The sequence below is a fragment of the Loxodonta africana genome, chromosome 21, assembly GCF_030014295.1.
Source record: "Loxodonta africana isolate mLoxAfr1 chromosome 21, mLoxAfr1.hap2, whole genome shotgun sequence".
Classification (NCBI taxonomy): Eukaryota; Metazoa; Chordata; class Mammalia; order Proboscidea; family Elephantidae; genus Loxodonta; species Loxodonta africana.
The window spans coordinates 69,625,575-69,697,663 of record NC_087362.1 but is presented as its reverse complement, the minus strand read 5'-3'; the positions used below and the strand labels follow the sequence as shown (position 1 = coordinate 69,697,663).

The following is a 72,089-nucleotide window of genomic DNA, read 5'->3' as shown; positions in this document are numbered from 1 at the left end:
CCTTAACCAAACAAGCGAGCATGGTAGCTCCTTGGGAGGCTGGCTGCAGAGTAATGGCCCATGGGAAAGCAGAAAGGAAGGATTAAGAGACGGGCTCCTGAGGAGAGAACTTGGGGTCGAGGGAAGGGATTCTTTCCAAGGGAGGAACTGAAGAACGTGACACCAAGGTAAGGCACTAATGGGGGAAACCTGAGGTGAGGCCTGCGTGAGGAGCACTGATGATCTCTGATCTGATGTGGTGTCTCCCTGTCGACTACACCCCCATGTCACACAGAAGTAGATTGGACAGGGTTAATTACTACAACCGTTGATGTTATGTGGTTGTGTTATTCAGCATTTCGGAGATTTACAGGAAATCTCCAGGCAGTTAAGCTGAGGGGCTGAGCTTGTCTTTCAGCTGGCTCAAAGCCAACCACTGGGAGGGCAACTGTAATTCCTGGGACATGGAGTCATACAGTCAGGAAGCAGGCCTGACCTCAATAAGGTCAGTGTCATGGACAACTACCCTGGGCTCAATTTAGAGACATAACTATGGCAACTACTGTGCCCAATCGGTTATTAGAGGAGATTTATTGACGGATATGCTTGAATAGCAGAGCCATTAATTGCAATTACCAGACAAGACACTTTGTTCATCTCGGGGAACTGAATGCCAAAATGCCCTAACAACTTTAAAATCCCATTTGCTCTTAGGCTGTCTGCTGGCGTCACTGCACCTACTTCAGCTTCCCAATGTGGAGAGGGAGCAGAGAAGGGGCTTAGCCACACACGGCACCAGCTGGAGAAAACGGCCCTGTCGGGCACTGGGGCGTGAGCTGCAGGAACCTCGTGCAGCCCCCAGAGTGCCCTTCACAAGTATGAGGGGGCACAAGGGTCCTGCTCCTCCTGGTGCCCCTTTCCTGAGTGGCGAAACGCTCCACCTTCCCTCTGCCTGTCCACACCGGTCCTTTTCCTCAAGGCCTCCTGACTCTTGGGCCAGCCTGTCTTGCTCTGCTGTGTATGCTGCTCCATCCAAGCTCCATTGGCTTTGTGGTCCCCCAGCCTGGAACGATCCATCTCTGGACTCCCTCCTTCTGGTCTTCTCCAGCAGAGCCTACCCTGCTCACCTCATTTCTCTACAACAGGGCCTCCCTCGCCACCCCACCCCACCCCATACTTGCTATCCCCCTTTATGCTATGAAATTAGGCTGAGCATAGGTTTGCCTGTTTACCTATTTGTCTCTAGCACCCTCACTAGATTCTAAGGTCCATGAGGGCAGAGATCTTGTCCATCTTTTCCACCACTATATTCCCAGTGCCCAGCACAGCACCTGGCACACAGTAGGTACTCAAGAAATGTTTGTTAAATGAATGAATGGACTCAGTACGCCCTGCAGTTGTGCTTAGAGGACTGACCTTCTCTTTCAAACCAGATCACAATTTTCTGGAAAGCAGGGATTCCCCCCGCTGCCATCAGTCAGGATTCTCCAGAGAAATGGAACCAACAAGAGTAATGACCCATGGGAGAGTGAAGAACCCATTGCCACCGAGTTGATTCCAATTGATAGCCACCCATAGGACAGAGTAGAACCACCCCATAAGTTTTCCAAGGAGTGGCTGGTGGATTCAAACTGCTGACCTTTTGGCTAGCAGCCATAACTCTTAACCACTGTCCCACCAGGGCTCCTGAGAGAGTGAAAGAGAAAATGAAAAGATGGACTCCTGAGGACAGAATGTGGGAGTGGGGGAAGGAATGTGTGTAGAGACAGAGAGATTGACAGAGAGAGGACAGAGAAAGATACTTATGTTAAGGAATTGGCTTGCACAGTTGTGGGGGCTGGCAAGTTTGAAATCCATAGGCCAAGCCAGCAGGCTGGAAACTCAGGCAAGGTGTCTATTCAGACAGTCAGAATTCCTTCTCTGGGTAACCTCCACTTTTGTTCCTAGAGCCTTCAGCTCATTGGATGAGGCCCACTGACATTATGGAAGGTGATCTTCACTCAGTGCCAACTGATTGCAAATGTTAGTTTCAGCTACAAAATGCCTGCACAGCAGCATCTAGACGAGTGTTTGACCAAACAACTGGGCACGGTAGCCTGGCCCTATTGACATATAAAAGTGACCATCACATCCCCATAACACCTTATTCAGCACTGTGCACTCCTCAGGTGCTTCAAAAGTAATACATAGCGAATGAGAGGGGTGCTAAGCCAGAACCCCTGTCCCTGCATCAGAACAGGGAAACACACATATACCATCACTTTTGAAGGAATAATAATAGTAACAGCTAACACCTAAATAGTGCTTTCTACGGGAGCATCCTTCTAAGCACTCTCCAGGATGTTCATCCATGATATCCACACGATGACATAGTGATCGTTAATGTTATTCTCTGCATGTTCAAGATGAGGAACCAGCACACAGAGAGGTAAAGTGATATGCCTAAGGTAACATAGTCAGGAAGTGACAGAGCCAGGAAATAGACTGGGGTAGTGCAGTCCCAGACTCTGTGCCCTTAAGCTGTGTGCTATGCTATTTCCCTTGACTTGGAAGACTAAGATAAATACAAAAGCAACTAGAAAAATACTCCAAAAGAGAGATCTTTGGGCACTAACACTATGTTCCCTTGAGTTTACGTCTTATTTTTCTTTCAAAGTAGATTACAAACTACAACTCTCTACTCCAGATTAAGAGGTCACTTGTTAGTCTCTCCCTTGTAGGTAAAATGTCAAGACTATACTTAAGGTTAGCGAGGCAAATCATTTTTTAGAAAATTCTTTCCATGAGGGCGAACAAAACCCTCTCTTCTTAGACACTCTGTTGAGGGTCTGGGTTAAAGGAATTCTCAGCTAAAAAAGATGAACTTCTCCAAAGATGCAATATGGGTCAGACCAGGTACCCCTTTACATCATTTCAATGTTAACAAGCAGGAGGACCTTCAATTAATGAGACTATTCAAGTAATGGGGACGTTTTTATACTCAACACTGAGCCCCACCAATGTGAAGAATTCATTTAAGTCAAAATTTCTTCAGTGTGTCCTAGAACCCACACAAGTTTAACCCCATGCTCTCTATCATCCAGTTCTCTGTTTTATAAGGTCACAGTGACTTGATATCAGAATGACAGCTCTGAGGCACTACGCCCGTCGCAATCACCAAGACAAACTCTATTATGAAACCAGAACACCAAACCCGTTGCTACAGAGTTGATTCTGACTCATAGGATTTCCAAGGAGCGGCTGGTAGATTCAAACTGCTGACCATTTGGTTGCACAAAAAAACTCTATGATATTCCTCATTTATTCTTCATCCACTCATTCATTTTTGCTTATTTGTTTATTGAGCATCTACTAGTGTCAGGCACTATACTGAGCGCTGGGAACACTACATGGTGTCTGACCTCACAAAACTCACAAATGCTGGAGGAGAAAATCGGCATTGATTCAACATCCCCACAGATAAATGGCAGCTATGGTAAAAGCTCTTTTTTTTACGGTAAAAGCTCGGCACAAGATACTAAGAGAGGGTAAAAGGAGTTAATCTGGTCACGGAGGTCAGGGAAGGCTTCCCTGAGAAAGCCACTCTTTTGCTGAGAACTGAAGGAAGAGTGAGAGATAACCATGTGAAAGGAAGTGGGGAGGGGAGGGAGCACCTGCAGCGTGTTGCACTTAGAACCCAAAAAGCAGGCCCATGACGAAGGGCGGGTGTGATGGGGCTGAGGCAGGAACAATGGCTGGGGACATCAGGCTAAGCCTCAGAATTGGAATAAAGGTCTGGGTCTTTATTCAGTAAGAAGCCATTGGAAACTTTTAGGCATGAGCAGGAAATAGATTCAAGGACTATATAGAAGGTGAAATTGACAGATCATGGTGATGCATCCATTCTGTGCACTGTACTTACTAACCCAGGGAACTGGACAAACATGCTAAAAAAGAAAAAGAAAGGTCAGCAACAAGGGTTAAAAAAAAAAAAAAAGATTTTCTGGTCCATCTTAAGATAATCAGAAAATAAAATGACCAGGACGCTCCTCCAGAGAGTGGTTCAGTCAGGTGGGGTATCACTGCCCTCAGCTAACCCTGCACAGTTTTACAAACTGCCCAGAAACCACTTTCACAGCTTGATAACCCTGAGAGTCAACTCATATGCACCCATGGAGACATTCTCTTTTGCACCGCTCTCACTAGAACATAAAAAAATCTATAATGCAGCTATTATTCTTGTGCTGACACCAACATTATTATGCATCAGTGTAGCAGGGTACCAACTTTAATCTGCACGAAAATCACAGAATTTTTGTGTTGAAACAAACCTTAAATATCGTGTGAACATGTGTGAATTTTCCCAGCATGTTCATAGATGTTTTCATGTATCATTTCTTTTCTGTTTACATGTATGTTTGGTGTCCTCTAAGTAATTGTATGTTTCTCATGGGCCAAGCCCATGTGTTTGCGTTTGGGTCCTCCTCATTCCCACCTGAACCTCTGTGGAACGTGGACACTCACACACACACACACAGACACACACACACACGCCACACCTGGTACAAGACTGCACTCAGAAGGTACTCAATCAACACCTAGCAGGTATGTAATCAACTATTAGTTGACTGACTGACTAACCAAAGGCTGAGTGTGAGGGTAACAATGTCATAAAGTCAAGAGACTGATCCAGCCTCCATTTATAGGAATTTGGTAAAAACATAGGGCAGAGATGAGGTAAACTGTGAAAGACACTCTCCACCAGCTCATTAAACAATTGAAAAAAACAGAAGGATCTAGAACCTGAGGCTCCGGCACCTCTTCATGCAAGGAAGGTAGTTCTGTCACCCACAAGAAAAGTGGACAAGGATCAAACAGGAGAGCTGAGAATGCCATATCAGGGGTTGTCTGGGTCACTAGTGTTGCTACAACAGAAATACCACAAGTGGATGGCTTTAACAAAGAGAAATTGATTTTCTCACAGTCTGATAGGCTAGAAGTCCAAACGCAGGGCTCTGGGGGAAGGCTTTCTCTCTCTGTCGGCTGTAGAGGAAGGTCCTCGTCATCAATCTTCCCTTGATCTAGGAGCTCCTCTGCGCAGGAACCCCAGGTCCAAAGGATGCACTCTGCTCCCGGCACTGCTTTCTAGGTGGTATGAGGTCCCCCTGTCTCTCTGCTTACTTCTCTCTTTTATATTTCAAAAGAGATTGGCTTAACACACTATCTAATCTTGTAGATCTCATCAATATAACCGCCACTAATCCATCTCATTACATCACAGTGATAGGATTTACAACACATCAGATGACAAAATGGTGGACAATCATACAGTACTGGGAATCATGACCTAGCCAAGTTGACAGATATTTGGCGGGGGACACAATTCAATCCATGACATGGGGTAGTAGGTCAGAGGGAAATTGAGTATATTCAGCAAGCTGAGAAGTTTTGCAGTTTCAGAAGGAAAGTAGCTTCCTTGGATGACTGCAGAAGCCACTTGCAGCTTTTTCCTTTCTTTGATCCACCATTGGTGCCTGGCCACCAACCAAGTTCACACAGTCCAAGCAGTCATTTTGGATTGAAGCAACATGTTAGCACACTTGTTTTCCAAATGTAGAGGGTTTAAATATATATAGGATTAAACCTGTAGAAACCAACCCCTAGATGTCATTGTTGCTGCTGAAATATCAAATCTTGAGTCTTTGAAATTTTAAATCCAAGGAAATAGCAGCGTTCATCTGAATAAGCCATTTAAATAATGCAAATTCAATTCACTTTCTATTTTTCAAAGCCAAGTCCAAAGTCTCCTGGACTTCTTAACCAAAATGTAACTACATCTCAGGGTGTTAGCATGCATTCAGTTGCCAACAAAATCTGCATTTAGGAAAAATAGGCTGAAACCCACATAGTCATATGTGACATGACTAACATGCTCACATCAGATTCCATAATCCATAAGCTGATTATAGAGTAGTTGGATGCTGCTGCCCCTCTTCTCATTTTCCGTGTATCCTCTTGCCTTTGACATTAGGGTCTGGAGCCCAGAGCTGTCTGTGCATAGCGAGCAGCAGCTTCCAATGGAGGACATGCTGAACAAACAGGGATGGTCACTAGCCCTCAACTTCACACCCTACTGCCAACTAGCTGTCAAATGCTACATGTTCTTTGTTCACAGAGTCTCTCATCTCCATCTTTTCTTGCCATTTCCTATCATACCAGTCTGAATCTTGCAATAATACTTAATGTTTATCAATCATTTACTATGAGTCAGGCACATGAGTGCTTTATATACATTATGTCTTTTAAACCTGGCAACAACCCTATGAGAAAGGCAGCACTATCCCCATTTTACAAATGAAGTAACTGAGGCACAGAAAGGTTAAGTAACTTGCCCAGGATCACACAGCCAGTGAGTGGTAATCAGTTTTGCAACCTAGGGTGTCTGAATCCACATCCTGTGCCAACTCCCAGGCTGCTAACAACACACCATCTTTGTTCTCTGTCCCAAGCCCCCAGCCTTCAATCCGATGCCCGATCCTCCCAAAAGACTGCTTTCAAATAGCTCCTCAAATAAAACCCATGCCCGGAAGCATACCTGTTAAATGAAATCATGTTTTCATTCAATCAACGAGTATTTACTGAGTGTAGCTACATCCCAGGCCCTGCTCTAGGCCAGGGGGGAATAACAATGAACTAGACTAACAAGCTCCTTGGATTCTTGGAGCTCCTTCCCCACCAGGGTACACAGATGTTGAGACAGTGATTACACATGTAATTAATGATAATAGAGCTAAGTCCACAAAGATGTGTAAAATAACACAAGCAGAGTCCCTAACACACAGCTCCACACCAGAAAGGCCCCCAACAGATGCTGCCTGTCTCTGCCTGGTCCAGCTCCAGCCCAAACCTACCTTTCTGGCCATTGCTCTCCTTGGACCCTACTCCAAGCCCTCCATACCAGGCAGAGGGGTCTCCACCACCCAGACAGGCGTCCTGTGGTCACTCTCACCTCACGCCGCCATTCACATTGATCCATTGAATTCCACTTACCAAGCTGACCCATTCATGACCTTGTGGTTAGTTGCCGTCAAGTCAGCTCTGACTCATGGCAACCCCATGTATAACAAAACAAACCATGCCCAGTCCTGCACCATCTTCATGATAGTTAGTATGTCTGAGTCCATTTTTGCAGCCATTGTGCCAAACCACCTCATTGAGGGTTTTTCTCTCACTTCCTTTCGCTTTCAACTTTATCAAACGTGGTATCTTTCTCCAGCGATTGGTTCTTCATGATGACATGCCCAAAGTAAGCTAGTCGAAGTCTCAGGCAATAGTCTGTGATCCATACAGTTCTCATTGGCTAATTTTCAGAAATAGGTCACCACGCCTTTCTTTCTAGTCTGTCTTAGTCTGGAAACAGTGCTGAAAACCTTCCATCATGGGTGACCCTGCTGGTATTTAAAATACCCAGTGAATAGCTTCCAGCATCCACAGCAACACACAACCACAGTATGGCAAACTGACGGATGGGTGGCAGCTCGTAAACCAAGCTCAGGCTGTTTCTTCCCCAGCAGTCAACAGGGGTCTCTCCCCACGTGGGCCATAGGTGTGAGCTGAGGTAGAGGTGCTAGTGCGAGGGGGTAGAATTCATGGGAGCCTGGGCTGCTGCTGGGGAAGCTTACTTGTGCCCTGCAGCCCTAAAAAAAAAAACCAAACCCACTCCCATTGAGTCCTACTCCTGCCTAATTCTGGATGTGCCACTTCCATCTCACAACAGATTTCTGCTGGACCCTTCCAACCTTATGACTCAGTGGAGCTGACAGAGCCCAGCTTATGATGAGCAGTTCTGGCCTCGTGGTCAGAGCGTGAAATTTGCAGTGTGAACTTTTTCTGAGCGCCATATGCATTTCCCCTTCCCTTTCTCACTTGTGTCTCTTTTGCAATGAAAAAAACAAATTTTTTTTCCTTAGGCTCAGTTTTCCAGATGAGGAGTTCAGAGCTGGAGGATTTCAGAAGGCAGATCACTCGCTATCCGTGGTTTCCATTTATTGATGTCTCAAAGAAGCAAGAAGTGGAATTCCCACCAGCTGATGCTGATGCTAGTGGTTCCTCCAAGTCCATCACCTCTAGAGGAGCTGACAAAATAACAAACGACTTATTCTTAGGCCACAGGATTACCCTGTAGCAGACTCTCTTGGTTTGATTAGCAGTTACTTTCCCTCTTAGTGTCTTGCTTCATCTTCTTTTCATTTTCTTCCTCTGACCCGCTCATCAGTAAAGATCACTGCTTTAAGGAAACGGCTTCTCTGAGAAGAATTTAACAGTAGCCTATTATGATCACATTGTCTTGTTCAGAAACAGGTGCTATTACCTAGCAACAGGGTTTGGGGCATGGTAAACAGCTGCCACCCAACTCAGCTGAGCTACTCCCTGGCTCCTGGGCAGATAAAGTGGTAAAAGGAGAGAGACCTTTGGGGGCCTCAAAATCTCATTTTCATTGCCCTTGTGGAGAAGAGACTGACTTTATTGACAAAAAAAAAAAGACGACTGAAAATTGCATGCGCGTTCCAATAACCAGTTTGCGCTGAAGCAAAGAGACAGTCTGGCGAAGGCAAGCACCCTGCTCCACTACATAGCTCCACCGAGCCTCGCTTGCCACGGCACGAGTCTGGGGCATGTGCAGCCCAGACGGAAAGGAGCCTCCTGTCACCCTCAAAAGCAGCCCCGCTCCGCCCCTACTCCTAGCCTGCTGGTGTGTTGTTGCCTGGATCCCAACCGTAATTCAGCTTGAATCCAGGGAATCTCTGCCAGAAACCAAAGTTTGACAGATTCAGGGGCTCAGGGTCAGGCCTGAGTTAGCTAGACAAGGCAAACGCCCACTTCCCACTGGACTGCTCTGTGGCTTGACTGCACATTCCAGGCGGGCCACTAGATGTCACCATCACTGATTCCTGTCCCTAAGCCCAGGTCCTGGGCGTAGCACCGAGCCCCAGAGGCCAGGCTCAGACAGAATTCCATCACCGCCTTGCTTGCAGGTCGGCCTAACTGGCTAGGGCAGTCTGAGCTCTTCAGTGTGCCTCTTCTAAACCAGTTAGCACCACAGACCTAAAACAGCTGAGCTGGAAGCTGAGCAAGGCCAGTGTTAGCCAGACCAAATGCCCGTTCTCACAAGCAGGCACGCCTGCTCTTTCTCCTCTTCTTCCTGGTCACAGTCGGTTGTGTATCCTTCTGGTCAAGGTGGGCCCTCACTAAGAAATAAATTAATATTGTGTGCCTCATAGCATCAGGGATTTTAGATGTCAATGTGCTGTTGAAATAACATAGGTCCGTGGCTTTTAGCATACAGTGAATGGCAGGCAGATAATTTATGATGATGCTTGAGCCCTGAACTATAATTATGAAGTATTTCTAAGTGTATATTCAGGATGCAAAGTGTAAGGAACTCAGGGGTAATGTTAACTTATTACTGACAGCTGTATATATAGTAATATATCGTGTCTTTTAATCTGGCATTCCTTCTTTACTTACATCAAGAAATCTTTTGTTCATTAATAAAATTAAGCCTTGCCATTATTCTTAATGACCAAATCCCATTTTAAACCTGGAGGACACCTATAATTAAACTCCATACATCCATATACCAGACATTTGAAGCTCAAAAAAGGATAAATTGAACTTCCTGTTTTACAAGCCAGGTGAAAACATCAGAAAGATGGGGTCCACCTGCCACAGCTCCTTGGAAGCTAAACAGCAAAGTCAGGTAAATTTTCGAGTTTATTATCTCATTGTACATCACCACACCCTTTTCCCTTGGTGTTCTCTTTTCTGCTCTTGCTGTTTCATGATCTTTCCTTTTTTTGAGAGGGTATATTCAAAATATATTTTTTAAAGGTCATGATAAAAATTAGAACTAAAAGAAATACTGGTTAATGTGTCACCTCTAGCTCTCTGTGCTTGCCAAAGACTTACATGGTTAATCCCTCCAAAAGAATTCTAATCTAATCTTATTACCCTAAAGACAAGATGTCCTTCATATGTATCATGGCTGGAAACAAGTTGGTCTTCTCCAATTCCAACTGGTTCTGTGTCTCATTCAGATTGCAAACAATCATCACCATTGCAGTTTACTAACTGTTCTTCTTGTTGTTAGGTACCATTGAGTGGGTTCCAACTCACAGTGACTATTACAACAGAAGCAAACACTGCCCAGTCCTGTGCCATCCTCACAATCGTTACGATGTCTGAGCCCATTGTTGCAGCCACTGTCAGTCCATCTCATTGAGGGTCTTCCTCTTTTATACTGGCCTTCTACTTTACCAAGCATGATGTCCTTCTCCAGGGACTGGTCCTTCCTGATAACATGTCCAAAGTATGTGAGATGAAGTCTCACCATCCTTGCTTCTGAGGAGCATTCTGGCTGTACTTCTTCCGAGACAGATTTGTCCGTTCTTCTGGCAGTCCATGGTATATTCAATAGTCTTCACCAACACCACAATTCAAATGCGTCAATTCTTCTGTCTTCCATATTCATTGTCCAGCTTTCACGTGCATATGAGGCAGATGAAAATACTATGGCTTGGGTCCAATGCACCTTAGTCCTGAAAGTGACACCCTTGCTTTTTAACATTCTAAAGAGGTATTTTGCAGCACTGCCCTAGTGTTCCCAAAATTTAAACAGTACTTTGGTTTAAGTTGTAAAGCACAATGTATTATCAGATCCCCTAGTCACTTTAGAAGATCCAAATCCATGATACTCATAGAAGAAGTGAAACCTCTAACCTCATCAACTAATGAATTATCCCAAAGTAGAATAATGGGGTGTGTAGAGATAGGGATTCAGTTGTCTGGGTTCTCTCTCATCTGGAGACAAGAATCAGATTCCACTGAGTAGATGCTAGATAACTGAGTTAGCAAGTTTCCTATCTATAACTCGAAATCTTACTATGATTAGTTAATTAAATCATGATAAATAACGTTCTAAGGCAAGTGGAAGGTGCTTACAAGAGTTTAGGTGAGATGTCCACAAGTTCGGTAGAACTGTATTTCTGAATATCTTTGCGTTCCTCTGACTTAAACATGTTTGCTGTAATTTTCTGGAGAGCTCTTTTATAGGAAAGAGAAATATAAGGTTTTGCTCCACTAGCTTGTCAAAACTGCCGATGTTGTTCTGTTGGATTCCTACATCTTATACCTCCTCTGTCTTCAGAAATGAAGATCTTAATTCTTTAATTAAGGAGCCTTGGTGGTGCAGTGGCTAAGAGCTCAGCTGCTCACCAAAAGATCATCAGTTTGAATCCACCAGCCACTCCTTGGAAACCCCACAGGGCAGTTCTACTCTATCCTATATGTTTACTATGAGTTGGAATCGACTCTACAGTTAACAGGTTTGGTTTTTTGTTTTTTGTTTTTGGTGAGGTGGTAGTTAAGCACTTGGCTGCTAACCAAAAGTTTGGTGATTCAGATTCACCCAGCCACTCCTTGAGAGACCTGACAGTTGCTCCAGTAAAGATTACAGCTTAGAAAACCCTATGGGACAGTTTTACTCTATGACACATGGGGTCACCATGAGTCAAAATCAACTGGACTACACCTAATAACAATTCTTTAATTAACATTCCTTTTTGTCTGCAATGGTTTATTCCTACCGGCTCTGCCTCTTCCAGTTATTCAATGTAGGGGGGAGTTTCAGTCAACAGTGGCTGTGTCGAAGCTGCAGTCAAAAAGAGGTCCAAAATCTCAATGACTCACTTACCCTATATGCCCATTGTGGGTCAGGTGAGAGACCAGTTCATCATCGTCACTACAATGGGAAAAAGAATACTGTGGTAACTAAAAGCTACAGTATGGAAATGACACCCCTCATTTCCACACACCGTTCATTGGCCAGCATTAGTCTGTCACAGGCCCTGCCCTCCAGCCACAAGGAGGCCAGGAAAAGCAAATAACCATGGGCTTTTAGAAGAAGGAGAACCACAAATAGTTGGTGAATACCACTAATGATTAATGCAGGAGATACATACAAAGGTAGGCGTGCCTTCCTTCACTTGTTTTAGAGTTCCCTTATTTTCCCTAGATTGTATTTTATCCACTTTGCTTTTGCATTCTGCCCTGATCAAATAATTCTCTGATTTCTTTTCTGTCCACTTGCAGATTCACGGACATTAAAATTAAGACATTACTAAAGAAAAGCCTCTCTTCAGATAGTCATGAACTAGGATTGTTTGTGTCAGTATTTCAAGTAAAAGAGATTTGCAGTTTCTTCTTTTCGTGCATTTCTGGTTTTTATGATTTTTACATCTACCCTTCCATGATAGATCCCTGCTCTATCTCTTACCTTATGCTGAAAAGAATTACTCAACCCTTTATTTTTTACTTCTTTTTAGCTATCTGGTCCCATTGACAAAGGATTTTGTAAAATAGCAGAAATCTAACTTTGCTGGTCTCCTAACCCTATGTTCAAGTGCCACCACTCATCTGTCAGTTTGTTGTACTGTGGTGGCTTGTGTGTTGCTGTGATGCTGGAAGCTATGCCACCAGTATTTCAAACATCATCAGGGTCACCCATGGTGGACAGGTTTCAGCAGAGCTTCCAGGCTAAGACAGACTAGGAAGAAGGACCTGGAGGTCTACTTCTGAAAAAGATTGGCTAGCAAAAACATTATGAAAAGCAGTAGAACACTGTCTGATATAGTGCCAAAAGATAAGCCCCTCAGGTTAGAAGGCACTCAAAATACAACTGGGGAAGAGCTGCCTCCTCAAAGTAGAGCCAACCTTAATGACGTAGATGGAGCAGAGCTTTCAAGACCTTCATTTGCTGATGTGGCATGACTCAGTATGAGAATAAACAGCTGCAAACATCCGTTAATAATTGGAAGGTGGAATGTATGAAGTATGAATCCAGGAAAATTGGAAGTCGTCAAAAATGAGATGGAATACATAAAGATCGATACCCTAGGCATTAGTGAGCTGAAATGGCCTGGTACTGGCCATTTTGAATTGGACAATCATAATGGTCCATTTTGCTGAGAATGAAAAAGACTGAAGAGGAATGGTGTCACCTTTATCATCCAAGAGAACACTTCAAGATCTATCCTGAAATACTGTCAGTGATAGGATAATATCTGTATGCCTACCAGGAAGACCACTTAATACTAGTATTCAAATTTGCACACCAACCACTAATGCCATAGATAAAGAAACAGAAGATGTTTGTCAACTTCTGCAGTCCGAGTTTAATCAAACATGCAATGAAGATGCACTGATAATTACTGGTCATTGGAACATGAAAGTTGGAAACAAAGAAGCAGCATCGGTAGTTTGAAAATATGGCCTTGGTGATAGAAATGATGCCAGAGATTGCATGACAGAATTTTTCAAGAATGATAACTTATTCCTTGCAAATACCTTTGTCCAAAAACATAAATGGGGACTAAACATGTGGACATCACTGGCTGGAATACACAGGAATCACATCAACTACATCTGTGGAAAGAGATGATGGAAAAGCTCAATATCATCAGTCAGAACAAGGCCAGGGGCTGACTGCAGAACAGACCATCAATTGCTCCTTGCAAGTTCAAGCTGAAGCTGAAGAAAATTAAAACAAGTTCATGAGAGCCAAAGTATCATCTTGAGTATAACCCACCTGAATTTAGAGAACATCTCGGGAATATATTTGACGCGCTGAACACTAATAACCAACTACCAGACAAGTTGTGGGACAACAACAAGGACAGCATAAATGAAGAAAGCAAGAGGTCATTAAAAAGATTAAAAAAAAAAAAAAAAACCAAACCCGGTGCCGTTGAGTCGATTCGTCAACTCATAGTGACCCTATAGGGCAGAGTAGAGTTGCCCCATAGAGCTTCCGAGTAGCGCCTGGTGGATTCGAACTGTCGACCCTTTGGTTAGCAGCCGTAGCACTTAACCACCACACCACCAGGGTTTCCCATTAAACTAGGAAAGAAAAAAAAAAAAGACCAAAACGGATGTCAGAAGAAACTTGCTCTCGAACATCGGGTAGCTAAAGTGAATGGAGAAATGAGGAAGTAAAAGAGCTTAACAGAAGATGTCAAACGGTGGCTTGAGAAGACAGAAAAGTACTATAATGAAATGTGCAAAGACCTGGAGTTAGAAAACCAAAAGGGAAGAACACACTCAGCATTTCTCAACCCGAAAGAACTGAAGAAAAAATTCAAGCCTCAAATTGCAATATTGAAGGATTCTATTGGCAAAATATTGAAAGACGCAGGAAGCATCGAAGGAAGATAGATGGAATACATAGAATCGCTGTACCAAAAAGAGTTGGTCAACACTTAACCATTTCAAGAGGTAGCATATAATCAAGAACCGGTAATACTGAAGGAAGATGTCCAAGCTGCATTGAAGGCACTGCAGAAAAACAAGGCTTCAGGAATTGACAGGATACCAACTGAGATGTTTCAACAAACAGAGCAGCACTGGAGGCACTTTCTCATCTATGCCAAGAAACTTGGAAGACAGCTACCTGGTCAAGCTACTGGAAGAGATCCACATTTGTGCCCATTCCAAAGACAGGTGATCTGAGAGGTGGAGCCAACATGGCACTATAGACAGAAGCACCACACCATCCCTCCACACTAAAGACTTGAAAAACTAAGTAAAACAAAGACAAATGTCAATCCTGGAGCCCTAAGCATCAAATGAAGAGATAAAGAAATCAACCAAGCACCGAATGAAATAAGAAACTGACAGAGAACAAAGAGCAAGGAGAGATATGGAGCGGAGGTCCCTTATCAGCTAACACAGCACAGATTGACCATCTTGGACTCCTGTCGGAGATCAGCAGAACGGGAGAAAGGGAAAGCAGCTTCATGGAGCTCCCAGCAAGAGACAGAGAACCTGGTAACCATGCTTTAACACCCCCACCCTTCTTCCCCCTGATTGGCCTCTGCCACTTCCCAGTGGGCTGCAGTCACTCAGCCAGGAGGCAATGGCTCTGTGCCAGTTCAATTCACCCCACCTACACTGGATGGATGTTTCAGTGCCATTTCTTTGTTGCTGGTGTTGATTTTTTTGGCTTCTTTTGGTTTCTTTCCTGTGCCTCACTTCCTCCCCCTCCTTTCTCTTGAACACCTGGCTCCATGTGCCATCTTTGCTTCTTGATAGGCTGTGAAGTGCCGCTCAGTTAGAGAACTGCTTCCCCAGTCCACGCCACCATGCTGATGGGATCTCTGAGGCTTTTTTTTTTTTTTCTACTTTTTCTTCATTTCCCAGTTTCTCTCTTTACTTACCCTCTTTTCCTGTCTCCTGAATATCTGGCGCTGTATACCATCTCCACCCCTTCTAGCCAGGCTGTGCAGCACAGCTTGGGAGACACTTCCCCGGTCTGTGCAGCCACACTGGTAGGATCCCTGTGGGCATTTCTTCTTCTTTTTTTAATTTTTTTTTTCTTTTTGTTTTTTTCTTTCTTTATTTCTCAGTTTCTCATCTCTCTCTACTTTCTTTTTTTTCCTGGCTCCTAAATACCTGGCACTGTGTGCCATCTTCATCCCTTTGAGACTGGCTGTGTCCCAAGGTCTGAGAGCCACTTCCGCATTAACTGGTGGGATCCCTGGGGGCATTTCTTTCTTTTTTTTAGTATTTTTTTTTTTTCTCTTTTTCTTTCTCTTCATTTCACAGTTTCTCATATCTCCACTCCAACACAGGCTCCCTCAGCATTTTTTTCCTTTGGTTCCTTTTTCTTGCTCCTCTCTCTCTTCTTTTCCATACCAAACTTAGCTCCACACATCACAACCTCCCCTCTTCCTCCTGCCTATCTGCACCTTGGACTGAACATCACACCCCCATGCAGCACAAGCATGGCATACAAGCACCTGCCCTGCATCGACCTGCCCCATCGGCCCCCAAAACGTGTCACAAACAACCCAACCCAGCCCCTCCCCTTCAGTTGGACCTGCCCTGCTGCACTATAGCTGAGTGACTGGCTCTGCCCATCAGCCAAGGAGGTGAAAAGTATCATGCCCACAGATGGGCAAACAACAAAGAACACACAGCCTGCCTGCTCAGACATTTCCAAATGAAACAAAAAAGCAGAACAAAACAAACTAATCTACAATCAACAAACAAAGAAAATAACTACTGAATGTCCCAAAGACAGCAGACAATATCAAAACATATATTTTTTAAAAGGACAGGATGGTTTCAGTAGGCATCCAATATAAAACACCAGATGACTTTCCAGTAGAAAAAAAGACACTGAAACTACCTGATAGGGAATTCGAATCTCTAATCTTCAGAGCTGTTCAAAAGTTTAAGCAAAAAGCAGACAAAAATGAGGAAAAAATAGACAAATTTATCGAAAACGCGGACAAATTCATGGAAAATACAGACAAAAAATGGAACAATTCAGGAAAATAATACAGTAACAAAATGCCAAAATAAATTCACAATTAGAAATCATTCAAAAACAACAATTAGAAATCCAAAGGATAAACAACAAGATTTCAGAAAAGGACAGTGTCACAAAAGGGCTGAGGAGCAGGTTTGAAACGATGGAAGACAGAATCAGCAAAATTGAAGACAAACGTGGATACAACTCTGAGGAAAAATCAGAAAAAGAATGAAAAAAATGAAGAAACCCTGAGAATTATGTGAGATACAATCAAAAGCAAAAATTTACAAGTGATTGGAGTTCCAGAACAGGGAGAGAAAATGGAAAACACAGAGAGGATCATTGAAGAATTGCTGACAGAAAACTTCCCTAATATCATGAATGATGAAAAGCTGACCATCCAAGAAGCTCAACAAACTCCATATCGGATAGGCTGCAAAAGAAAAACACCAAGGCATATTATAATCACACTCATTAAAACCAAAGACAAAGTCCTGCTAGCAGCTCGAGAAAAACAAAAAGTTGCACACAGAGGAGAAACGATAAGACTAAGCTTTGATTATTCAGCAGAAACCATGCAGGCAAGAAGGCAATGGGATGACATATATAAAACCTTGAAAGAAAAAATTGTTGACCAAGAATCATATATCCTGCAGAACTTTTTTTCAAATATGATGGTGAAATTAGGACATTTCCAGATAAACAGAAATTAAGGGAGTATGTACAAACCAAACCAAATGTACAAGAATTATTAAAGGGAGCCCTTCAGCCTGAGAACAAACTACATCAGACCACAGCCTGAATCTAGGATGCAAGATTGTACCAGCCAGATGCCAACCTAGGAAATGAACTGTCAAGGACTATCCAAAACCAAAACAATTGCAAAGGGAAGCAGAGAAGTTAATCTGTAAATGATAACAATGTCAGAACAATAAAAGAGGGAATAAACAGTATGGGTATAGAACTTTCTAATGGAGAGGAAGGCAAGGTGATAAAAAAAAAAAAATACCAAGTAATAATAGACTAGTTCAAACCTACGAAGATAAGGGTAAATTTCAAGGTAACCACAAAGAAAGTTAACAAACCTACTCATCAAAATAAAGAAGAAAACCATAAAGTCTCAATAAAAACAAAATCTAGAAAAACAAAAGAAGTGAAAAAGAAATCCACAAACAAAAGGAACTCAGCACAGGAGAGTAAGAGGAACAAACAAAATGTTAGCACCACAAAAAAAAAAGCACTACAAAATGACGGCAATAAACTCAGACTTATCAGTAATTACACTGAATGTAAATGGCCTAAATATACCTATAAAGAGACTCAGAGTGACAGAATGGTTAAAAAACAGGACCCATCAATATGCTGTTTACAAGAGACACACCTTGGAAACAAAGGCATAAATTTATTAAAAGTCAAAGGATGGGAAAAAATATATCAAGCAAAGAACTACCAAAAAAGAGCAGGCGTGGCAATACTAATCTCAGATAAGATACACTTTAAAACAAAATCCAGCATAAAAGACAAAGAAGGGCACTATATAATGATTAAAGGGATGATTCACCATGAAGACTTAACCATAATAAACATCTATGCACCAAATGACAGGGCTCCAAAATACATAAAACAAAGTCTAACAGCACTGAAAAGAGAAACTGACGGTTCCACAATAACAGTAGCAGACCTCAACATAACACTCTCGGTAAACAACAGGACATCTAGAAAGAAACTCAATAAAGATACAGAAGAGCTAAAGGGCACAATCAGCCAACTTGACCCTTTAGACATACAGAACACTCCACCCAACAGTGGCAAAGTACACATTCTTTTCCAATGCACATGGAACATTCTCCAGAATAGACCACATCTTAGGCCATAGAGCAACCCTCTACAAAATCCTAAGCATTGAGATAATACAAAGTATCTTCTCTGACCACAGTACCATCAAAGTAGAAACTAACAACAGGAAGGGCAAGGAAAAAAAATCAATTACATGGAAACTGAATAACACCTTGCTTAAAAACCACTGGGTAATACAAGAAATCAGGCATGGAAACAAAAAATCCCTAGAATCAAATGAGAATGAACATACATCATACCAAAACCTTTGGAACACAGCAAAAGCAGTCCTCAAAGGTCAATTTATAGCAATAGATGCACCCATCAAAAAAGAAGGAACAAAATCAAAACATTCACTATACAACTCAAACAAATAGAGAACAGCAAAAGAAGTCCACAGCCACCAGAAGAAAGGAAATAATAAAGATCAGGGCAGAAACAAATGAAATAGAGAATAGGAAAACAATAGAAAGAGTCAACAAAACCAAAAGTTGCTTCTTTGAAAGTATCAACAAAAATAAGCAAACCACCGGCCAAATCAACAAAAGAAAAATAGGACAGGATAACAATATTCCAGATAAGAAATTAAATGGGAGACATTAGAACATACCCAACTGAAATAAAAAGGATCATAACAGAGTACTATGAAAAGCCGTGCTCCAACAAATTTGAAAACCTAGAGGAAATGGACAAGTTTCTAGAAACACACTACCTACCCAAACTAACACAAAACGGTGCTGAAAATCTGAACAGATCCTTAACAAGAGAAGAGATTGAAAAGGTAATTTAAAAAAAAAGAAAAACCTCCCAACAAAAAAAGCCCTGGCCCAGATGGCTTCACTGGAGAATTCTACCAAACGTTCAAAGAAGAGTTTGCTACTCAAACGATTTCAGAACATAGAAAAGGAAGGGATACTTCCGAGTTCATTCTATTAAACCTGCATAACCCTGATATCAAAACCAAGCAAAGACACCAAAAAAAAAAAAGAAAATTACAGACCAATATCTCTCATGAGTATAGATGCTAAAATTCTCAACAAAATTCTAGCCAATAGAATTCAGCATCATATCAAAAAATAATACACCACAACCAAGTAGGATTCATACCAGGTATACAAGGACGGTTCAACATTAGAAAATCAACCAAAGTAATCAACCACATAAATAAAATAAAAGAATCACATGATCATCTCAATCGACACAGAAAAGGCATTCAACAAAGTCCAACACCAATTCATGATAAAAACTCTCAATAAAATAGGTACAGAAGAGAAATTCCTCAACATAATAAAGGGCATCTATACAAAACCAACAGCCAACATCATTCTTAATGGAGAGAGGCTGAAAACATTCCCCTTGAGAACAGGAAAAAGACAAGGATGCCCTTTATCATCACTACTATTTAACATTGTGCTGGAAGTCCTAGTTAGAGCAATAAGGCAAGAAAAAGAAATAAAGGCCATCCAAATGGGTAATGAAGAAGTAAAACTGTCCCTAGTTGCAGATGATATGATACTATACATACAAAGCCCAAAAGACTCCACGAGAAAACTACTAGAGCTAATAGAAAGGTTCAGCAGAGTAGCAAGATACAAGATAAACATGCAAAAATCAGTTGGATTCCTCTACACCAACAAAGGGAATGATGAAAAGGAAATCAGGAAAACAATACCATTTATAATAGCTCCTAAAAAAAATAATAAAATACTTAGGAACAAATCTAACCAGGGATGTAAAAGACCTACACACACAAAAAAATTACAAAACACTACTGCAAAAAACCAAAAGAGATCTACATAAATGGAAAAACATACCATGCTCATGGATAGGTAGACTCAAAATTGTGAAATGACAATTCTGCCCAAAGTAATCTACAAATAGAATGCAATCCCAATTTAAATACCAACAACATTATTTAAAGAGATGGAAAAACTAATCATTAACTTTATATGGAAAGGGAAGAGGCCCAGGTAAGTAAAGCACTATTGAAGAAGAAGAATAAAGTAGGAGCACTCCCACTATCTGACCTCAGAACCTACTATACAGTTATGATAGTCAAAACAGCCTGGTACTAGTACAATGACAGATACATTGACCAATGGAACAGAATTGAGAACCCAAATATAAACTCGTCCACCTACAGTCACCTGATCTTTGACAAGGGCCCAAAGGCCAACAAATGGGGAAAAGAGTCTTTTTAACAAATGATGCTGGCAAAACTGGATGTCCATCTGTAAAACAATGAAACACAACCCATACCTCACATCATATACAAAAACTGATTCAAAATGGATCAAAGACCTAAATATAAAACAAAAACTATAAAGATCATAGAAGAAAAAATAGGCTCAACACCAGAGGCTCTAATACACGGCATTAACAGGATACAAACCATAAGTAACAATACACAAATTCCAGAAGATATGCTAGATAAATGGCATCTTCTAAAAATTAAACCCTTATGCTCATCAAAAGACTTTACCAAAAGAGTAAAAGAGAACCTAGGGACCAGGAAAAATATTTTGGCTATTACAAATTCAACGAAGGCCTAATCTCGAAAATCTACAGGAAAATCCAACACCTCTACAACAAAAAGACAAATAATCCAATTAAAAAATGGACAAAGGAAATGAACAGACACTTCACCAAAGAAGACATCCAAGCAGCTAACAGACATTTGAGGCTTGTGATCACACGATCACTAGCCATTAGAGAAACGCAAATCAAAACCACAATGTGATACCATCTCAACCTGGCATTACTGGCATGTATCAAAAAAACAGAAAATGACAAATGTTTGCGAGGCCGTGGGGAGACTGAAAAACTTATACACTGCCAGCGGGAATGCAAAATGGTACAACCATTTTGGAAAACAATATGGTGCTTCCTTAGAAAACTAGAAATAGAAATACCATATGATTCAGCAATCCCACTCCTAAGCATGTATCCTAGAAATATAAGAGCTGTCACATGAATAGACATATACACTCACATTCATTGCAGCATTTTTCACAATAGCAAAAAGTCAGAAAAAACTTGAATGCCTATCAACAGACAAGTGGATAAACAAACTATGGTACATACACACAATGGAGTACTATGCAACGATAAACAATAATGTTGAATCTGCAAAGTATCTCACAACATGGATGAATCTGGAGGGCATTATGCTGAGTGAAATAAGTCAATCACAAAAGGGCAAATATTGCATGAGGCCACTACCATAAAAACTCATGAAAATGTTTACACACAAAAAGAAACAATCTTTGATGGTTACAAGGGAGGGGAGGGGTGGGGACAGAAAAACACTAAATAGACAGTAAATAAGTGGTAGCTTTGGTGAAAGGTAAGACAGTACACAACACTGGGGAATCCAGCACAACTTGTACAAGGTAAGGTAATGGAAGGTCCATAGACACACCCAAACTCCCTGAGGGACCAAATTATTCTTCTGAGGGCTGTGGGGACCATGGTCTCAGGGAACATCTAAGTCAATTGGCATAACATAGTCTATAGAGAAAAATGTTCTACATTCTACTTGGGAAATAGTGTCTGGGATCTTAAAAGCCTATGAGCAGCCATCTATGATACTTCACTGTTCTCACCCCTTCAGGAGCAAAAGAGAATGAAGAAAACTAAAGACACAAGGGAAAAATTAGTCCAAAGGACTGATTGACCACAATTACCACAGCCTCCACCAGACTGAGTCCAGTACAGGGACAGGGATCGCAATAGAGGGTCCTGGACAGAGCTGGAGAAAAATGTAGAACAAAATTCTAACTTACCAAAAAAAGACCAGAATTACTGGTCTGACAGAGACTGGAGAAATCCCAAGAGTATGGCCCCAGGACACTCTTTTAGCTCAGTAACGAAGTCACTCCTGAGGTTCACACGTTAGCCAAAGATTAGACAGGCCCATAAAACAAAATGAGACTAAAGGGGCACACCAGCCCAGGGGCAAGGACTAGAAGGCAGAAGGGGTCAGGAAAGCTGGTAATAGAGAACCTAAGGTCGAGAAGAGAGAGTGCTAATATGTCATGGGGTTGTTAATCAATGTCATAAAACAATTTGTGCTAACTGTTTAATAAGAAGCTAGTTCTGAAACCTTCACCTGAAGTACAATTTAAAAAAAACAAAAACGAAGGTAATACAACAGAATGTGAAAATTATCAAACAATACCCTTAACGTGATATGCAAGTAAAATTTTGTTGGAGATAATTCAAGAAGCCTTGCAGCAGTATGTCGTTGTTAGGTGCCATCGAGTCGATTCCGACTCATAGCGACCCTATGTACAACAGAATGAAACACTGCCCGGTCCTGGGCCATGCCCACAATCATTCTTACGCTTGAGCTCATTGTTGCAGCCATTGCGTCAATCCATCTTGTTGAGGGTCTTCCTCTTTTTCACCGACCCTGTACTCTACCAAGCATAATGTCCTTCTCCAGGGACTGATTTCCCCTGGCAACATGTCCAAAGTATGTAAGAGGCAGTCTTGCCATCCTTGCTTCTAAGGAGCATTCTGGTTGTACCTCTTCCAACACAAATTTGTTTGTTCTTTTGGCAGTCCATGGTATATTCAACACTCTTCGCCAACACCACAATTCAAAGGTATCAATTCCTCTGTTTTCCTTATTCATTGTCCAGCTTTCACATACATATGATGCAATTGAAAATACCATGGCTTGGGTCAGGTGCACCTTAGTCTTCAAGGTGACATCTTAAGAGGTCTTTTGTAGTAGGTTTGTCCAATGCAACGTGTCTTTTGATTTCTTGACTGCTGCTTCCATGGCTGTTGATTGTGGGTCCAAGTAAAATGAAATCCTTGACAACTTCAATCTTTTCCCCATTTGTCATGATGTTGCTTATTGGTCCATTTGTGAGGATTTTTGTTTTCTTTATATCCAGGTGCAATCCACACTGAAGGATTCGGTCTTTGATCTATATCAGCAGGTGCTTCAAGTCCTCTTCACTTTCAGAAGCAAGGTTGTGTCATCTGCATATGAAGGTTGTTAATGAGTCTTCCACCAATCCTGATGCCCCGTTCTTCTTCATATAGTCCAGCTTCTCGGTTTATTTGGTTAGCATACAGATTGAGTAGGTATGGTGAAAGGATACAGCCCTGATGCACACCTTTCCTGACTTTAACCCATGTAGTATCCCCTTGTTATGTCTGAACACCTGCCTCTTGATCTATGTACAGGCTCCTCATGAGGACAATTAAGTGTTCTGGAATACCCATTCATCACAATGTTATCCATAATTTGTTATGGTTCACACAGTCGAATGCCTTTGCATAGTCAATAAAACACAGGTAAACATCTTTCTGGTATTCTCTGCATTCAGCCAAGATCCATCTGGCATCAGCAATAATATCTCTGGTACCACATCCTCTTCTGAATCCGGCCTGAATTCCTGGCAATTCCCTCTCAATATATTGCTGCAGCCACTTTTGAATGATCTTCAGCAAAATTTTACTTGTGTGTGATATTCATGATATTGTTTGCTAATTTTCACATTCAGTTGCATACATACATACATATATATATATATATATATATCTACACGGAACTGCCAGAAATTCAAGCCAGATTCAGAAGAGGACATGGAACGGGAGATATCACTGCTGATGTCAGATGGGTCCTGGGTGAAAGCAGAGGATACCAGAAAGATGTTTACCTGTGCTTTATTGACTATGCAAAGGCATTAGACTGTTTGGATCATAAAAAGTTATGGCTAAGATTTCAAAGAATGGGAATTTAAGAACACTTAATTGCACAATTAAAAAAAATTTTTTAATTGTGCTCATGAGGAGCCTGTATATAGACCAAGAGGCAGTTGTTTGAAGAAAACAGGGGGGTACTGTGTGATTTAAATTTAGGAAAGGTGTGTGTCAGGGTTGTATCCTTTCACCATACTTATTCAATCTGTATGCTGAGCAAATAATCCAAGAAGCTGGACTATATGGAGAAGAACAGAGCATCAGAATTGGAGGAAGGCATAGTAACAACCTGCAATATGGAGATGATACAACCTTGCTTGCTGAAAGTGAAGAGGTCTTGAAGCGCTTACTGATGAAGATCAAAGACTACAACATTTAGTATGAATTATACCTCAACATAAACAAACAAAAAAAATCCTCACAACCAGACCAATAAGTGACATCGTAATAAATGGAGAAAGGATTGAAGTTGTCAAAGATTTCATTATAAATGGATCCACAATCAACACCCATGAAAGCAACAGTCAAGAAATCAAATGATGCATTGCATTGGGAAAATCTGTTGCAAAAGATGTCTTTAAGGTGTTTAAAAGCAAAGATACCACTGTGAGGACTAAGGTGCACCTGACCCAAACCATGATATTTTCAATCTCCTCATATGCATGTGAAAGCTGGACAATGAATAAGGAAGACTGAAGAAGAACTGATCCCCTTGAATTATTGTGTTTGCGACGAATATTGGGTATACCATGGACTGCCAGAAGAATGAACAAATTGGTTTTGGAAGGAGCACAACCAGAACGTTCATTAGAAGGGAAGACAGCAATACTTCATCTCACATACTTTGCACATGTTACCGCGATGGACCAGTCCCTGGAGAAGGACATTATGCTTGGTAGAGAGTCGGCAAAAAAGAGGAAGACCCTCAATGAGGTGGACTGACACAGTGGCTGTAACAATGGGCTCAAACATATTGAAGATCGAGGATGGTGCAAGGCTGGGCAGTGTTTCATTTCATTGTGCATGGGGTTGCTATGAGCTGGAAGTGATTGGATGGCACTTAACAGCAACAATAATAACACATTCAGGTGAATTTGTATCCTGAGATACAGTAAGGGGAGTAAAAGATGTGTCCAAACAATGACTCTTAATTTTGCTGGATCTTCCTCTCACTTCATAAGCGACAGCCCAGGCTCTAAATATATCTGGAAGTCTTCATGACATATGTCACAAGTCCAGTCCATTCTGTGAGTAGAATCTTCACTTTTATTCCCTTTCTCCTGTTCCTGGCCCACTTGCTGAGTCCAGATTCAAGCACGCTGCTTATAGTTCCTAATATGACAACACTGTCCTGCATTCTTGGTGAAGTTGGGTGCAGTGCCTCCCTCACTTTGTATTTCGTTGTTAGCAGGAAATCCAAACACGGCTGCTCATACCCTGGTGTGTATTTCATCAGACAGATGCAAACAACAAACACGATGTTGCCCTCAGAGAACTGAGGTTGTATTACTGGTTCAGGCTACTAACTCTGACCCTACAACCCTTAGAATCAGGGGTGGATTACCCAGTAAGACAGGTAAGCACGGGCTTACTTGCGTTTACTAAACTGTAGTCATTACAAATCAGTAAGCACCAGTAAACCCGTGCTTACCTTACTGGGTAATTCGTCCCTATTAGGGACAGCAAATTTGAAAATAGGCTTTGATTCTGTAAGAGGGTGCAGTGGGGCTGGGAGAAGCAGAATCTTTAATGTGGTGAAAAAATGCGAAATTGTTCACTACAAATCACGTGATAATCAAGGGAAGCACCGTGCTTACCTTGCGTATTCGATAATCCTCCCCTGCCTAGAATAATAGTTTTCCTGAAAATCCTGAGTCTCTCAAGCAAATAGATATTCCTGGGCCAGCTCCATACCTCATCAGGCATAACTGCAAAGTCATCCATAGCTAGCTGCTCTGCATTTTAGCCAATAACCACAAAGGGTACAGCCCAACTAAAAGAGGTAGCCTCCTGTGGTAACAAATTCAGAAGCTGGAAAGGATGTCAGTGCCGGTAACCGAAAGCCACTGGGGGTGTGCGGGTATGAAATGTAGCCCGCATAGATGTGGGCGATGTGGGTGCACACTGACTTCGAGACCTAGCTCACCACTGAGAGGACGACGCAAGGGTCCTCGGCGCCCGCCCGGAGGCTGGGAATCAAAGCGAGGGCCGGGGTCCCGCGTGCCGACCGCCCTACCCCAGCGGCCCGGGACACCACTGGGCGGGGCCTGGGATGGCCCCGCCCCGCCGCCCGCCACTGGGGCCACCTGACCTGCCCGCGGCTCACGTGATCCGTCCCCACCGCCGCCATTTTGGAGCTCCGGATGAGGAGGGGGAAAGCGGGGGAAACGAGGGAAAAGAGCCGGGAGAGAGGTGGGCTGGGACGAGGGCAGGGGCACGGCCGGGCTCCTGGCCGGCCAAAGGAGGCTCGCGGAAGCACCAGCCGCCGCCCGACCGCAGGTACCACGCCCCGGGGCCGCCCCTCCGCCCGCTGATAACGGCGCCGCGGGCCATGTGCGTTCTCCCCTCAGGCCTCTACCGCCGCCAGCTTCCTCCTCCGCCGGCCGACAGCGGCCGGTGCTCGGCACCGGCCCCGAGTTCCGCGCTCCTGTTCAGTGCTCTGTGCCGACCACAGCGAGGCCTCTGGAGCCCCTCGCCGAGACCCCGGGTCCGCCCTGCCGCTGGGGGTGGGGGGAACCTGGCGCTCCCGCGAACTGTCATCAGCCTGGTCCGTCGGCAGGCAGGCCGGCGGAGGTGGAGTTACCACAGTGTACTTGCAGCGTTTCGCGATGACTTTTCTCAGCCCCCATCGCCCCAGGCTTTTAGCCACTGCTCAGTGTAGAAGCAGCTAGTAGAGAAAAGTAGTCCTGGAGTTCTGCATCTCCTCCATCCTCTTCTGAGATCGTTGGGAAAAGCTCCCACCTTCTAAGACCTGGGGGTATCGGGAGTGAACGGTTGGTGTGGAAGGCCTGGGTGGTTAATTAGGTGGAGGCCACAATCCCAGCCTGTAGGCGATCTTTTCTCTTCCTGCAGTGGGCTGTAGTTGGCTGTCAGTCTGCATCGCTTGTTTTCAGCCATTGATTGGATTTATCACCTCCTTGAGTTTGTACTTTCTTCACTTCTATGCTCTGACTCAGTGTATGGGTTGCATTATTGATTGAAAGAGAAAGTCAGAGCCCACCATTCTTTTACCTCAACTCTGTTAAAGACGCGGTTTTCTGCCCTGGCAGTGAACTATTTATGCTTACTTAACCGTAATCAGTGAGAAGTTGCATCCCAGGTGAGACAAGTAAGCATTCTTTGATCTTTTAGATTCGTTCTAACTAGTGTAAGAAATAGTAGCAACGAAATGTAGGACCAGGGCCGGAAACTGCATTGCAAAGTATATAGGTCAAACCACCCTGTCATATCTTTTCATACTGCCATTCTCCCCACTGTGTTAGTAAAATTATTTTAAGTTTGCGGAAAGATTAAAATAGCAATATGCAGTTTATTGTTTCTTATTTGTTAGAAAGGGATGTCAATAAAACTAGTAAGTAGTATTTTGAGTCAGATAAATTCAGAGCTAAAACATAAGATATACAGTTATTGGGGAAAGTTTCCAGAGCAGTTTTTTCTCATTTCTGCAAAATCTTCAGGTCTGCTTGTTAGATAAATTATGTGAATTTGTATACGTAATTGGGTTGCATGAACGTTCCTCTGAATTTCCTTTTGACATGGAATATTGGAGAAATGTTCATTACCCAAAAAACCATTACTTTGTTTCACCAAGAAAGAAGTGTTTGATACTGTATACTTTTATTCTTGGCCACAGCTGGATTTTGAAGATTGATCCAAGGGACTGTATTAATTGCAGGAATTGATTTGAAAGACACTGGCTCTGCCACTTAACAGCCATGTAAACTTGGGTAAGTCACTTCACTGCACTGAGTATTTCCTTATTTGTAAAACTGTGTGACACACCCTGTCCCAAAGAGTTGTGAGACCCAAACACATTAACATTTTTGACACATCCTAGCTGCAAGGGGCTTTTTTCAATATCGAGACTTCAAACATTTTGCTCTCACTGAGAAAAAAGAGGAAATCTGATATATTGTAGGAAGCATGGATTTAAAACCACATAGGCTGATTATACTTGCACCAACTACTACTTTACATCTCTGAGCCTCAGGTTCCCAATCTGCAAAAAGAAGTTAATGTTACCCAGAATTACATGAGTATCACACAAAATCTACACAAGCACTACTCCCTGGACCGTGAGCCCCTCGAGGGCGTGGACTCCTCTTACTCTTTTCATAGACTCCAACACTGTGCTTGGCACATTATAGGTGCTTAATAAATGTAATAAATGTTAGTTAAATCTGAATATTGGTTAACTTTAGTTAGACCTTATGTCTTAATCACAGCTGCCAAATTAGAATACTCTCTCAGGCTAGGTGCCAGCTAAGACATTTTTGACTATGAAATTCATGTACTTATGATATTTTTACTGAATTCTTTGTGGCAACTAATAATTCCGTTGAGCTAGGAGGACTTTAATTACAATAAATTATAGCTGATGTTAAAAAGGTAAATCTATAAATAAGGTATAAGCAGTAATAGAATTTGTTTCTGAGTAATTTTTTGTGGACAGGATGTGGAAGTTCATGCAGTTCACCCCTCTCATTTTATATCCAGGAACCTAAAACCCAAAGATAGTGACTTCCCTAAGGTCGCACAGCTGAGGGCACTCAAAGGGAGGAACTCATGATTTTTTATCTCCTGCCCGTCTTTTGGCTGGGGAAACAACAAATATTTTTTATTTTAAAATTAGGATAATCTGGGAGGGTGGGGAATTGGTCAGACTTCTATAGCACAATTTTTTTCTAGTTGGAAGAGAACAAATTCTTAGTATGAAAGAGACAGTTCTTTATATCATATTGAATTTTCTTCCGTATATATACACAGAAAATTACAGGCTTTTCTCCAGTCCCACCCCAGCCCACATGAATTGTTCAGCTTGGTTTTACTGATGGTAACCACACTGCTATAACTGAAAGGAACTAATTATACCTGAAAGGAACTAATTAGATACACAGATAAACCAAAAGAACAAATTATAAGGAAGTAAAGGCAACTGAAATGATTTGGCTCTTAACTTTTCTTGGAAGAGGCGTTAATTATAGGCTTTTGCCTGTGGAATACTGTTGTTGAGGAAAGATTTGAGAGACCCAGTGGAAAAGGTTGTTGGACTCTTCTGGGTTGGGATACAACTTTTATTTGTTTTCTTGTTTACTTATTTGCTTTGAACAATTTGATTTGTTTGGGCTAAACATTGGTTTATGTCTTAAGAATTCCAAACAAAAAATTCCCAGTATTGCTGATTCTTTTCTAGTCTTCTCTCTGCCTAATGAACCTTCGTATTCAGCCATATCGATATTTTCACTAACCCCGAGACAGCGTATTTATTCCCTTTTCTAAAAATCTAGTTCTGTTACGGCTGCCCTCTTTGTCCATCTTAACCCACTGTATCAACAGTATTCCAAGGAAGCAAATGGAGCACTCAAAGTAGGACTATTCGAGGAGGGTATATTTACAAAGATACTAATAACGAAGGTGCAAAAGTTGTGTAAGGGAACCACAGGGACTAATGCAGTTGTCCAGAGCTAGCAATATCAGAAGAATGGAGAGGTACCAGAACAAAAACAACAAAAAAAAAAAACCAACCCCCTGCTGTCGAGTTGATTCCATCTCATAGTGACAAACCAAAAAGAGAGTCTTCTAAAGCAGCCTGCCTAGAGAAAAGTGGCCTCTGTCAAGAGACTCAGCCAGGCCAGGGTGACCCAGAGGGAAAGAACCAGGAGAATGAATATCATGATCTCACTCTGCTGCCTCTCTCCCATCTCCTGCCTTGGCTCCCCATTGGCAGACCTCAGCCAGAAACCAGAGGCCATGGAGCCTGGTGATGTAATCCCTCCTGGGACAGAGAGCCGAGTGGAGGAGAGGACACAGTGAGCCTAGAGGAGCATGCCCATCCTCTGGAATCCAGCGCCCATCTTAACCCTTCAGGAAGTCAACTTACCTCCTAGCCCAAAAGGAGCTCTTCGTTCTGTATTAGGATTTGGCAATTGACCCTTGTCTTGTGACTATTTTACCTTGTGACCGATGGCATTGCTTAAAAGCTGTTATTTCATTCTTTTTAACTTCTAAATATGTTTGTCTTATCCACCCAACTTAGTTTTAAGCTTGGTACCCTGAATGTTATATTTTTTTCATTTTTTCTGGGACTTATCATGGTGCCTTGCATGTAACAGTTTTCTTGGTGACTTTTTATTATGAAACCTTGTAAACATTTACACAGGTAGAAAGAACAGTGCAGTGAACTCCTAGGTACTGGTTGCTCAACTTCAGTTAGGAAACTTGCCATTCTTATTTTATCTCCATGTCCTCTACCTCCCACGTGGTAACTTTTTTTAAGTTGTGTTTACATTCAACTTAAAGGCTCAGGATGGTAGAAGGACTATAATCCATGTTGTAGTCGTTATTGAGCCGCTGAGATCGTATTTTTACCCCTTTTATCTCTGTTATTATTCAAATAAATTTTACTTCACTTGACGTGCAGTCCCTTATTATATATTTGCATCGGTGGCCTAAGTGAGATTTTGAGGAAAATTTGAAGAATCCGCCTTATACCTTATTACGAGCTGGTTATCTAACCTTTTTTTTTTAAAGAGACCTTTTTTATAAGATTTAACTTGTGCATTCATTTTGCACATGGTCCCAAACTGGTTTTTCAGGTGTCTCTTGATGTATTTTATACTGTCTTATCTGTTTTATAGCTGCCATTTCTGTACTTATCCCCAAATGTATGCATCCTCTAAAACGAGATCCTTACACAAAAGCTGGGGGAAAATTGGAGCATCTGCTGTGGGTTTCCATTAGCTGTTAATGCCTGAGCAGGCGCGGCTTTAACAATCTGAAGGTTGTGTCACAGTCTTTTGTATGAGGCATCTTCTTGCGATAAGATGAACCCCTCCTCCTCTGCATTTCACTTTCTTTTTAAGGTTTCTGCTGGAATATCCACAGGGAGCAATTTCCATTGTTCCGTCACCCTCCTGTTATATTATTAATTAAGTAGAAGAGGGGTAACATGAGTCACCTCTACCCTGTGGGTGTGCAGTGTGTGTTGAGCAGACATTCCCCCGTCAGCCTCCAGATTGTCAGTCAGTCTATGTGGACATCACACTTCACGGGGAAAGAGACTTTAGGTCTACGGTAGAGGGTCATGTCACGTAAAGAAGTTAAATGTTCATGGATCTTTTTTCGTAAAATTATTTTTTAAACTAATTTGCATTTAACAGTTGAACTGGAAAAAAATGTGTATATATATAAGCCTTACATGAATGACCCCAAAGGGAAGAAATCAGTAGTCACTTGAAAGATGAAAAGTCACAGCCGCCCTTGCCCTAAAAATGTGGGCTTATGAAGTTACAAAAGGGCTTTTCTGAAGAAAACAGTTGTTCCCCCACTGCTCTTGTCTTTAGTGAGGTAAGACTGAGTGTAAAGATCCCAGACGACTTTTGTTCTTTCTTCTTGAGAAAGGTGTAAAGGAATGAGGCTTTTGAGAGGTAGCGCCTTCAGGTTATTTAGGGGAGAACTTGGCTGAAGGTCAGTGTGGCGGGAGGATCCTTTGGGAGCTAGGATAGCTGTCGTTGTAACAGTTGTGAGGCATATCCTAGAAAGAGGCGGTTAGAGGGAAAAAATTGATCCCTCTAATCCATAGGGCAAAGTTAGGAAGGAAGGGGGAAAAAAAACCCAGCTGCTTACCAATTGATTCTGACTCATGGCGACGTCGTGCTGCAGAGTAGAACTGAGCTCCATAGGGTTTTCTTGGCTGTAATCTACAGAAAGGAGCCCTGCTGGCACAACAGTTAAGTGCTTGGCTGCTAACCGAAAGGCTGGTAGTTCGAACCCACCCAGTGGCTCTGTGGGAGGAAGACCTGGCAGTCTGTTCCTGTAAAGAGTACAACCTAGAAAACCCCAAGGGGCAATTCTTCCCTGTCAGATGGGGTTGCTATGAGTAGAAATCGACTGGACAGCACCTAACAACAATCTTTACAGAAGCAGATTGCCAGGCCTTTCTTCCGTGGCACTGCTGGGTAGGTTCAAACCACCAACCTTTTGGTTAGTAGCTGACAGCAAACCATTTGTGCCAACCAGAGACCCAGGAAGGAGGGAAGAAGTAGTACTAAAGAAGCAGAAAGTAAAGTGTGTGCATTTTTGCCTGATAAGGACCTAGATACAGAAAGCTGGTATGTGAGAGGGAGTAGAAAATAAGAGGGGAAAGGCCAGAATTACTGCCAAGACTCGATATGGGCGAACAGGCACTGAAGCTGGTTAGAGCACCGGCAGGGTTTGGCAGGCCAGTGGAGACCTTGGCAGAGTCCAAAGGGCCCTTAGATGTTGGTTCAGCAGTCTGGGGAAGAGGAGCTGTGGTTCACTACCTAAACTAAGAATTTAGAGCCTGTGACTAAAGTTTAAGAAGAGAGTGGGTCTTTGGTCTACAGCTAGTGCCATTAAAATTTTGCTGGCATTTATTGAATGTTGTGGATATGATTCCAGAATGCACCTAAAATGTGGAAAAACAAAACTTGTTGCTGGAAAAAAGCCTGAACTTAAAAATGTCATCCAAGTCAACAAATTAATCTCACTTACGCCCAAGGAAATGTTTGAAGGGGAAGTGCTGCCAGGAAGTAAGAGAGTATTTGAGACTTCGGCTGCAAGATTTATGAGTATTTTATGTTTAGTGACTTCCTTGGCCATAGTGCATGATTAGAACCTACAGATAACCCCTTCTAAGGACTCTGCTCATATCCAGACCAGAAACACGGCTGGGATGTCATTTTTCCCTTCTCTGATCCCCTTTCCCTTTCAGAAAAAGTGAAGTACGGATATATGAATAGGAGTAATAGCTGGCCACTAATATGATCTCTAGAAAAAAACCACAGCATAGTTTGTGGTTTATCTTTGGGAAGATAAATCAAAGGAAGTCAAAGAAGGAACTAGATCATTGCCTTTATTGAGTTTCATTTGCATTGTACTTCTCAAAATTCACTGTGCTTTTTATAGTACATTCCAAAAAACAAAACCGTTACTCTCGTCAGTTCTAACTCACAGCAACCCCACAGAACAGAGGAGAACTGCCCTATAGGGTTTCCTAGGAGTGGCTGGTGGATGTGAACCACTGTGCCACCAGGGCTCCTGTGATTACAGTAGATTACCTGACTCTTGCTTCCACAATTTGAAGAAGGAAAAAAAAACAAATTTTTGGTTTTAGTGATAAAACTATCAGTTACATTTGCTATTACAAGTAGTTTTCCAAGAATTGCATCAGCTGTGTATTGGCTTTGCAGAGTGATATTTTATAGTACTTTGAGGTTGTTCCACAGGCCTTTAGAATGGCTATGTTCCTTTAATCAGGAAATAAACAAAAAAAACCAAACTCGTTGCCTTTGAGTCAATTCCAACTCTCAGGGATCCTATAGGACAGAGTAGAACTGCCTCACAGGGTTTCCATGGAGTGCCTGGTGGATTAGAGCTGCCAGTGTTTTGGTTAGCAGCCATAGCTCTTAACCAGTGTGCCACCAGGGTTTTCCAGTCGGGGAATAGGAGTCATCTTTTTGGAATTATGCAAAAGGGCAGGAGTAGTGATTAGGTCTGGCTGAATGCTGAGGGGCAAGAAAGTAAGGAAAAAAAGAGTTGCAGATAGTTTTAGTCGTTTCCAGAGAAATAAGTGAAGGATGGAAAGATTTCCATCATCAGTCTTGATAGAAAATAACATTGCAAAGAGCTGTTGTGAACAATTTAGGTCTATGTTGGAGATAGATACATTGACATGAAGCTCCCAGCTTAGAAGATACTTAGATGAGCTTAGATGATAAAATTGGCTTAGATTTCCTGAATTACATACCTGTAATTATTCTATGGGAGCCCTGGTAGTGCAGCAGTTAAGAGCATGGCTGCTAACCAAAAGATTGACAGTTCCAATCCACCAGCCACTCTTTGGAAACGCTATGGGGCATTGTATTCTGTCCTATAGGGTCTTTATGAGTCGGAATCTACTCGACGGCATTGGGTTTGGTTTTTTGTTTGTTTGTTTTAATATTCTGTGGAGTCCCTGGGTGGCACAAACAGTTAAGCACTCAACTGCTAGCCAAAAACGGCAGTTTGAGCCCACCCGGACCTGCCTTGGAAGACAGGCCTGATGATCTGCTTCTGAAAGGTTACCGCCTTGAAAACCCTGTGTAGCAGCTCTGTCTGCACATGCGGGGTCGCCATGAGTCAGCATCGACTCGACAGCAGCTCACAACAATTATTATTCTATAACCTGATATTTCTGTCTGTTGTTCGTTATCCCCTTTTAGATATGGAAGAAAGCAGCAGTGTTGCCGTGTTGGTGCCAGATATTGGGGAACAGGAAGCCATACTGACTGCGGAAACTGTCATCAGCCCGTCATTGGAAATTGATGAACAAAGAAGAGCTAAAACAGACCCATTAATCCATGTGATCCAGAAATTAAGCAAGATAGTGGAACATGAGAAGTCACAAAAATGTCTTTTAATTGGGAAAAAGCGCTCACGTTCAAGTGCTGCCCCACGCTCTCTTGAAGCCCAAGAACTTTGTGAGATTCCAGCTAAAGTAACCCAGTCACCTGCTACTGATATTAGAAGACTTGAAATCCCGCAAACAAATTTTATTCCTGACTCTTTTGCCCAGAATGATGGGAAGGTGATGTCTTATCAGTGTAGCCTTTGTAAGTTCCTATCATCTTCTTTCTCTGTGTTGAAAGATCATATCAAGCAGCATGGTCAGCAGAATGAAGTGATACTGATGTGCTCAGAGTGCCACATTACATCCAAAAGCCAAGAGGAACTTGAAGCTCATGTGGTCAACGACCACGAAAATGATGCCAATGGTCATGCCCAGTCCAAAGCCCAGCAGTGCATCAGCCCCTCCAAGTCTTTGTGTCAGAGAGTCATTGAAAGAAATAAGGAAAGCATTCCTGACGTCCCAGTGAACGTGGGCAATCCACCAACTGCGTCCGTGGCAGAAATGGGTAGGAGGAAATGGTATGCGTATGAGCAGTATGGCATGTATCGATGCTTGTTTTGTAGCTACACTTGTGGCCAGCAGAGAATGTTGAAAACACATGCTTGGAAGCATGCTGGGGAGGTTGATTGCTCGTATCCAATATTTGAAAATGAAAACGAGCCTCTAGGCTTGCTGGAGTCTTCAGTGGCTGCTGCACCTAGTGGGGTCGATGCAGTAGTCATCGCTATTGGCGACAATGAGCTGAGTATCCACAATGGGCCTTCGGTTCAGGTGCAGATTTGCAGCTCAGAGCCATTATCGGCTTTATCTCCTTTAGAAAAAAGCGCAGGAGGGGCAGTGCAGCTAAGTCAATCAGTTGCCCTTGATCCTAGTGAGGAAGAAATGCTGGAGGTGATTTCTGATGTGGAGGAGAATCTGAGTGCTGATAGCCTACTTTCATCAGCGCAGAAAATCATCAATAGCAGCCCTAATAAAAAAGGTCACGTTAACGTGATAGTGGAGCGGTTACCAAGTGCTGAAGAAGCTCTTTCACAGAAACGTTTCCTCATGAATGCTGACATTGAGGAGGGAAAAAACCTGAGCCCTACAGAAGCCCAGATGGGGTGTGGAGGAACAGACGATGTTTATCATGCCGATAAGTGTACTGTTGATATTGGGGAGTTGATCATAGGCTGGAGCACTCCAGAGAAGAAAGATGGCGAGTTAGTAAGTAAAGGCCTGGGAACTGATGAGAATGCTCCACCAGGCCGGAGAAGGACAAACTCTGAGTCTCTCCGACTGCACTCATTGGCTGCAGAAGCCCTGGTCACAATGCCTATAAGAGCTGCAGAGCTAACACGAGCCAACCGTGGCCACTATGGGGATATAAACCTTTTAGAACCAGACACTGGCCAAAGGCAGGTAGATAGTACCTTGGCAGCGTATTCTAAGATGCGGTCGCCACTTAAAAACTCCTCAGATGGATTAACCAGTTTTAACCAGGGCAACTCTACTTTGGTAGAGCTCCCAGAAGATAGGCAGGAATTGTCAGTTGGGCACGTTAAGACAGGCATCAGCATGTCCTTACTGACTGTCATTGAGAAATTGAGGGAAAGGACAGACCAGAATGCCTCCGATGATGACATTTTGAAAGAGCTGCAGGATAATGCCCAGTGCCAGCCCAACAGTGATCCGAGTTTGTCAGGAAGCAGCGTGGTGGAATACATCCCTAACTCCGAGCGCCCCTACCGGTGCCGCCTGTGTCACTACACAAGTGGTAACAAGGGCTACATCAAGCAGCACTTACGAGTCCATCGTCAGAGACAGCCATATCAGTGTCCTATCTGTGAGCACATAGCCGACAACAGCAAAGAGTTGGAGAGCCACATGATCAACCACTGTAAAGCAAGAATATACCAGTGCAAGCAGTGTGATGAGTCTTTTCATTATAAGGTAAGGATGGCTTCGTGAATTCTTTCAGGGAGCCTTAGAATTTTAGAGCAAAGAGGGAACTTTGCAGATCTAGTCCTGCCACCTGATTTTATAGATAAGGAAACAAAGGCCCAGAAAAGTTTGATCATTTGCCCAGGAGCTCCCAGCTGATTACTGTGAGATCTGGGATTCAGATCTAGGTCTTCAGAGCATCTGGTGCAGTGTTCTGTCCACCACCTGCTGCCTCCTTACCAGCTGTAATATCTGCTTTAGTGTTTTAGTGTGAACAGCTTTTTAAAAATGTGCAGATTTTAAATTACAAAGAATGTACAGTGGTGTGACATCATACATACATTTAACTTTGCAGCATCTGGGCAAAAAGTATATTGGTTTTTCATCTAACCTGCTCCCCAAATGCAGCTCTTTGACTTTAGCTGCTGTAAAACCAACAAACAGGAACTCGTATCATTGCAAGTGGACCGTATTGGATGTATTGAAAGACAGTGCAGTAGAAATAGGACCCAGGCGTGCCATGTTTTATGGGCGGTTTAAGAGACTGTCAAGGGTTGTTTTGACAACAAGTGATTTTCATCGTATGTGCTGACCTTAGAACCAGCAGCCTGAAATGCTGTTCTTTTGTAAAGGAAACTTGGATTCATTCAATCATTGGTTTAGAACTTTTCTTCTTCAATGGGCCAGTTGACTGGGGGGAAGATGTACTCCAACGGGCTAATTGAGATGTAGACTTTTTCTTCCAGACTATCCAGAGTTAGGGCCTACCTGGTAGTAAGAAGGTAATTAGAAATGAAAAAGCCTTTGGGTCTGAGATTCACTGCCACTTGGGTTGTCCGCGTGAAATTCTGACCCAGGCTCAGGCCCCTGGACAAGTACCTCATCCAAATGGGCTGTAAAGTCAGGTTCCAGAAGTTTCTTTGCCGCTTCACTCTTGATTCCTGGGGGGCAGAGGTAGAGGAGGGGATGTTTGTGGAGGAGGGGTTCCAAATAGCTCTCTCTTACATATTTAGTTGGTGTTAAAGGGAAAAGTAAGCAGGAGTCCTTCGGTTACTGACTGGTTTTATTTCTGTGAATGAAAATGTTGAGGTATTCTGAACACTCTACTTCCGTCTTCTCTGAGTCAGCCATGAGGCTCAGTGAGCAGGCACATGCCATGCCGAAGCACCTGCCGAGACGGTGGCTTCTGCCCACAGACTGCAGAAAGAAGGCCCCGCCTTTTGATGAGTTGGTGATTGCCCTAGTGTACTCTTTTCTGTAAACTGTCAAATGCGTCACATAATCTTTTAGAAGATTTGATTTTCAAATGTTGGTAATGGTTTTAGATACTAGGCTGTGAATGCAGTTAGCTCATTCTTCTCTATATAGTCTCCTAGTTACTGGGCATGTGTGTTTATGGAAAGTGACATTTAATTGCTCTCAATTTTTCAGAGTCAACTGAGGAATCATGAGAGAGAGCAGCACAGCCTTCCAGATACCTTGTCGATAGCAACTTCTAACGAGCCAAGACTCTCCAGTGATACAGCTGAAGGGAAATGTGTGCAGGAAGGTATCTGTGCCTTTTTTTTTTTTCCCAATAATAATATATACAGACTACACTGACTGGCATATGGAGCTTAAAAATCCCCGTAATTGTTATGTGGGTTATTTTCAGGATTACAGCTACATATATTCTCACTTGTTTTTATACTATGGATGTTAGTGGATCCTATCTGTGTTCCTGAGGAAATTCCAAGTACTAACTCAAGTCAATACTACTAGATCCTAGGTAAGAAGTGCTAGGTTAGTAAGCGCTCTGCTTCAAGTATGTAGGTAGATAGTACAGTTGAAATTTATGCAGTCCCCTAAAAGCCAAGCTGCAGCATAAACTCCTAGAAGTCGACGCACCAGCAAGCCAAAGCAGCTGCAGCCTAGGAAGGAAGCCTCCCCTCCCCTCTCAGTACCAGCTGACCCATTGAAAACGGAGCTTTTGCAGATGGTAGGCCCCCACCTCAAAGTTTAGTGGTGGCTTCCTGCTGTGCTGTTTTCCAAGTGTGACTGCCAGATTTCATCTGCATTATTTAAAACACACGCACGCACAAGATCTTTTTATGTACTAGTTAGGTACCAGTTGGCCGAGTTTCTGGTAATAGGAATATTAGAATGAACAGATTTAATTAGAGTTCCATGAAAAGGCGGATGCCACATCCGGAGAATTAAGGATAAAGCATAATAGCTGTGCTTCCGTGCATCAGCTCCCTGAAATTGATGTACTTTAAATGTCTCAAGTGTGGTACACAGTGTTTATGGGAGATAAAACATACTGGGGTGACTTCCTGTCTAGATTTCCTAAGAATTAAAGTTAGAAATCACTGTAGAGTAAAATGCTTTAGCATAATGTTTCTTTAAATTATACCCCAGAAAGCATAACTGATTCTAGAATGTCTCTCAGAGAACTGGTTTTGACACCACTGTAGCACCAAAATTCCCTTGTCAAACAGATGTCATCCCTGTAAAACCATCCCAGACAAAAGGAGTTTATGACACAGCATCTGTTTCTGCAATAGATGGCTGAGCTAAAACAGTTTTGTTTCCTTTTTACAAAATAGCCCTAAATGCCTCTCTTTATTTTAATTCATTATGTTTCCATATCCCCTTTAAAGGAGACAGACATTTGATATGACTGGACCATAAATCCCTAATGAAGAAATAAAGTCCGGACGTCTCAGTGGCACCACCTGCAGTTAGTACAGTGTGGGAATATGCCTTTTCTAGCACCATCTTAAAAAGCACTGTTTTTAAACTGCCCAGTTGGGCTACCAGCTTAAAACTCTTCATTGTAGCTCAGGTTTTCAATAAAAAGATAAGAATGCCAGCTCAAAATAAAAACCAGTTGAGACTTCACAGCATCTCTCCACCATGTTCCATTTTGTGGCATCTTTTCTTTGTGGATCATACCCTTTTTTCTTAGAGTTAAATGTATAGATTTTAAATTGCTTGCCTCATCTCACACAGCCCCCCACCCCACTGCATTTGCTTTTCTCTATCTTCATAGTATAACAACTTGGGTGACTGATACCTTTCTGCACACTTAAACCTAATAAAATTGTTGTCAGTTGTGGAGTCTATTCTAATTATGGTGACCTCACGTGTGCAGAGTGGACCTGCTCCATAGGGTTTTCAGGGCGTTGGCCTTTCAGAATGGGCCTGACCTCTGGGGCACCTCTGGGTAGGTTAAAACCGCCAACCTTTCGGCAGGTAGTCAAGCACATAACCATCTGCACCACCTAGGCCCCTCCTAATAAAGAACTGGTACTTTATTAATTCAGTAGTAGGTATTTCAAAATCTGGTTGTCAGGCCAGTTTTGGCTCACAAAGAAGGTAAAAATCATTCTTGGTTTGTTAAAACATCTTTAACCATTGAATAAATTGATTAAACAAGAGGGGAGAGGCCAGTCTTTGGTACCTAGTCTCTGCCCATTACCGTAGCACAGATAAGCAGGGCGTGTTTTAGTCTCACAGGTCCAGTGTAGTTAGACGACAGACATTGGCTCAACCAGAAGGCACAGAGTGCCTGTCTTGTGCTGGGCACTGTGCTAGGTGCTGGGAGTACATTGAAGGCATCACTGCCCTTGAGGAACCCAGCCTGGCGAAGAAGACAGAACTGTATGTCAGCCAGCACCACGAATGCTCTGTGAGAGCTGTGGGCAAAGCACTTTCATAAAGTGTTTCTTCATGAAATGTAATTAAATTGTTTTTTATTGGAAACCTATAATTTGCCAAGCCTTGGGGATTCACTGTAAGCAAAACAGGCAGATCTCTGCCCTCAGGGAATATACAGATTAGTGGTAGCACAGAGACTTTACACAAACACGCAGGTGATGTCCAGACTGCAGACTCCTGGAGAGGGTAAACTGTCGTGCGAGGTTCTAGCACTTCCTTTTATAGCTGAGGAAACAGACCGCAAGAGGTCAAATCATTTGCCTGGGATCCCACTGGTAATAAGTGGCAGAACAGGGACTAAACCCCAGTTTGTGAACTTCACATTCAGTATTCTCACCATTGGAGACAGTTGCTTACAGTAGCACAGGCCCTCGTTCTGTGCGCTATATTAAGGTTTCCATCTGTCGTTTTTATTAGTTGTCATTGATCTGTAATATTTCTCACACAAAACCATTATCCAGTATTTCACACTTGGTTTTTTTTTCCCAGAGTTTTTTAAAAATTGTACTTGGAACAGTGCCACTTATAATCAAGTCCAAGTTTTTAACCTACCAATTAAGAGCAATACTTAGATTATAATTATGATTAGTGTATATATTAATGCTATAGATTTATACCAGGAAATTAGGACATTTTGTTCTGCCTGGCAGTAGTTACTAGCAGAAGAAAATTTCAATTTTAGAAAGCTTAAATTTAACTTAAGTATTTTTTTTGTTTTGCTGAAATTTCAGTGTGGGTTTTCTTTTGTACCACCGATTTTCCTTTTTACGCACGGAGTCTACTTCCTAAACTTTCTTCCCACCAAAGCCACATAAAGCTCTCCCTCCCTGTTCTGCCTTATCCTGGAGCTTCCTTTGTTGCTGAGTATAAAGCAGCCAGGGTGTGAATAGCCTGTGGACTTTATTCTGACAAAAGAGTAAATACAGCTTTGGATATCTTCAGGAGACAGTTTCCTGTAATCAGGTCATTCAACCTGTATGGTTACAACCTTACCCCAACTAGGATTTCCTAGCCTTGTTGTTGCAGGGAGCTCTGGTGGCGCAGTGGTTAAGAGCTCGGCTGCTAACCAAAAGGTCGGCAGTTTGAATCCGTCAGCCTCCTTGGAAACCCTGTGGGGCAGTGCTACTCTGTTGTACAGGGTCACTTGGCAACGGGTTGGGTTTGGTTTGATACTGCTGTAGAGTGAGTTTAGTAACATGGCCTGTTCCCATTGGATTCATGTTTCTTGGATTTCAGAGAGCTGCATATTCACATTCTCATGACTTTAATCCTTGTCACCTATCAGCTTATTAGGTATAATTGTACTACATTGTATAGCACTTAATTTACAGTTGATTTTCCTTCTATAGTTGGCATTGACAACTGACTCATAATTATAAACAAAAGAAACCCACAGGGTGAAAGAGCTTTAGGCTTTTTATATTGAGCTTGTTACATATATATATATATATACATATATACATATATATAAATTTTTTTTCGTTATATATGCCTCATAGTCACGCTTTCTAATATTGGATTTATATAGTATTAAATTACAGCTTGTTGGCAGATCATTGTTTCCTAAAGACCAGGTTCAATTTTGATTGGACTAAGACCTTTCAAGTCAACACTGTATCTCGTTAAATTAGGTACTACATAGTCAGCAGGACAGCTAGAGCAGAGTTCATTATGGTTTTTCCAAATTTTGTACAAGGTTATACAGAAACCAGCCCAACCAGTCTGTATTTACAAACAAAACTAGACAGTGTTCAGTCTATATCTGCTGATAGTCCAGATGCGGGAGAGCCTGTAACCCGCACTGAAACTTGTTAACTTAGAGCAGTGAGAAAGCCTTGATATAAGTGTTAAATACTGTGTGGTATAAATATTCATTTACAATGGAATATAAATGCTGTCGTTTGAATCTTACCAAAGCATGCCGCTAAAACTCTGAAATACCTTGTCTAGGGAATAAGTCTTCAGTCCAGAAACAGTATAGATGTGATGTCTGTGATTATACAAGTACAACATATGTTGGTGTCAGAAACCACAGACGAACCCATAACTCTGATAAGCCATACAGGTAAGTGTGATGATACTAGAGTTTCAATGCTTGTGTTAAAATATTTTATTTTATAGAAGAGCAAAAAAGTTGAAATAATTAAAAATTCATAACGCTTGTTTAAACACAGGTGAAGAGCTAAGAAACTTTGGCTTACTGATCTCATGAATGTTGTATAATTTGTTAAGGAGTATGAACCTGAAGCTTGAGTCTTAGGACAATAAACATTTTAACTAGTTGGAAGACAGGAAAATGTCTATATCTGTGAGTTTTGTGTTTTCAGTTTCATTTCGGTGTAAATTTTCAAAACAATTTTCAGCTTTTAGAGAGCATTTCAGTGACCTGGCACCTAGGTACTCGGTATCCCAGCAGAAGATCCTTAAAATTTAAGAGCAACAAAATTTTCTATGAACAATTACACTTTTAAAGATTAAAATTTCGTGTGTGGAATAAGATCATTTAATTCTGGTCCTTGATTTTTCATAAAAGTCACTTCCAATATGTATTTTCAGAAAAACCAGGTATTCTCAGTCCATCAAGACAGGCCGATAAACAGAAATCATTATTTCATAAACTTTGTAAACAGTTTGTTGTTTATGTATAGTAAAGGTGCAGACATTTTCGCAAACAGTTTGTCCAGCCATCACAGAGCAGTTTGTTCCCCTTGCAGCCATGATGGAACATTTGCTAGGCCCGCACACAGAGCTAAGCCAGTCACCATGATGAACAGTGCTAGACAACGATCTGAGCTCTTCTAACCCCTTGTCAAAACTTGTTTCACATTTTAAGTCTCTCTCATAGGTGAGTGTGGGAAAGTAAATGTATTCATATCAAAAGGAATGCAAAATGATGCCATAGAATGTCATTATTTGACCCTATAATGTAGTGCTCGGTCTATATATGCAGTTTTAAATGTTTAAAATATGCTTAATTTGCTAACCAGCAGACTTATTTATAATCACTCTTCATGCAGTACATCTGTTTGCAAAGTCTTGCAACTCTGTGAAACTGTTTGACCTTGCCTCAGCGTCTGGTATTATATTTTCAAATTAGAATGCCTAGGAAATGCTTTTTCCCCAGAGTATATTGAAGGCTATCCTGCAGCATTATTAGCAGTAACTCGGTGCCATAAACTCTAGAGGAGTGATAAGGTGGTATTGACCATGAATCATCTTGTATGATTCACACTAGGAAATGTTTAGAGGATCATGATGGCAATGGGACACCAGTTCACCTGATATGAGGAGGAAGCTTTGCTTTTATAGTTCGGGTGTTTTTATTCTTGAATTTAATGACATACCATGCCAAATCCATGTGATCCAGGCATGAATAAAATAATATTTTCTGGATTCTAGAATTAGACTGTTCATTTGTTCGCTGAGAAGTATTTATTGAGCAAATAATATTTACCAGGAGCTGCACTGGGCTTTCTTGGTCTGTAGTCATAACAGAAAGGTATTGTCCCTGCCATCAAGGAGCTCGTAGACAATAAAGGAGTAAACTCACAAGTATATAATTGTGATAAATTTATGAAAGAGGTTAATGATGGAGTCTAGCTTTCTAGAGGAAATTGATTTCTCTTTGAGCCAGATTTTTAACAGTTATTTACCAAATAAAGGTTTATTTTCTTGGTGTCTTAGGGATTATGTTTTCTTACATTCTTAAAATATTCATGGATCATTACAACCTCAGAAAAATCTCAGTGTTATGTTCCAAGGTTATTTTCACTGTGAGTCACTTGGTCCGGCCTGAGTGTTTATGTCTTAGAAAAAAATGTTGTCATACCTCCCCCACCATCTATGGTAATTGTTTCTAACTTTTTCTCAAAGTCTTATTTTCACCTTTCTAATCTATGACTCTCCCTTTAACCTTCTCTAAATACTACGCATCTTCCTTTGTCTCCATGGAATCTGCATTCTGCAGAGCATTGTGGATTAAATATTCAACTTAAGTGTGTTTCTAGGACGTTCTCTGCATTGTCATACACTGCTTGCCTGAAGCTGAGCTATTAAGGATAGCCTTCTTGATGTTTGATTTAATCAAGGTATCATAGTCATTTTTCTGGCGTATTTCATATCTGCTGCTTTCAGTTTTGTTGTCTGGTACACTTACAGTTAGGGTTTGGGCTTGTTTTCTCAGAGTCCATACCCTGTGCATTTCTGATTCCCTACTTTTTGTTAAAAAAAAAAAAACATGCTCACAAGTAGCAAAGGTGAATTTCTTACAGAGCAAGAGTGCCTTGTTGCACAACCTCTAAAGTCAAAAGGTTCACTGAGTATTTGAACATGCCTGTTGGTCGCCATGAGTCCGAATTTACTTCATGGCATGAGTTTAGTTTTTTTTTTTTTTTTTTTTAATTAAGTACTGTGTCTTCTGTGGTAGCGATACTTGCCCCTTTCCCTTGCCTTTGCGTTTTTGACGTTGTTGCAGCCCTTCTCTTTTTTATGTGGTCTGAGCAGCACAGTTCTGTGGGTAAGAATCCTCGCCCTGGGGGCAGGCAGTCCTGGAATTGACTCTGAACTCTCTCACTTTGGGGATTTGTACCTTGGGCAAATGATTTTACCTCTGTGCTTGGTTTTGTCCTTTATAAAATGAGGATAGTTAAAACTCTATAGGTTTTATCATATGTAGGTTTCTAGTACATAATATAAAAAAAAAAAAAAGATAGCTGCCTCATAGTTATTGGGCCCAGTTTGAACCCTCATCCTTTCTCAGTGATTCACTGTCTAATCTTTAAAAAAAAAAAAAAAAGGAGGGGTGGCTATTGGCCTCTCTTCATTTGGGAAACAAAAGTAATTTGTTGCTGGGCAGGCAGGCAGGCACAGCTTATTTTACAGGACAGATGCTGAGCCAGGGTATAAATACTGTTATTGCCGAGGTCTCTATGCCAGTGTCAGGCTCTGTGGTAGTGTTCTGGGGAGCACCTACGCTTTAGATTGCCGGCCTGAGCCACACACCTCTGACCAACTGGATGGCTGTGGGAAGATTATTCCTGGCTAAGTCTCCTGTTCCATGTGAAACTGGGGGGAACACTGCTTAGCTCAAAAGGCTTTGTGAGGACTGAATTAAGTTTATATTTATAAATCATCCAGCATGTGACCAGGTGCCTTGAAGGGCTAGTTCCCTTCCCTGCCCATGAAGTCTTGAGGTCATTTCAGAAACCCCGTCCTCGCTACAGAAGGAAGAGAGCTGTTTTCCATCTCTACGTGAGGACAGGGGAAGATGAAAATGGCATTGTCCCATCCCAGTCCCTAGCAGACTCAACAAACTTTGTTTTTTAATGCTGTATTAAGTAACACACTCTGTAAACCACATATCAATGATAGTTACGACTGATATTTATGACATTGACCCCAAAGTTACTGAAAGGTTCCATCCAGAATCTACAAAGATTAGGTTGTCATCAGTTGAGTTGAATATTGCAGAACTAGGATTGCCATGATTTACATCCCTAGCACCAGTTTTGTGAATATTTAGCTAGAGAGAAAGGTGGAAGAACAAAACGTTTTCCTCAGGCTACCCAGCTTCCTTCTAACCATATGGCATTGAACCCATTAGAAACAATTGTATTGGTACTCAGGTTTTTCAAACTGTGCCATGGTGAGGGGACACCATGATAAACCCATGACCCATTGCCATCAAGTCAATTCTGACTCAAAGTGATCCCATAGGACAGAGTAGAAATGCCCTATAGGGTTTCCAGGGGGCTGGTGGATTTGAATTGCTGACCTTTTTGTTAGCAGCCGAACTCTTAACCACTGTACCACCAGGGCAATGTGTCTGGCACACAGTAGGTGCTTAGTAACTAACTGTTAGGAGCTCTGGTGGTGCAGTGGTTAAGAGCTTGGCTACTAGCCAAAAAGTCAGCAGTGTGAATCTACCACCTGCTCGTTAGGAACCCTGTGGGGCAGTTCTACTCTGTCCTGTAGTTGCTAGGTGTCAGAATCGACTCGACAACAACGGGTTTGGTTTTTTTTTTTTTTTTTGGTTTAAATAACTGTTAACTGATAGTTATCTGTATACCTCAGTTTTCCTCTACTACAAAATGGCTCTGATTCTGAGTTTTATTGTATTTTGAAAATAAACGTGTAGTAGTATTACGCCTTTTCTTCCTTAAGTAGAAGAGCTTCCTGCCCAAATATGTATGTTGAATTTTTTAATACCCAACTGGGTTTTTTTTTAAATAATCTTTATTGTGCTTTAAGTGAAAGTTTACAGTCAAGTCAGTCTCTCACACAAAAACCCATATACACCTTGCTACACACTCCCAATTCCTCTCCCCCTAGTGAGACAGCCCGCTCTCTCCCTCCACTCTCTTTTTTCGTGTCCATTTCACCAGTTTCTAACCCCCTCCACCCTCTCATCTCCCCTTCAGGCAGGAGGTGCCAGCATAGTCTCAAGTGTTCACCTGATCCAAGAAGCTCACTCCTCACCAGCATCCCTCTCCAACCCATTGTCCAGTCCAGTCCATGTCTGAAGAGTTGGTTTCAGGAATGGTTCCTGTCCTGGGCCAACAGAAGGTCTGGGGGCCATGACCACTGGGGTCCTTCTAGTCTCAGTCAGACCATTAAGTCTGGTCTTAAGAGAATTTGGGGTCTGCATCCCACTGCTCTCCTGCTCCCTCAGGGGTTCTCTGTTGTGTTCCCTGTCAGGGCTGTCATCAGTTGTAGCCGGGCACCATCTAGTTCTTCTGGTCTCAGTATGATGTAGTTGCTCGTTCGTGTGGCCCTTTCTGTCTCTTGGGCTCATAATCACCTTGTGTCCTTGGTAGTGTACATTCTCCTTTGATCCAGGTGGGTTGAGACCAAGTGATGCATCTTAGATAGCTGCTTGCTAGCGTTTAAGACCCCAGACGCCACTCTTCAAAGTGGGATGCAGAATGTTTTCTTAATAGATTTTGTTATGCCAATTGACTTAGATGTCCCCTGAAACCATGGTCCCCAGACCCCTGCCCCTGCTACGCTGGCCTTTGAAGCATTCAGTTTATTCAGGAAACTTCTTTGCTTTTGGTTTAGTCCAATTGTGCTGACCTCCCCTGTATTGTGTGTTGTCTTTCCCTTCACCTAAAGTAGTTCTTATCTGCTATCTAATTAGTGAATACCCCTCTCCCACCCTCCCTCCCCCCTCTTGTAACCACAAAAGAATGTTTTCTTCTCAATTTAAACTATTTTTCAAGTTCTTACAATAGTGGTCTTACACAATATTTGTCGTTTTGCAACTGACTAATTTCACTCAGCATAATGCCTTCCAGGTTCCTCCATGTTATGAAATGTTTCACCGATTCCTCACTGTTCTTTATCAATGCATAGTATTCCATTCTGTGAACGTACCATAATTTATTTATCCATTCATCCGTTGACGGGCACCTTGGTTGCTTCCTTTTTGCTATTGTAAACAGTGCTGTAGTAAACATGGGTGTGCATCTATCTCTTCGTGTAAAGGCTCTTATTTCTCTAGGATATATTCCAAGGAGTGGGGTTGCCAGATTGTATGGTAGTTCTGTTTCTAGCTTTTTAAGGAAGCGCCAAATCGATTTCCAAAGTGGTTATACCATTTGACATTCCCACCAGCAGTGTGTAAGTGTTCCAATCTCTCCACAGCCTCTCCAGCATTTATTATTTTGTGTTTTTTGGATTAATGCCAGCCTTGTTGGAGTGAGATGAAATCTCATTGTAGTTTTGATCTGCATTTCTCTAATGGCTAATGATCGTGAACATTTCCTCATATATCTTTTAGCTACCTGAATGTCTTCTTTAGTGGTGTCTATTCATATCTTTTGCCCATTTTTTAATTGAATACCCAGTTCAGTTTTAATAATCAGTCCCAAAATACCCAATTTTCTCCTAAATGTTTCAAAATGTACTTTTTAGAGTTTTTATTAATATTAGGAGCCAAACAAGGTCCAGGCATTGCATTTGATCTATAAGTCTCTATGTCTCTCTCTTTAAATTTTTAAAATAACAGTTCATGATCAAAGTTAGCATACATCCTGAAAATTGCACAGATCAGAATTGTACAGCTTGATGAACGATCACAAATTAAACTCAGCCTTGTAACTTCTACTCAGATCAAGAAGAACACAATTAGCAGTTTATCAGCAGTATTCCTTTCCTGCTGCTTCCAGTCCCTATTTCCCTTCCTCTTTTTTTATAGGTGATCACTGTCTTAACTTCCAACATCATAAATCAGTTTTGTCTGTTTTTTAACTTAATACAAATGTAATCATACGTTATGTATTCTTCTATGTGTGGCTTTTTTTCACTCAACATCATTCTATATGTTTTATGTGTATATATATATATTTTATATTTTTACATGTGTGTATATACATGTATATACGCACTTTAAAAAAATTGTCCAATGTGGCAATAATGCATTTCTTTCCATTGCTGTATCGTATCCCGTCGTTGAGACTATTAATCCTATTGATGGACATTTGGGCTATTGCCAGGTTTTTTTTTTCCTGTTATGAGTAATGTCGTTTTGAAGATTCCTTAAGTAGGTGCATATATGGATCCCTTTCTGCCGGGTTTACACCTAGGAGTGGAATTTCTGGGTAATTGGGCTTGCGTATGTTCAACTTGGGTAGATATTGTGCACAGTTTTCCAGAATGGATGTGCCAGTTTACAGTCATTGTACCGACTTATATTCTCACCAACACTTCGTATTGTCAGTCATTTTCATGTTGGTCGTCCTAGTAGAAGTGTAATGGTGTGTAATTGTGGTTTTAATTTGCATTTTCCTGATATTTATGGACTATTGCCTATTTTTTTATTGGATTGTCTTTTTCTTACTGATTGGCAGGAGTTCTTTATATATTTTGAATACAACTTCTTGTTGTATATATTGCAGATAACCTTCTTCTGCACTATGGATTGCCTCTCTATTCTCTTAGTGGTATCTTTTGAGGAGCAGAACTTTCTAACTTTAATGTAGTCAAATGTAGTAATCTTTTTCTTTGTGGTGAGGGCTTTTATGTCTTTATACTCTGAAACTGGTCTTGATTTTTTTGTTACTTGTTTTTTATTGTGGTTAAATATAACATAAAATTACCATTTTAACCGTTTTTGAGCATACAGTTCAGTGGTGCTAAGTACATTCTCAATGTTGTGTAACTATCACCACTGTCTATTTCCTGATGTTTTTTTATCATCCCAAACAGAAACTGTACTCATTAAACAACTCCCCATTTCCCATTCCTCAGCCCCTGCTGAATTTTATTTTACTTTCTGTGTCTATGAATTTGGCTATTGTAGATACCTCATATAAGTAGAATTATACAATATTTGGCCTTTTGCACCTGGCTTATTTCGCTTAGCATAATGTCGTCAAGGTTCATCCATGTTGTAGCCTGTATCGGAACTTCTTTTTTATGACTGCACAGTATTTCATTGAACATATATCACGGGCAGTTCTCCTCTGTCCTATAGGGTCATTATGAGTCAGAATCGACTCAATGGCAGCGGGTTAGGGGTTTTTGTTTTTTTTTTTTTTTATAATGAGCATGGTTTTCTAAAAGAAAAATCTAAAATAATAATCATTCCAAAAAGGTTTTAAGCAATGATTGCTTCTTGGAAGTAATAGGGTTGTGAGTCATTGTATAAAGTCTGGTCTTTATTACAAATATATTAGAAATGATAATAATAGCTTATGTTTTTTTGTTTGTATGGGCTTAGCAATGTGATAAGCACTCAGTATGTTAAGCCCCTCGCAGCAGCCCAGTACTTAGGAATATCACTATCCTCATTTTACAGATACGTAAACACAGACTGGGATTGATTAAATAACTTTCCCCAGGCCACACAGGTGGCAGAGCCAGGGTGTGAACCCTTGCTCCCAGTGCCGTCCTGCCTGTCTCCACTATGGCAGGGAGAGCTCTTCACGTGAGGTGTACAGCTGCTGAGTGCCTTACTACTCCCAATTTAGTGATGGGAAACAGCTATCGTCCTTCAAAATTCTGTGGGTCAGGAATTAGGAATGGGCACAGTAGGGATGGCTTGTCTCTGTTCCACAGGTATGGGGTCTCAGCAGGGAAGGTTTGAAGGCTGGAGGTGACTCAGACAGCTGGGTACTGCAGTCATCTGAAAGCTCCATCACCACAGCCTGGTGGTTGATCTGGCATTATCTGGGACCCAGCTGGAACACGTTCACATGATTTCTCCATGTGGACTGTCCAGGTGGGCTGGTTGGTGCTTCCTCACAGCATGACTGCTGCATCCCACATGTGAGCTTCTTAGGAGAAGCAGGCAAAAGCTGTCTCGTCTTTCATGACCTATCCTGGGAAGTCACGTGCCATCCTGCCATAGTCACGGTCCTTTTAAGTCTCTTTTAATATGGAGGTCTGTTGAATCTTTAGGTAATTGTGTCGGCTTGGGAAAAATCCCAAGTGTTTTTTTAAAAAAGTCGAATTTTTTTTTTTTTTTAAGGAAAAGAGTGAGATATTTTAATTTGAAGGAAAAAATGTTTTGAAGGGATGCATTGAAGCAGTTTATTCTTTACAGCAGGATAAAGGTTTCCAGGTTCATCGCAAAATTTGAAGTAGCCACTTTTCTGGTCCTTAGTTATTTCTTATCATTTTCAGTAAAGTAAATTTAGAAGCATAGGAAAGGAGCTAAATGTAGTAAGTCACGCTGTATTGGACAATGTCTTTTGAAATTTTTGTGCAGGTGTTCAGATCGTACTCACATGGCCTCAAATCACGTAGGACATTCAGGTTCTGCTCTCTTGTACCTAACCTCTAAAGGCAGTTGTTCGTAAATGAATCAGACCTGAAGACTTAATCATATAAGATCCCAGGCCAGGGAAATACGGGAGCAGATCATCTTCACCTGTTCCTTCATGATGTTTATACCTCTTATCTCTTTCTCTTGTCTAATTGTACTGGCTTCAGAACACTGTAAATAATTGTAGGGATAGTGAACATCCTTGTTTTGTTCTTGAATTTAGTGGAAATGCTTCTAGTGCTGTCTTGTTAAGCTTTATACTCGTTTTGGGGTTAAGATACATATATTTTATTGTATTGAAGAGGAATTACCCACCTACCCTATTTTGTTGGGAATTTTTATTAAGAATGTATATTAGGTTTAGGTGTCAGCCTGAGTCAAGTGCCTTCTAAAATGTGATCATAGAAATTACACAGCTGTACTCTGAAGTATTTAGGCAAAACAGAAACAGGGAAGCAGAAGGAATCTGACTATGAATCTAATGCAGCCTCTAGACCAGTGGTTTTCAGCCAAGGGTGATTTTGCACCTAGGGGACATTTGGCAATGTCTGTGACATTATCGGTTGTCACAATTCAGAGAGTGCTGCTGGTCCGGGAAGCTGCTAAGCATTCTAGATACATACGCCAAATGCAATATATAAACCTTGATCCTAATTTGAATAAGACATTTTTGTGAAAATTAAGGAAATTTGAGCATGGGCTCCATAGTCAGTGATAAAATTTAATTTGTTAGAGATACATACCAAAATATTTACAGGTAAAGTATGGTGTCTTAAATTTTCTTTTAAAAAAAAAAAAAGGGATAGATGAAACAAGATTGGCAAATGCCAGTGATTCTTGAAGCTGGCTGATAGAGATTCATTATAGTTTTCTTTCTACTTTTGTGTGTTTAAAATTCCCATAATAAAAAGTTTTTAGAAAATGGATGCTGAATTTTTTAGATTTTCAGCAAAAACAAAAATTGACGTTTCTCTTAATAGATGTCCTAATACTGACTTGTCTGTGTTCCTAGAATCAGACTCCCTTCATCATGGCGCGTTACTTTCATGTCCTGTGGGATGCAGATTGCCATTATTTTGTTTAGTGTATCTGCATTGATTCAAATGAGTTTGGTCCGTAGATTTCTTTTTTGTGTTGCCCTTGCCAAATTTCAGTATTAGTGTTCTCCTAGCTTCATAAAAAGCATTTGAAAGCTTTTTTAAGTCTTTGGAATTTTCGAAGTAACAAGCTACTTTAAAATACAAAGAAACTAGCTGTTCTCTATTGACCTTAGACATTGGAGTAGTAGACTTTTAGGAAAGGGCACTGATGTCTGGCATCTTTTTCTTTCTCTTCTGAGTATTGTCTAAAAGAATGAGCGCATGCTGGTGCACAAATGAGAGCTTTAGGGCTGTGTTCTTAGTGACTTTTTAAAAAGCCTTAAGTGCCTAAAGATGATTGTACAAAGATGATGGTCAGTTTTTAGAATAAAATTTTTGGCATGAAAAAAATAGGGAGGTAACAAATGGAACTCCACAAATTCTGTCTAGTGATGGAATACTAGGTAGCCGTTAAATATTTTACCATAGCGAATTTGAGTTATAATGGGCAATGTTAACAAAACAGTAGACTTGCACGATCCCAATTTTATTAAAAACCTGTATATGTACTTTAAAGGACTAGGAAAATATACATCCAAATGATAATAGTGGTTACATCTAGTAGTAAGTTATGAGCGATTGTCCTTTTTTTTTTCCTTCTAATTTTCTACAATTAACTTTTGAAATCAGGAAAAAACGTTATTTTAAAAAGTCAAACAGTTATGTGGAGCTCATATCTTGGTTTGTAATATTATCATTCCCCAGTAAAAGGAACCCGAGAAACGGCTCAGAGAAACAGCTGGCCTAGTCTAGGCCTGGGGCAGGGAGTAGACAAGGTGAGCGCCTGGAGCATTTTGTAGTTCTGGAGAGTAAGGAAGTGTTCAGCCAACAAAACTGGGAGAGTATGTCAAAGGGACATAGGAGCCAACTGAGAGAGTCCCCAGTGGTCAAAGGTGGAATAGCTTAAGCAACAAAATAACAGTATTCCGTGTAACCCAAAGTATAACATAAATATCCATGGGTCCATACCCATATAAAGACATGGTTAGATACACAGATATGGTAAAAAATAGGTGAGAAGAGACAAATCTCCTGTGCAGGTGAGTTCCAAATAATTTAATTAGATACTCTGCCCTTAAGAACCAAACCAAACCCACTGCTGTCAAGTTGATTCCAACTCATAGTGACCCAACAGGACAGTAGAACTGCCCCATAGAGTTTCCGAGGAGTGCCTGGTGGGTTCATTCTGCCAAACTTTTGGTTAGCTGCCACAGCTCTTAACCACTGCGCCACCAGGTTTGTCCTCAAGAAAGTAGATTATAATTCCCACTCCTTAAGCGTGGTCTGCACGTAGAGACTTCATCTAAAGTGTACGGTATGGAAAGGAGGGGAAGAAAGAGTAACTCTGCAGTGGAGAAACCTGACCTCAGCCAGGCGGTCAAGGACATCATCAGCAGTGATAAGTCATGCTGATAATATATGATGAGCATGGCACTTGACCTGTGTGATCTTCCTCCCAAGAAACCTTATTCCAGTCTTACCATGAGAAAAACATCAGACAAATCCCAACAGGGGAACATTCTACTAAATACATGTCCAGTATTCCAAATCTGCCAAGTTCATCAAAAACAAGGAAATTTGGGGAAACCGTCACAGCCTAGAGACTCCTAAAGAGACATGATGATTAACTCCAGTGTGGTATCCCGGGTGGGATCTTGGCACAGAAAAAGGACATTACCCGTCCCCATTGCCGTCCAGTCGATTCCGCCTCATAGCAACCCTATAGGACAGAGTAGAACTGCCCCATAGAGTTTCCAAGGAGTGCCTGGTGGATTTGAACTGCTGGCCTTTAGGTTAGCAGCCGTAGCACTTAACCACTGCGCCACCAGGGTTTCCAGAAAAAAGGACATTAGTTAAAAACTAATGAAATCCAAATAAAGTATGGATTTTAATGCGTGAACATTCCTTCCTTATTTCTGACAGATGTACCATAGTAATGTGCAGTGTTAACAATAGGGGAAACTCAACTTTTCTAAAACTATTCAAGAATAAAAAGTTTATTTAAAAAAAAAAAAAAGGAAAGCAGTTACTTAATGCATAGTTCACCGCTTTTATTTTAAAAAGGTTTGAGTACCATTGGGGATGTTCTGTGGGGTAAATTTGCAGTTTGGGGCATTTTCTGACCTAGTTATCTTGAAGTATGAAGTTCTCATTGCATAAGACTGACTTTTCACTTGGGGGACTCTTTGCTGCATGCAGAGTCCCTGGGTGTTTTAAACGGTTAACCTACTCGGCTGCTGATCAAAAGGTTGGAAGTTTCAGTCCATCCAGAGGTACCTCTGAAGAGAAGGCTGGTGATCTTCTTCCAAAAATCAGCCATCGAAAACGCTATGGAGCACAGTTCTACTCTGATACACGTGGGGTCACCATGAGTTGAAACTGACTTAACAGCAGCTAGTTGTGGTTTTTTTTTTAGTTGTGGTGGTTGTTACTGTGCGCAGCATTCTGTGGCTCATTCTGGATACAGAATTTCCTGGTGAGACTTCAGGGCAAGTCTGAATGCATGTGAGGAGATGAGTAACCCAGAGAACCAAGATTTCATGTATGTTGCCCTTTCCTGTTATCAGTTACCATACAGGTGCTCAACACGTATAAAGGCATTGTACTTGAAAGGTACTGGGTGGGAACAAGTGGGCATCACTTGGCCTTGAGCTGTTCACTCCCACTTGCCCAGTGCCAAGCTGGGTGTGTGCCACAGTGACACAGCGCTGTCACTGCTTTCAAGGGATGGTCCAATGACACTTGAGCAGGGGACTGTAACCACAGTACACATTCCAGTGTGATGAGTGTAGCAATAGATGCAGACACCAGGCTTAGTGGCTTAGGGGTAGGAATGATTGCCAACTGCCGGCCCTTCCTAGGTGTCAGTAAAAATAGAGTTGTTGATGTTTGTCCAAAAATTGCTACATCTCAGATACAAATAAATGGCCAAATGGGTAAAATGAAATTAATTAAGGTTTGTGTTTGTGACCAGTAATAGGAGCCCTGGTGGCACAGTGGTTAAGAGCTCAGCCACTAACCGAAAGGTCGGCAGTTTGAATCTACTAGCCACTCCTTGGAAACCCTGTGGGGCAGTTCTGCTCTGTCCCATAAAAAAATAGGGTCACTATAAATCGTAATCAACTTGATTATGAGTTTGACGGTACCAGCAATAAAATGGTTTTGTTGTTTTATGCAAGCTATAAAATCTTAAAGAGAATAGGCTAATAATTTGTTAAAATATTTACATAATGAAACATTTTAAACGCTACGTTTTCGGGAACTACTATCGTAGATACAGATAGAAACCTCACTTCCTTACTTCCTCCCCCCTTCCTTCCTAGAGATGGCCACTGTCCTGATGTTGATGTACCATCTTCAGGTATTTTTTATAACTGTACTAAAGATAGAGTTATAAAAATATGTACCGTATAGTAAAGTTATATGTGAAGGTGTATATGTTTATATATTATATGTGTGTAGTTTTAGTTGTTAGGTGCCATCTATTCGGCTCCTACTCATAGCAGCCATATTGTTTAATAAACAGTACATACTGTTGTTTATGGTGTTTTAACAATTTAAGCGGTACAGCTAACAAATTGTTCTGTTTTTTTCATTATTGAAATGGTTCATGATGATAAGTATAGATGTAGCTCTTTTGCTTTAACCACTATATCGTGGTCCATCATGTGAAACCAGTTTCTTTCCGTATCCCTTTAGAAGCACAGGTAGGCTACATTGAACGTTCTCACGTACGTGTCCTTGTCAGCACATCACAAGCGTGGCTTTAGGGTAGACACCTACAACTCGAGTTGCGGGGTCACAAGTGTGCCTCTTCAGACTCAATAGTATTACAGTGAAGCCTATGAGAGCTAGAACTCCACGGAACTGCCTTGTTTTTCCAGGGCTCGCAAGTTTTCCACCTTTGACAGGGTGCAGTCTTAGCACTTTTCTGTCACTCTCTATTAAGGATCCTACCGCATTTAACACCCAGAAAGTATTTCTTTTCAATTTTATAGGACTGGAAAAGAAACTAAACCATTGTTGTGATTTGCATGTCTATTCAGATTATGTACAGATACATGCATATACTGTCCAAAGATATGGGTAAAGTTCACTTTTTAATAAAACTGTCTAACGACAGCTGTTTTGGTTTTTCAGTGAAAATATTGAAACAAATTTCTAAGTCCATAACCTTATCAAAAACTCTTGGTCTCCTTTAACTTTTCCAAATTTATTCAAAGCCTTTATAGAGCTGAAAACTTTTGTCTGCCTTAAAGGCTCAGGCTCCTCTGATGGTAGGTCTTCATCATCATCATCTTGATTGGCAGAGGTGAGTCAGTCTGATAATGCCACTGTCCCAGGATGTGGAGAGATGGAAATGCAGACGTCGCTAGTGGGCATGTGTAAGCAGCTTTGTGCAGGTTTGTGTCGTCGGTTTTTGCGGCAGTTTCTTCGTTGATAACGATGTAAGATGCAGCACTGAGCCTACTTTCTGAAACACCACTGTCAGTTGTTGTTTATTGCACCTGAATCCACGTGATGTTATCGGGCTCGGTAACTTTCGTTTTTTATTCTGTTACCACTGCCCGGTAAAAACCTGTGGTTTTTAAAGCATTTTCTGATGGTTTCTTCCTTAATCGTTTTGACTGACCACTTAAGAAACAAAATTGCATCAAGGACATCGATTTTCCCCCAAAATGTCCGATGCCACCTTGCACATACCAGTGTTGCCAATCACTTTTCGAAGCAGTAGCTTCTTGTAGTTTAATATTTTGGATAATGCCATTATTCAGAGGTTGCAGGATCGACTTCATGGATGGTGGGAAAAAATTAATATTGGAAGGAGCAGTGGCTGGTGGCAAGTAGCACTGTCAGTGAACAAAAGAATGGTTAGATTGTTTTTTTCATGTTACTGTTGAGTTTATTTACAAAAAAAAAAATTTTTTTTTTTATTATTTACAAACGCTTCATAAATTGCTCCCATCATCCAAGCTTTTTTATTACATTCCATTCTGCTGAAAGCTGATTGATTTTGATATTCTTGAAGCTCTGTGGTTTCTTGCTCTTTCCAGTTACTGTGGTTTCTCAGATGTCCCATCCCCAAACGTGGCCAAGGGGATGGTAAACAGCTCTTTAAGAAACTAACTCTGCACGCATTTCCTGTTAGGCATTGCCCTGTATAATAGAGCAGTTTCATCAGCATTTGTAATGTCTTCAGGATCATATCCCCTTATGATCTCTTTTAATTTTGGGAACCAATTTTGAATGTTTTTGTCAACCTTATTTGATTCCCCACAAGCTACACTGCAGGTGATTCCACACACTGTGCTTTTGCTATTCACACACACTGATGTGTTAAGTGAGGAAATGCTTCTCTCAAAGCATTTCTGTCTTGGGGGCAAAACAAGACATTTTGAAGGAAAGAATTTCAAGGAAATGGAGTGGATTTTGAAAATTGTAATAACGCGTATCAAAATTACAAACAGCTGAAGCGAAAACTAAAAATTATAGAAGAGTAAAACCTCTCAAGACAAGAAAAGTGTGTTTTGCTAGATTTTAATGAAAATAAAGGAATTTATTAGTATTTCTTACCTTCTTCCAAACTTACGGATGTTGTTCTTCACTGGAAAAAATTCACTGGCCCAAAAAAAAAAAAAACCAAAAACGTAAGGGAGCGATATACTCTGAACAGTGGCGATGCACAGTACGCACCTACAACAACAGTGCAGAAGGAAGGGGAAGGCGGTGCCTTCACCTCTGACTCTTGTACTTCTTGGAACTGTTTTAGGCTTTTACATCTGTACTTCTGGTATTCGAGTTGCAATACCAACAATTTTCTGATTCTGTAGGTTCCGGCTTTCAGAGAGTATTAGGCTGAAGTAATTACTGTAGTGGAAAATATTTGAGTTTTCCTTCTCTGACAGGTTTCCACCATACACAGGTTCTGGCTTTAGCAGGTTTTACTGTAGTAAATTGCCCCTCGGAGTGCTTATTATACACACCCACCATCAGTTTGTGCATTTCCGTTTCTCTACATCCTTGGAACAATGGCATTATCAGACTTACTCATCTTTGCCAACCTGATGGGTGTGATACATTTCCCTGACTATTGAGATTGAACATCTTTTCATGTGTTTGAATTTATTTTAATTTCTCCTGAGATATGCTTATTCATTGCCTTTAAGTGGGGCTGATATTTCTTGAGGTCAGAGGCCCTTGGCCTTGGCCCTAATGTCTCAGAACATGCAATAGAAGATAATACTGCTGCATGGTATTGCGAAGTTAAATTGATGGGTTAGAATAAGCTTAGCCCTTGCTGTATTGTTTTATTTACACTTAGGCCGTTCAGTTTTCTTTGTGCTTTGTTATTGCTGACAATGATGTCTGCTGTAGAGAAGAGTTCAGATGAGTTAACTTGATTTGTTAAGTGTGTAAGTATTTTTTAAAAATGCCTTTTAAAAAGTAGTCTTGCAGCTTTTAAAAAGATAAACAGTCTTACCATACAATCTAGCAATTGTGCTCCTAGGTACTTACCCAAATGAGTGGAAAGGTTATGTCCATCATAAAAACCTGCAGTGTTTATAGCAGTTTTATTCACAATTGCCAAAACCTGGAGGCAACCAAGATGTCATTCAGTAGTTCAATGGATAAACTATGGTGCATCCAGTATTCTGTGATAAAAAGAAATAAGCCCTCAAGCTATGAAAAGACACGGAGGAACCTTAAATGTGTACCATATCACATTTTTACGTAAATAATGCACATGTTATAAGTTTATCAGCTGTGCCCTCCCCGCACCATGTATTTTCGTAAGCATACTAACGCTAGGGTTTTTTTTTACATGTTGCTTTAAAAAAATTAGCATAGCGTGCTTTCAGAAATACTTGGGCGGGGGGGAGGACACTGTTGGCAAAAAACGTATAACACGTTATTTGCATAAGGATGTGGTATTTCTAAGTGAAAGAAGGCAGTCTGAAAAGACTACATATTGTATAATTCCAACTCTGTCGTATTCTAGAAAAGGCAAAACTATAGACGGTAAAAAGAACAGTGGTTACGAGGGGTTTGGAGAGGGATAGAGAGAGGGAATGAATAGTTGGAACATAGGGCATTTTTAGGGCAGTGAAACGTGTTCTGTTTGATACAGTAACAGATATATGGCATCGTGCATTTGTCAAAAGTCAGAAGAAAAACAAAGAATGAGCCCTAATGTAAACTGTGAACTGTAGCTAATGATAATGTATCAGTAGTGGTTCTGCAGTTGTAACAAGGGTGCCACATTAATGTATGATGTTAATATTAGGGGAACCTGTGGGGGTGGGGGGAGTATATGGGAACACTAACATCCACTCAATTTTTCTGTAAACCTAGAACTATTCTAAAACATAAGTGTATTAATTTTTCAGAAAGTTCATCATTGTTGAATTCAGATCTTACCAAGGGTACCCAATTATATGAAAGTTTTTATTTTTAATAAAAATATTTTAAGATTATTAATTATGAAATCTAAATTGTTGAAGCTTTTTAGGACTACTATTTCTATTTTCTGTGGGTCTAAATAAGAGCAAAATTCATATCAAAGATCTTTTAATGCCTTTTTGCTTTCTTGATGTTGTATGGGGTATTGGCTTTGTATGTTTTTGTGTGCGTAGTTAAATGATTTAGAGCAAAGATTTTGTATATTTTTTAATAGAAACCTTTCCAAATATGGTATTAGGTAAAGTAGTCTGGAATGTTTGTCTTGATTCTTATAAATTCTTTATAATGTGTTCTAGTTCATTGATTATAGGACACACCTCTTATAATCAGTGACATCTTAGATTCATTGACATACAGTATATCAAATAAGTCTCTGGGAGAAGGAATTTAAGAATTATTTCAGAATTACTATAATTTTTTAATTTTTTCAGAATGTTACAGGATCACTCTGATTTTCCTCACACCTGTCTTTCAGATGCTCTTTGTGTGGGTATGTATGCAGCCATCCTCCTTCTTTGAAGTCTCATATGTGGAAGCATGCAAGTGACCAAAATTATAACTACGAACAAGTCAACAAGGCTATTAATGATGCAATTTCACAAAGTGGCAGGTATTGTTCCTATTCCCTCCCTTTATTGTTATATATAAATTACAGCTAGGATTAAATGCATTAGTCCTGCATTATAGCCAACTCAAGGTTTGACGTGTTTTGTTTTGTTTTTAAGAGTTCTAGGGAAATCCCCTGGAAAGACTCTATCAAACAGCAATGAAGAGAGAACCGATCCTATCACCAGAAGTTCAGAAAATTTGGTGGCATCCTCAGAGCTGATTTCCCAGGCTCCCAGCGAAGCTGTAGGTCCCAACGAGAGTGAGAAACTGAGCCCAACAAGTAATACCTCATGTAGTTTAGAAAAGAACTCCAGTCTGGCCCCTCCTGGTATGGAGTATTGCGTTTTACTCTTCTGTTGTTGTATTTGTGGTTTTGAGTCAACCAGCAAAGAAAATCTCTTGGATCATATGAAAGAGCATGAGGGTGAAATTGTAAACATCATCCTAAACAAGGACCACAACACAACTCTAAACACAAATTAGATGAAATAATTACTTGAAGAGGGAAAAGTTAGAAGATTCCTTTAAACAACAGTTTTGCCTTTGCGTTAATGTCAAATAATGTACTAGACAAAGAAGAAATGGTGTGATTTTTGAGGAAATGACAGAGATGACTTTGGAAACAAATCTGTAATGTAATGAAAGGAATTCCAGATGGGTAGGTGGTATATATTTTGATTGAAGGGAAGTAGGTTGAGGAGGAAGCAAAAATGTAACCCTATATTAACCTTCTGTCACTCCTTCTTAATACTGAGTATATTTATTGTTAAAAGCTTATTATAGTGTAGACATGCAAGCAGGAGTTAAGAGTGGGCTTTCAGGATCTATTCTAGAACTTACTATTACAAAAGTGTCACAATTTTAAGCAGAGGTTAGTTTTCTTCATTCTCAGTTTTGACATGCCAACTCTAGAATGACAGGCCTCTTGTGAAAAATGGGAGGTAGCTCTCTAAGGGGTTTTTTTCCCCCACCCCCGGTATTACAGAGTCAACAAGAAAACACACTGCAGAGGGCTTTGAAATTATCTACCTAAATTTTGCCCTAAATTGATAGGAATTAATCATAAACTTAATCTAGGATATGTTCTTTTACTCCTTAAAAACGAAAGAAAAAAAAGCTCTGTAAATCCAAATCTGGATTGTAAATAGGCATTTAAGAATTAAATTAGTCTTAATTAAATTTACAATGAATTCCAGTGGGCAAAGGAGGAAGTCGGTGAATTCCTACCAGACTTAAGCCAAATCTCAAGTTTCATACACATGACACCTCACCGAGGGCAGCACACTTCTCAAAGGCTTCGTCGGCGTGTTTGTCAGAGCACTATGTATTTTCTCAGTAGTACGTAAAATGCATCCTCTCTTCTAAGCTAGACCAGGCTTGTTATCTGAAAAAAGTCTGTTAAAGCAAACAAAAAAGTAAAATTTGCACTTCATCATCAGACCTTGAAAATAGTTTGAATTCTAAAATAATTTGGGGTGACGAGGACTGGAATTCCATGTCTCCTTAAAATCAGTACTGCTATTGAGATTTTTCTTCCCAGAGTTGAGTAGCCTAGTTACATTTAACACAAGAGGAATAAACAAATACAGTAAGAATTCAGATTGTTTATGAAAATTTTAATAACAGCATTTGGCAAGACTACAGGATTTCTCCTATCTAGAAAATTCCATTTTGTTAAAGTACAAATAGGACATGGAAACTCAACTTCAAAATGCTTTAGCATTAAAACTTGCCATCAAATAGATATAATTTTTTCCTCGTTCATTAAACATTTTGTATTATAATGTATTTCAGAGTAGAGAGAACAGGGCTTTTGTTTTGGTAGTTGTGATCGTGTATTTATGCCATGACCTTGTCAGAGAAAGCTCTGCCTACAAGTCAGAAGGCTGGTGCGCCTGTCAGCGCATCTCCTCATGGTGGTGTTTCTGAACTTGATTTCTAACAGCTTCCACAGTGAGGCTGTGGCTCTGGTCAGTTTGGAACATGGAAGAGAGTTTTAGAATGGGATACTCTGTAGACACATTTTAGGAAAGAATTCTGTTCCCAAAGTCCAGATATGAATTGAATAAATGAACATTTTTAAGATAGTGTCAGGGAACTATTAAGTGGGTCAGGCATCTTGAAACATTGATTTGTTTTTTAATCTTATTTTGATATTTAAACAAAAAGGATTATAACTTACAGCTCATTAATCTAGGTAGCTTTAATTTATTTATGAAAGTTAATCTGTTTTTTTGTTTTTTAAAAGATAAAATGAATTTATATATGCTAAATTATATTGCCCAAATTCACTGTGTGTGGATTTATATTCATTTTCTCCTGTTTTCAGAACTGAAATGTATTTAATTCCAAATTCAAATAAAATATTTTAAATGGTTCTATTATCATTTGTATTGTTGCCACTTGTAGGTAAATTTTTCCGTTGCTGGTAATTGTGACTCAGTATTTCTATGTAAAAAGCCGTTATTTTAAAAATTAACAATCTTAGAAGAATTTTGTTTTATAAACTTGCCCTCAGCGTTAATTTTATGTGCAATGATTTGGAAATGACTAATAGCCAAAAAACACCCAAAATCTTTAAAACAGTGTGAATTTTTAAATTGTCTTTCCTCATTTCCTTAAACCACTTTTCGTTGAATATTACTTAAATTTTCATTTGGAATCATGGATGTCAAATTTCCCTAGCTGTGGGAAAAAATTTTAACCCAGAAGTTCAGAGCCTTTAAACTTTGATCTGCTTGAGACCTAGAATGTCCTCAGAAGCTTTTCCTCGCCTGTAGGAGGAACTATGCCAAGAATGTTCTACACCTTCCCCTTACTGTGTTTTGGCCAGCCTTAAGAGTCTACCGAGAACAATTGAGTATTTCTAAAACAGTGAAGACTAAATATGCAGCTGTAATTGGCAGAAGAGATAGGTATTAAAATAACCAGGAGGAATCCCCTTTACAGGAATAAATTTTTATTGGCCCGCAACCTTTTATCATACAAAGCTCATACTCATTGTTTTTTCTGCCCTGGACACTTACAGTTCTGAGATCTGATGTGAAAATGGTTTTTGAAAAAGGAAACCCACCAGATAAAGGTGGGGAAGAGGACTTATTCTGATCATTATGAATAATGTTATGCAGGGCTGTGTCATTTTTTACCCTTCTCTGAAAATCCAGGCTGTGATGAATGTCCCGAATGTATCTGTAAGACCTTGAAGTTCTGTGGCCAGCCAGCAAGTGCAGTGCAGTGACACTGACTGAAGCCTTTGTTGGAAACCTTTCACCCTATTTGAGGTAGCTGTTGGTGGCTTCGTAATTATTTTGTATTTTTCTCACAAACCAAGTGGTAGGCATCCATGTTTACATTGTATCTTCTGCAATGTACTTGGCTTGACAAAGACAAGCAGGCTTCTCTATTAAGACGTATTATATTTTTAGTTTTCATAGACACTTATTTAATCTTTTGTTTTTTACTGTACAGCAGGGTGCTCTAAGTAATGTTCTATGAAATATATTTAACAGAAATTTGAGTTTGGTATTCATGGACATGAGTACATGTATTTTTTTAAGACATAAGTATTGTGTAACACTATGACATTGCTTCTATAGCCAAAGTATAAAACTTCCGGAACACTGACATGTAAAGACTACAGTTAATCCTGACATTGTATCTTATTAAAATAGGATGATTTGCATTCTGTAAAATTATCCTGTACATCAAGCTGCATGCCTTAAAGCCTAAAACTCTCAGATTGTGTTCAAGGTAGAACAGTATACCTGTTCAGAACAGTCAAGCCAGGTGATAGCGCTTCTCTAACTACCTTTGCAAATACTGTACGATGTTAGAATAATTTATTTTGCTTTACAGGAGTTTGTCATGTATTGACTTTAATATTGTATTTTGGTAATAAATTTTTTTGTTAAAAACATTTGCCTCTAAGTTTTATTACAAAATTTTATGCCCATTCTTTTCTTGGGAATGTTGATTTAATCACTTAGAAAAACTCATTGCCGTGGAGTTGATTCCAACTCATAGCGACTTTATATGACAGAGTGACACTGCCCATTAGGGTTCCCAAGGAGCAACTGGTGGATCTTAAGTCCCAGCCTTCCGGTCAGCAGCCAAACGCTTAACTACTACACCACCAGGGCCCCAATCACTAAGTTGCGTTTAAACCATTAAGTTTCCCAAGAGTTGGCAATTTGTTAAACTACTGCTGACTAGCATTAATCTGTGTTACACAAGATAACAAAAAGAAAAATTTAGATTTTTTAAAAAATCTTTTAAAATTCAGTCTAATTTTGAAGCTTTCATCCTTGATACACAAGTTCATTTTATCTTCCAAATCACATTGGTACATGCTTTCAATTCCAGTGTAATCAAAATGCTAAAAACTAGTTGATACTTGGCTAATGTCAATTAGCATTCTTTACTGAAGGCCAAAGATTCACCTTGATCATTTTGTGGTCTGCATCAAGGGCTTTCTGACATGAGATGTGTTGTATGCCCTAGAATCCTCGGCCACTTGGCTTAACTTGACGGAGACCAAACTTTGGTTCCCAACAACCGTAATCTCTTGCCCTATGCTCCCCTGGGGCAACATAGTCATGTCCCTTATCTTTTAAGAACCAGATCTCAATACTGTGTCACTAAACCTCAGATTAGTTTTAGAAATCCCAGCATGGGCAGTCTAGGATGTCACTGTCCAACATGGTAGCCACTGTCACATGTGCTATTGAGCACTTGACATACAGTTACTGTGCTGTAAAATACCAGTTTCGAAGACTTAGTACAAAAAATGAAAAGTATCTCAGTTTTTTTAATATTGATTACATGTTGAAGTGATATATTGGATTTAAATATTAGAATTAGTTTCACCCATTTTTACTTTTTTAATGTAACTACTAGTAAAATTTAAATTACATAGGTGGTTCACGTATTTCTATTTGACAGCACTAGTATACAACAAAGATGGGCAAGCTCAAATCCAGCCTGCAACCTGTTTCTGCAGAAAAGTTTCTACTGGAACACAGCAACGCCCATTATATACTGAATATAGCTATTTTCATACAACAGCAGTGTTGAGTAGTTGGAACAGACTGTATAGTCAACAAAGCCCAAATTATCTGTTCCTTTACAGAAAAAGTTTGCTGACCTCTGGACTAGAACAGTGGTATAATCTGAGCTTTAAAGCCACCAGAAATAATCTTTATAAAGAAAGCTTTTTATAGAAGTGTTTTGTTTCTCCCTCTGTGTAACTCTTATAAAGACTACTTGTTCTTCTATGACCGTTATCTATAATTAGGATTTTAACCTAACTCACTGTTTGATCTTTTCTGATACTTGAGGCCAAACGTTAATTTGTTTAAAACAACAAATGCTGCTGCTGTAAAAAGTATCATCTTGTTTTCCTGCTGACAACCTTACCGTGCCAGGTTAGCCCTCACTGCTTTGCACTTTCACTGCTATATCTGATGATGTGGTCATAGCACTGCATAAGTGACCATGGTACAAGGTAACCACAGGTACCTAATCCACTCAGTGGACGGTCGACTAATCCAGGATGTAAAGAAGGATCTTAGATGCTCCTCTGTATAATGAATAGCATGTGAGTCTGCAACCAAATTCCTAAGGAGAAAGAGCTTGAGTGTAGAGCTGCTGACTGAACTGGCAGAGCAAAAAAGTCACAGTACTCTCCTACGTACACTTCTGCCAAATCAATCAGCAAAGATACAAAACAAGAAGAGTTTGGGCCCTACAAAAAAGTAGAGGTTTGTTTTTGATTGGTGCCAAGTGATACGCTTACTTAGGTAGTGTTTTTGTCTGTCAGAAGCTAAATGAGTAAAAGATGCTTGAACCGCTTCAGAATTTTGTATCTGTAGCAGCATCCAGTTGCATACTGTGTTGGGAGACTACAGACCTCATTTCTCTGGTAGTACATTAATAAAGACACTGTATCTAGGTTTATCGTTTCAATCATGAAGTATCTGGAAGATTATGACAACAGCCTATTGATTTTTTTCCAATAGTGGGTAATCAGTGTTTAAAGAGCTTGCCTCACAAAATTAGGGTAAGTTTTCCTTTACTTTTTTCAACGCTTTTGATCATGTAATTAATATATATTATAGGAAACCCTGGCGGCATAGTGGTTCAGTGCTATGGCTGCTAACCAAAAGGTCAGCACCTCTAATCCTTAGAACCTCTGTGGGACAGTTCTACTCTGTCCTTTAGGGTTGCTGAGTTGGAATTGATAGCAAAGGGTTTTGGTTTTTTAATATAGAAAAAAACTTATTTAAGTATAATTAACGTATAATACATAAATTTAGATAAATGAAAATTTGTTGCATAATAAAGTTGGCAAATGTTGATGTCATTTCGCTTCAAACCAAATTACACCAATGTGTGACATAATCCAGATAGCGAAGGTGCCATTCTCTAAGTTTGCAAAACTGAGTGTAAGGCAGGTACTTCTACGGTAATATTAAGGTGCGAGGAGACTTTGCTGAGCCCTGATGGCAGATGGGTTAAGACCTTGGCTACTAGCCAAAAGGTTGGAGTTCAAGTCCACCAGCCACTCCTTGGAAACCCTATGGGCAGTTCTACTTGGTCCTATAGGGTCGCTACGAGTTGGAATCCACTCGGATGCAGTGGGTTAGGTCTTCTTGTTTTACATATTAGGCAGATGGAGTTTTATTTACACAAATTAGATAATAATGAATCTTTGGTCATAAGCTCAGGCCGACTGTTCTGACTTCTAAGCTTTGTCCTTTGTTAAAAAGAAAAAAACAAATTTTAAATATACTTAAAATTATCTGTGTCACTGCCACTGGTATCAGTAGTAATCAAGTATGGTTTTCGAAGTCACAGTATGTCATTTCGAATGTGTGCACAATGGGAAATTGTCACCTAGAGAGACCTTCAACAAAGTAGGACAAGTTACTCATTTTCAGGTCTTTTCTTAGTACCTGCTAGTTTTATTTAAAGGCTTATTGTCACTACAGCACGCATCTCCAGATTCCTGTTTTTTTCTACTTGTCATTTTATTAATTTTAGTATTCATATTTCAGAAATAATGTGGCTACATTTTACTGAAATAGGCACATCAATTCACATCTTGCTCTTTTTGTTTATCTCTATAGTTCTATTTTTTAGATCCAGTAGTTCCAATCCCAAAAGGTGTTAGAAAATTCTATTGCAAACTATGAGAAAAAATACAGCAGGACGTGGTTCAAATATGAAGCTGTAGTTTTTTTTACACAGCTAACATTCTTTTTAAAAAAAAAAAAAAAGGGCTGAAATAAATGATTGAGGGAAACCAATGGTGTCAAGGTTATCTTCATCTTCTAAGCATCCCCCCGGCCCCCACCCCCGCCGCCCCATTCCTGAAGCATGAGAACACAGTTGGTGAGGTAGTGCCTCATATAATGAGGATGCTGGAGTCCACAGAGTATCCCCAGAGGTTAAAAACTCCCCAAGATGAGGCACTTCAGCATCTGTCCCCAGCTGGATTAACCTTGTGCTCAAGCTGCAAATACTGTTAGAGGCGCGAGTGTGCTCTGTGATCAATTTTTAAAAATTACTTTGTAATAACAGGGAAAACAGTAAAGTGTGCCTTCCTAATGGGAAAGCAGTCACCATATCCCATCTGGAACTAGGTGGGAGGACATGTCCGGCATTCAGGCAGCCAAAGCAGCGCACAGGGTGTCTATAGCTACCAAGGCCCTGTGCAACATTTGTGCTAACATCATCAAATCTTTCATTTATTCCTGTAAACATTAGGCATTTTCAGACGTGCACACATACACACAAATACACACACATATACACACATACTTTTCTTTAGGGTTTGGTCTAAATTTAATAAAATCCTTGAAATCTTCCCTTTGTGTAAAGCCAAGATTAGGTGCTGTCTCCTCTTTGCTCTCCCAAAATTTTGTCCTCTTAACTTACTCTACTGAAATTATTTGTACATAAACCTGTTTCTATTAAATTACTACCTAACCTGGAAGAAACAGGCCTTGGTTGTTTTATATCTCTAGATATAGTATATCTTTATACTAGAGATATAAACTATATATCTCGAGAGATATATCTCGAGATATATAGTTTATATCTCTAGATATAGATATATATCTCTAGATATTATCTCTAGATATAGATATATCTCTAGATGTAGTTTGGCTTTACCTTTTTTAACCTCTGAGGAGCTGTTATAGCCTCTATTTTCTTAAATGTAAAGTGGTAATATAATACCTACCTCATAGAGTTATATGGATTAAATCAGATAGTCTTATAAAATACTCAAGTTTCTGACACAATTATGGACAGTGCTTGGTTCCAGTCCAAGCTCAGTAAGCCATGTGACCTTGAGCAAGGTATTTATCCTTTTTTGAGCCCCAATTTCTTCAACAGTAAACGGCCTTGTAGCGTGGTTTTAACAATTAACAACTATGTATATTAAGGGTCTAGACATATAGGAGCTTAAATAGTGGTTGCTATTAGAGTTCAAGCATTAATTGTGAGAAGGAAAATGTTAAACTGCCCTTATTTTGGTATCAAAGCTATTAGCTACATCTTGGAAAGGAACCTAAGGAACATACTGGCTTGTTTTTGAGGAAGTAAACTCAAAATAAAATATCCTATCCCTTAAAATATACAAAAAAAGACAAACCTGGTTTATCAGTACCTAGTTGACTGTCCACAATTACATCTGAAAAGATAACAGTCCGGGAGAAAGTGTTAAACATTCCCTCTCACCATCATGTTAAGTTCTATAATCACTGATGTACAGTTCTTCTTTCACCTCTATAAACTGCCATGAAGGATGTATTTTCATTTGTCTTACTGGGTACAAGAAAACCATGAGAGTGACCCTTTCCCTAAGTAAGCTTATCGGCTGGGTTGGTAAAGCTTAAACCTGAAAGACAGAATCATACTGGTGACTGAACGCACTCAGTATAATCAGCCACTAACTATATGGTAAAATGATGAAGAGCAACTCAGTGGGGAGAAAGTAAGTGTGCTGGACTATTTGGTGAAGTTCTTGGAGAGGTACGAAATGGCCTGTCCCAGACTGTACAAGGTTCACACTCAAGGTTAACCACCTCCCAAGAACGTTTCATCTGCATGACTCTGGTGCTCAGCATTCCTAATTCTGAAGCAGTGGTGTCATTAGGTGGGTGTGAGGGGGTGCAGACTGCACTGGGTGACACTGTCAGAAGATGTGACACAAAAATGACTGTCTTAAAATTTTTGTGCAGTGTTTCAGCAGTAACTTATTTTTATAAATATATTCTTGTGGTTTGTTATAGGGGCCGTGGTGGCTCTCTGGTTAAGAACTCGGCTGCTAACTAAAAAGGTCAATGGTTCTAATCCACCAGCCAGTCCTTGGAAACCCTATGGGGCAGTTCTACTCTGTCCTACAGGTTTACCATGAATCAGAATAGACTCAGTGGCACCAGGTTAGTTATAACAACAAAATCATTTTTGTAAGCCCAGCTTACGTGTATCAATATACCTACAAGGCTAAAACTCTACCCTAATTTACTTCTTGAACCTTCTAATGTGCTCTGGGGAAACCCTGGTGGCGTAGGGGTTAAGCACTACAGCTGCTAACCAGAGGGTCGGCAGTTTGAATCCGCCAGGCACTCCTTGGAAACTGCAGGAGCAGTTCTACTCTGTCCTATAGGGTCACTATGAGTCGGAATCAACTCAACGGCACTGGGTTTGGTTTTTTGGTTTTAATGTGCTTTGGTGCGCAGCTACAGAGACACGAAACAGCTGAAAGCAAAAGCAGCTTTATTTGGTTGGCCAAGCAAAGGAGCACACTGGGACTTTCATTGCCAAGATGGCTCCCCAAACAATCGCTGAGAGGAGTTTTATCAAAATATAAACTGGGGAAGGGTCTTTAAGGGAAGAGCAGTGTCGCTGGGTTGACCTGGCCTGAAAAGGCATTTTCCAGGCCGTTCCCTCCTCTGTGCCTGCTCAGTCTGGAAGGGGAGCCACAAAGATGGTGTTTTGCCCATGTCTGGGGTGTAAACAGGCATGTGTTTTAAGCCTTTCGACGTCAAAAAGCTAGGTTGAGGACACGCTGATCGTTACTGTGCATGTCAGGCAGACCAGATCTGGTTTCAACCATTTCTGCAACCCCAGTCTCTTATTGTTCTTGATGGGAAGCCTGCAGCTTGCCTAAATAGGAAAACAGCTGAAGAGGGAACTTAGCCTTTTCTTGCCTATGACGGCTGCCCCAAAACTGCTGGTCTCACAACCACTATGGAAAACGATATGGCGCCTCCTTAAAAAGTTAGAAACATATTTATGCACCCAATGACAGGGCTGCAAGATATATAAAACAAACTTTAACAGAACTGAAAAGTGAGATAGACACCTTCACAATTATAGTAGGAGACTTCAACACACCACCTTCAGAGAAAGACAGGACTTCCAGTAAGAAGCTCAACAGAGACATGGAAGACCTAATTGCTACAATCAACCAACTTGACCTCATAGACTTATACAGAACACTCCACCCAAGTGATGCAAAGTATACTTTTTTTTCTAGCGCACATAGAACATTCTCTAGAATAGACCACATATTAGGTCATAAAACAAACCTTTACAGAATCCAAAACATCGAAATATCACAAAGCATCTTCTCAGACCATAAGGCCATAAAAGTGGAAATCAATAACAGAAAAATTAGGGAAAAGAAATCAAATACTTGGAAACTGAACAATACCCTGCTGAAAAAAGACTGGGTCATAGAAGACACTAAGGAGGGAATAAAGAAATTCATAGAATGCAACGAGAATGAAAACACTTCCTATCAAAACCTCTGGGACACAGCAAAAGCAGTGCCCAGAGGTCAATTTATATAGATAAATGCACACATACAAAAAGAAGTTAGAGCCAAAATCAGAGAACTGTCCCTACAACCTGAACAAATAGAAAGTGAGCAACAAAAGAATCCATCGGGCACCAGAAGAAAACAAATAATAAAAATTAGAGCTGAACTACATGAATTAGAGAATAGAAAAACAATTGAAAGAATTAACAAAGACAAAAGCTGGTTCTCTGAAAAAATTAACAAAATTGATAAACCATTGGCCAGACTGACTAAAGAAATACAGGAAAGGAAACAAATAACCCGAATAAGAAACAAGATGGGCCACATCACAACAGACCCAACTGCAATTAAAAGAATCATATCAGATTATTACAAAAAACTGTACTCAAACAAATTTACAAACCTAGAAAAAATGGATGAATTCCTAGAAAAACACTACCTACCTAAACTAACAGTCAGAAGTAGAACAACTAAATAGACCCACAACAAAAAAAGAGATTGAAACAGTAATCAAAAAACTCCCAACAAAAAAAAAGCCCTGGCCCGGATGGCTTGACTGCTTAGTTCTACCAAACTTTCACAGAAGAGTTAACACCACTACTACTAAAGGTATTTCAAAGCATAGAAAATGACGGAATACTACCTATCTCATTCTATGAAGCCATCATATCCCTGATACCAAAACCAGGTAAAGACATCACAAAAAAAGAAAATTACAGACCTATATCCCTCATGAACATAGATGCAAAAATCTTCAACAAAATTCTAGCCAACAGAATTCAACAACATGTCAAAAAAATAATCCACCACGACCAAGTGGGATTTATACCAGGTATGCAAGGTTGGTTTAATATTAGAAAAACCATTAATGTAGTCCACCATATAATTAAAACAAAAGACAAAAACCACATGATCTTATCAATTGATGCAGAAAAAGCATTTGACAAAGTCCAACACCCATTCATGATAAAAACTCTCACCAAAATAGGAATTGAAGGAAAATTCCTCAACATAATAAAGGGCATCTATACAAAGCCAACAGCCAATATCACTCTAAATGGAGAGAGCCTGAAAGCATTTCCCTTGAGAACGGGAACCAGACAAGGATGCCCTTTATCACCACTCTTATTCAACAT

The 72,089-nt window shown here is 40.6% G+C and overlaps 1 protein-coding gene across 3 annotated transcripts; it reads left to right on the top strand.

The window, feature by feature from the left end:
• The first annotated feature begins 26,275 nt into the window (after nt 1-26,275).
• Nucleotides 26,276-64,991, top strand: ZNF507 (zinc finger protein 507). Of its 3 annotated transcripts, XM_003416336.4 has the most exons (7): nt 26,279-26,386; nt 27,741-27,834; nt 34,330-36,449; nt 37,872-37,989; nt 42,093-42,207; nt 59,986-60,120; nt 60,236-64,991. In XM_003416336.4, the coding sequence occupies exons 3-7, from the start codon at nt 34,332-34,334 to the stop codon at nt 60,600-60,602; spliced, it is 2,853 nt and encodes a 950-aa protein (XP_003416384.1). In that variant the 5' UTR covers nt 26,279-26,386; nt 27,741-27,834; nt 34,330-34,331; the 3' UTR covers nt 60,603-64,991. The 3 variants fall into 3 exon arrangements, with proteins under 3 accessions (XP_023411422.1, XP_010594421.2, XP_003416384.1); XM_010596119.3 differs by lacking the exon at nt 27,741-27,834 and having other exon boundaries at nt 26,277-26,386; XM_023555654.2 differs by lacking the exons at nt 27,741-27,834; nt 59,986-60,120; nt 60,236-64,991 and adding an exon at nt 42,857-44,461 and having other exon boundaries at nt 26,276-26,386.
• Nucleotides 64,992-72,089: the final 7,098 nt, after the last annotated feature.

What these genes read in the sequence shown, in the direction of transcription:
- ZNF507 (XM_010596119.3), top strand. Translation starts at nt 34,332, where the DNA reads ATGGAAGAAAGCAGCAGTGTTGCCGTGTTGGTGCCAGATATTGGGGAA. An exon ending in ATGAGTCTTTTCATTATAAG is followed by an intron (nt 36,450 to 37,871) that starts GTAAGGATGGCT and finishes TCAATTTTTCAG; the next exon opens with AGTCAACTGAGGAATCATGA. An exon ending in AACTCTGATAAGCCATACAG is followed by an intron (nt 42,208 to 59,985) that starts GTAAGTGTGATG and finishes CCTGTCTTTCAG; the next exon opens with ATGCTCTTTGTGTGGGTATG.